The sequence below is a fragment of the Bubalus kerabau genome, chromosome X, assembly GCF_029407905.1.
Source record: "Bubalus kerabau isolate K-KA32 ecotype Philippines breed swamp buffalo chromosome X, PCC_UOA_SB_1v2, whole genome shotgun sequence".
NCBI classification, from domain to species: domain Eukaryota; kingdom Metazoa; phylum Chordata; class Mammalia; order Artiodactyla; family Bovidae; genus Bubalus; species Bubalus kerabau.
The window spans coordinates 46,427,956-46,499,772 of record NC_073647.1 but is presented as its reverse complement, the minus strand read 5'-3'; the positions used below and the strand labels follow the sequence as shown (position 1 = coordinate 46,499,772).

The 71,817-nt window shown below is 47.5% G+C and overlaps 1 protein-coding gene and 4 pseudogenes across 1 annotated transcript; 2 read left to right on the top strand and 3 right to left on the bottom strand.

Annotated features, from left to right (window-relative positions):
- The window catches only part of LOC129639981 (EOLA-like protein), a 1,409-nt pseudogene extending 1,386 nt beyond the window's left edge, over positions 1–23 (top strand).
- A 947-nt stretch (positions 24–970) lies between these two features.
- On the bottom strand, positions 971–2,623 carry LOC129638496 (heat shock transcription factor, X-linked member 3-like; annotated as a pseudogene).
- Positions 2,624–7,119: 4,496 nt separating this feature from the next.
- On the bottom strand, positions 7,120–8,713 carry LOC129639980 (melanoma-associated antigen 9-like; annotated as a pseudogene).
- A 42,924-nt stretch (positions 8,714–51,637) lies between these two features.
- On the top strand, positions 51,638–53,117 carry LOC129638653 (heat shock transcription factor, X-linked member 3-like). The gene is made up of 2 exons (XM_055563220.1): positions 51,638–52,120; positions 52,515–53,117. The coding sequence occupies exons 1-2, from the start codon at positions 51,638–51,640 to the stop codon at positions 53,115–53,117; spliced, it is 1,086 nt and encodes a 361-aa protein (XP_055419195.1).
- A 606-nt stretch (positions 53,118–53,723) lies between these two features.
- LOC129639979 (EOLA-like protein) lies at positions 53,724–55,466 on the bottom strand (annotated as a pseudogene).
- Positions 55,467–71,817: the final 16,351 nt, after the last annotated feature.

Here is a 71,817-nt window from a genome sequence, read left to right as displayed (position 1 = left end):
GGATTCTGAGCTCTACGAATTGATGCTGTTGCCACTCATTTTGGCCCTGCTGAGCCTGGGTGGTTGAGAGAAATGTGTTGTTAGGAAACTGGTTAGTGTTTTTCCCTCTCTGTTCTGGTGCAAATTCCTAATGTTGGAACAGTGTCCAGGGGATGATAGGGGAAGGCGGGGGGCGGGGCTGAGCATAAGCAGGCAGAGAGGCCTGCAGACCCAGAAACAGGCCATGGTTTGTCCTTGCGTGTGACACTTGTCCTACTGTAAAGTGTTCCTTGGCTCTCAAATTATGTGTGTTGGACACAGTGCCTGGCCACCTCACATCAAAAGATAGGCTTTTTTTTTTTTTTAATTTTATTTTATTATTAAAATTTACATAATTGTATAATTTTTGCCAAATATCAAAATGAATCCGCCACAGGTATACATGTGTTCCCCATCCTGAACCCTCCTCCCTCACCATACCATCCCTCTGGGTCGTCCCAGTGCACCAGCCCCAAGCATCCAGTAAAGATAGGCTTCTAAATACAGCCGTGAGGGCAGAGTGACAAGGGCTGGTGTTCACCTTGTGGAAACCTTGTACTTGTCTTTGGCTTTGGGGTAATGTGTTTGCAAGGCACTTAGAGGCTGGGGTGACCCTGCTTTCCAGTGAGCCTCTTGAGGAGGCCCCTGGATAGGGAGCTGAGATGCTCAGCTGCTGATCAGAAACTTGTGGCATCACTGGGGGATCCTTGAGGAGCCTCTTCTGCTGCAGGGTGTATGACTCATGGAAGGTGACACACCCAAGGTCAGGAGCCCAGCTGAGCCATCTGCTGAGCAGCAGGCAAGGCCCAGGGACCAGTCCATCCTGGGTTCGCCTCAGCACTTGGCTCATGGGTCAGACCCTTGGATGAGCCTGTGAAATGCTGCTGTTTCAGATGAAAATGGACCATGGGGACAAGACTGAAGATTGCCTGGGGCATGGGCTTCCAGCCTCTTCGAGCTCACCCTGTTCCATGCGTGAATACAATGGACAGATAGAAAGAACACAAACTCATAGTTCTCGTTTGATTGTTTATTTACTCCAAAGGAGTTTTGCTTGACTTTATTAGAGCCAGAAATCTATTTTTAATTATAAGAGAGTGCTTTTGAGTGTCCCTAGAGATCTGGCAGCTCAGGGATTGGGCTTGTTCTTGAGCTGCTCACAGAGGGCACACTTATAATCTGAGGACTCTCCCTGCTCATCCTCTGCCTCAGGGGCCTCATCTGGTGCCATGACTAAAAGGCCCGCCATCAGGATGGAGTAACAGGTGTTGTACAAAGTCATCACCGATTTGTAATCTGGGTACACCGGGGGGCTCTCGGGCAGTTTCCCTGGGCTGTCCCTTTCAGCAGTAGCCAAGGGCACAGGTATGGCATTGCTGGATGTGCCCTCTACAGCTGCCCTGCTGGGACTGCCCTGCTCAATGGGGAGATGGTTTCCCCCGGCCCACTTGGCTACACTGCCCACAGACCAAAGGTCAGAAAACACAAATGAGCACTGGCTGGGGGTTCTGCGAGCAGTTGGCATCCCCTTCTGGACTTTGTTGCCAGCCTTTTGGGTGAACTCGTGGTGGAATTGAGGAGAGTGTCTGGTTGCCACCACTCGCTTCTTTCTCTTTGGAGTTGTTGTTGTGCCAGTGGCAGGCTGAGAAGTTGTTCTGGGGTTGCCTCTCCTCTGGATGTTCTGCAGAAGCAGAGGCTTGTCTCTCTGAAAATTGGAGTTTCGATAGATCTGAAAGGAAATGAATCACTTTAGGCATGAGAGGGGAGAAGAGCTCTTCCTCACCACCCTCCTCCCCACAACAGTCCGGGCCATGCCTAAGTATGAAGACAAGATCTCTTCATTCCTGGCAGCTTATGAGGCCCTAGCATGTTGCTCCCTAGAGCTCGCCCAGGGCTGTCTTCACTTGAGGTGTTACTGGCCCTCCCTGACATCAAGTGGCCCCTCAGTGTCTGGAGTCACCCCCATGGATCCTGTCTAAGAGGGGTGGTGGAACACAACAGATCCTGCTTTCTCTTCTTTCCTTAACCACCCTCTCATGAGAACAACATTCTCCTGGGAAACGAAACCCGTCCAGCATTCAGCTCATCTAGTCTAGTCTCCACAAAAGGGCTTTCTACGTTACCATGAGCTTCTTCCCTGCAGTGTGACTCGAAGGGCGGACTTTCCTGAACCCGTACTGGTTCAGTTCACGGATGAAGCTCTTGATGCTGTGTGTCTCGAAGACCTGGTCCGTGCCTCTGCGCTGGAGTACCTCCATCTGGAAGAGATCTGCCTCGATGACCACTGTATCTCCCTCATTGTTCAGTGCACAGAGGTGAAGGCTGCATCCTCCACAATCCTCCAGAGCTTCCTGGGGAAGGACAGCCCGAGGATGGCATTGTTCTCTTCCTCTTTGGCCATTTCAGGGTTCAGGGGCTGTGGGTGCAGATTGTCATGGAGGCCTGGATCTGGGCTCTTGGGCTAGTCACACTGCTTCTCCAAAGCCTCCCCTGAATCCAGGGTTGGATCTGGGGAGGAATCACGGGTGTCCCCTGCTGCAGGCTCCCCTTCAGTTGATAGGATCAGCAGGGCTGCCTGTGACTCATGGGAACTCTGACTAGCCATGGAGCCAGTCTAGCTAAGGAGCATTATCTATCCAAGCAGCAAGTGCTCAGGGAAAACGGGCCTCAGACCATGGTCGGGGTGCCCCCTAAATACTCTCTGGAGATTCTAGAATCTGGGTCTTAGGACAGGCAGCCAATTAAGTGGTCAGCTTCCTTAACTGTTTCATGATGTCACAGAGGTTATGTGGAGAGGCAGCCCTAGACCTGTGTCAGGGAGGGGGTCTGGGGATGGAGATGGGATCCCCAGCTTGTCTGTTCTCTGACAGTACAGAAAAAGTATTTTTCAGGTTGCCTACAAGGGCTCCCTTCTGCTGCCAGGCACATTGTTTCAGGGGCCAGGCCCTGGCTGGGTTGACAAATGTGTCCCTAACTTCACTCCCCTCACTAACAACATACAGGCCTGTGGCTGGCTTCTGCTGAAGGACCAGGCCCTAGCGAGTCCTAGGTCTGCTACCACCAAGAGAGATCCCAGGAGTCAGATGGGCCCCTGGTGACTGTCCCTCCCAGAAGATGGGGTCCGTAGCAGGCTGATTTGCCTTACCTGAGTTGGTGGCTCCCCCATCCTTCCCCCTCTTCTAGCTTTGTTGTCTTCTGGCTGTTGCTGCTGGTTGGTTGGTCCCACTCAGTTGGCCCCAAAGTCAGAGTCCTGTTGTCCTGCCCCCACCGCCCCCCAGGTCGAGCTCTCCCCATAGTAGGGCTGTGCTCGAGCACAATGGAGCAACCTCATATTCCACTTGAATGTTCCCAAGCACCTGAGACACAGATTCCCCAGGATGTCTTGTGGGAGGGCAAAGCTAGGTGCTCCGCTGAGCTCACAGCCTCCTGAGCTCTGCCCACCCACAGGTATCATCCCACTGCAAATGATAGACTGTTGTCTTCAGTTTCCATTTTTTCCCATAAACACCACTCTGGTGGCCCTAGAGTATTCTCTTTGGGAACACCTCTATGTGCTTTTCCCATCCCCTTCCCAGAGCCTCAGATTCAGCCTCCCTGCAGGCTGTTTCAAAAGCCCTGTTTCCTTTCCTCAGTGGGGTGGTTGGGCTTCTGCTACCCCTGGTCCTGGCAATCCATGTCCAATTTGGGTCACTTTGGGCACCTTCCCTTTGAAGGACTTGATCGGGGGCTCAAGGTACAGCCAGTTCTGTTGACAACAGCCACTTCACTGGTCCTCTCCAAGGCCAGCTCTTATCTTCCCCACCCCTGCCCCTGTCCCCACCACCACTGTGGACCTGTTCTCTGTTACCCAGATGGCAGGCCCATCGAATGATTTTATGGGTTAGGTGCTTTTCAAGGGCCATCCTTTACACACTCACTCCAAGGAACATGTCTAAGTTGTTGAGCTGGATGTGACCAAAGAAAGCCCCCGTCAACCTGTGTTTGAAAAAGTATGAGAATCCGGGTGTGGGACTGGATGAAACCTGAGTGAGTCACCGGTCTATACCACATGTGGGCAGTAGAGCAGTGGGTTTGGAGATGCGTGTTCTCTGGTATTTGTGGGCCACTGTTCTTGAAAATCACTGTGTAGGAAACAGACTGGTACCTTGGAAAGGCCCGTATTTGAGGACCCTAGGGCATTGTCTCCCAGTTCTGCCAGTAGCAGGGTCATTTTCCCTTTGTGAGGACCGCAGCCTGGTATCTGAAAGGGGAGAGCTAAGAGGGTGTGGAAGAAGCTCTCCCAGAGGCCTTTCTGCCTAATGACTGGCGGCATGGATGAGATTCAGGCTTCGACTTGGGCTTCTTCATGGACTTTCTGCTTAAAAGCAGGTTGACAAAGCTTTGCTTCCAGCCAGTTCATCTGACTGGGACATGACTCTGGAGGCTATAAACGTTGGTGGGGGCCTCTGGTGGCTCCTCTGAAGGCGACAGAAGGTCCTGGTATCTGTGGGCAGCCTGACTAGCTGGTCTTTCTTGCTCCCTCCCACGCTTTGGGCCCCTCCTCACCCCTTGGGTCCTGAGGGAGCTGCCTTTTCTGGTCCACCTCCTCCAGGAAGCACCCAGGCCCTGGCAGTGTGTTTGTGTGTCGCCAAGGGGGTCTTTGTCAGCCGTGGCTCGGGACACTTGTGTTGTGCGCACACAAGCTCTCCTGACGTCCAAGGCCTGCCTTTCTCTGCCTCACTCTCCTGCCCCTGTGCTTAGTGTCCACTCCCTGGTTTCCCCAGCCCTGCTCCCCTCCCTCACTGCAGCTTGGGAGACCTGGAGCCTCAGGGATCCACCTGTGTTCCCTTCCCTCCCATATCGGAGGAGCCTCCTGTAGAGTCTTATCCCAGTGGGAACTGGGACCATACAGTCAGGCTTTCCCTCCCTCCTTCTCAGTGATGAGCTGGTCAGCCTGGCAGGTTCAGTTGGGCAGGAGGCCCCATGGCAGCAGAAGGGACAGGGCGCAACCCTCAGGCTGGAGGCGCTGGGACTGGACAGAGATGCCGGCCCCGAGCAGAGTCAGTTCTCAGCAAGGCACAGAGCAGCCCCACAGGGCTTCTGATTCTCCTTGTCCCCTTCCTTCCACAGGCCTGATTTTTGTCACCTCAGAGGCATCGAGTAGCACTGAGAAGAGGAATGTATGAGAAGTCGCAAGGTCAGGTGGTGGCCTGGGGTGGGCGGGAAAGGTGGGGGCTCCAGAGGAATAGAGAACAGGGCTTTGAGCCCACTGCGGCCCTCACTAGCACGTGATCCTGGGAAGATGGCCAAGCCCCGTGGCCTCAGTTCTTCATGTGGGAGGCGAGCGGGTGTGAGGAGCCCCGTGTATTGGGCTGCAGGATGGACATAAGGGATGAGACAGAGCTCGCAGGGCCTGGCAACAGTTGACCCTGTGATAACAGGGCAGGAATCTTTCACACTGTTGCCCCCAGAAAATCCTCCACTGTCCACTGGATGGGGTTGGCTACTTTGTGGTCCAGGGAAGGTTAGAGAATATGCACCTCAATAGGATGTGGAATTCCTAATTAGCCAAACAGGATGTTTCATAAATAAAACTAAGAAACTTTTCCACTTAGACTGTAGTGGACCATAGTGTTAGTCGCTCAGTCATATCTGATTATACAACTCCATTGACTATAGATTGCCAGGATCCTCTGTCCATGGAATTCTCCAGACAAGAATAGTGGAGTGAGTTGCCATGCCCATCTCCAGGGGGATCTTCCTGACCCAGGGATTGAACCCAGGACTCCCACAATGCAAACAGATTCTTCATTGTATGGGCTATCCAGAAAGGCCCATTTCCAGTTAGAGGACCTGTAAAATTTGGGTGTGGAGGAGTGTTCCAGCAGGACCCAAGCAGCTCCAGGAAACAGAAGCAGGAACCACTCTTTGCATGAGTCCCAGGTGGTTTTGCATCCAAACACTTACCTTCCGTCATTGCACCACCAATAAATGTTGAGTCTTTGATTACAATGCTCAATTAAAATGAAAATAATTGAAAGCTAGTTAACACCTTGAATTCTGGGCCCCCAGGACCAGGAAAGAGAGGGTCAGTCCGTGGATTTCTGGGCATCACTTCAAGGGAGTGAGATGGCAGTTCTTCGGGATTCCTAGCAGATAATGGGTAGAAAACACCTGTGCCATCCTTGTGGTCAGCAGCAAAGTGACAAGAGCTAGGACCCCTTCCATGCTTCCCCAAAAAGAGATCTCTCTGGGCTTTATTCAAGAGCCAAAAGGACACCTTACAGCAATGTCCCATTTCCCCTCCCTCCCATGAGGCACCTCATGTGACTGTGGCTCCTAGACCATCGCTCTAGGTATGGGAGTGTCCTGCTTCTCCCAGTGTCCCCACTGCTAACACAGGGCCTTTCATGGAGCAGAGGCTCCATAAAGGTCTTTTCAATAAATGTGCCAGTGAGGAGGGGGCTGCTTGACACAGATGAATTGCTACTTCTTTTGATAACCCAGGAAAATCCACATAAACTGAGATCCCTTAGCTGTACCAAATGAACACACCCAAGGTATAAGAAAGAATTCACTACTATCACTTTTTATTTTCTAATTTTTCCACCACCTGTATCACTGCTAAATAGATTCATATTTCCAAAATCATTCTAAATCTAATTCCATGTTATCTTGTGCAGGACCACAGAATAAAATGGAAGTGTTCCTACTCTCACAGAACAGGAAAACTCTTCATCTTGAACTGGTTAAGTACAAACACAGTGTGATGATCAACGTCATTGACATTGTTAGATACTGGAATGCATTGTCTTCTATAAAAAAGAATAACATTTGAAAGATTCCTAAAGAAAACAAAGATGAGCCTCCATGTCATTGTAGAGAACAGGAACACAAAGATGCTACACACCGGGTTCCCCCAACGGGCCCGGACCTTCACTGCTGAGAAGGCTGACTGTTTCCTCTTCAATATCAAAGGGAAGAATCAGCCTCCTTTCCTGCCCCCTAGGACAAGCTGTTGGACATGGGCCTGGAAGGAGCCTGGCTGCTGCTCTGGCTCAGAGTCCTCCTTCCTCCTCCCTCGCAGCCTTTGCAGAGGGGTTGGAAAGAGCTGGGACCCCTTCAACCAACTCTGTCCAGATATTCCAGCTCTTTAAACTTGCTGGTCTCCACATAGCCCTTGGGACCCCACAGGAACTCATAGCAAGCAGGGTCTTCATCAGGCACCTGCTGGTACACCAGGTACCCCTCCCGCACCCACACTTGGGTGAGCAGCTCCCTGGGCTCCCCATAGATGAAGTGTTCTTACCGAGACACACCCTCATCCTGCTGAGTGCTCCCCAGATCTCCTCCTCAGGGGCATGGCCATCCTCCACAGCGATCAGGCACAGGATCACCACCAGGAGGCCAGCCTTGGGCAACCTCTGCCCATTGCTCAGCATCTCACTGAGGGTGAGGCCCAGGGAGGGGACCAGGATATCAGAGTGCTCACTGGGGTCCACCTCCTTCACCTCCAAGCCAAAGACCAGCTGCAAATACTCTGAGGCTTGACCGAAGACCACCAGGAAATGGTCCTGGTAATCTTTGAGCACACTGTTCAGCACTTCTGCCTTTGTGATCGGCTCCTTAGCAAGACACCTGCTGAGCAGGAATTGCACCAGCTCATTTTTCTTCACCCGCAGTGCATCTCAGAGCCAGGATCTGGCATCTTCCTGGTCACGTGAGCTGCTTAGCACTTCATCTTGCCTGCTGAGGTCATGCTCTTCATATTGGCTCCCGGAGTAGCAGCCATGGCATTGGGAGAGGGCCAGACACCCAGAGGGCTCTGGGGGAGACTGGGCGTTGCAGCAGCAGCCACTTCCTCCAGGGTACCCCAGACCAGGAGAAGGAGAAGGTAGCTTCATCTCCTTCCTCTACTTGCTCCTCCTCCCTCCACCTGCTGCTGCTGCTGGTCCTCCTCCTCCTTCTCCACATTCTGCTCCTCTTCATCCTCCTCCTCCACCTCCTTCTCCTCACCCCAATGAACTGTGCCTCCATCAGGCCCTCTTCCTTTCTTGGATCCTGAAAGACTCTCTCAGGCTGGCAGAGCCCATGCATCCCTTGCATGATGACCAGGGTTGAGGTGCAGACAGGAGTGAAGCAGGGGGACAGATGGGGATCCTGGGCCTGCGGGAGAGGGTGGTTGTGAGCGTCCTCAGGTGAGAAACCCACCCTGGGCGGTCTGATTCAGGCCACTTACAAGTCTCCCCTTGAGGGGTGTTCTCAGGCCTCATAGAGGAGCTCCTCCTAAGCGGCCTAACCCCTGGCTACCTGAAGTAGGATGTGAGGTGGCTCACCAGTGTGCAGTCAGCACAGCTTGAGGTTGTGGTGCTGACATGATGGGGAGGATTAGGGCCTTTTGGTGTCCCCACTGTTCTGGGATGTGGAGTCCCTGGTGCACACTCAGGGTAGCCAACTCACCTTGACTCTTGGCACTGCCTGGACCTCCTCATCTCTCTGCCCTATGGACTCGGGCTTAAGACATCTGCCTTCGCCTGCTGGCTCCTGGAGCCCCTGTGAGAGAAATGGAGGGACAACTCGGGAGTAGATTGTGGCACAGACTTGGGCTTTCTGTGCTGGTAGGAGGGGTGGACACTGTGAGGCCCCCACATGCCATCACCCACAGGGTGGGTGGTCCTCTTAGGGCTTTCTTGTAGTGCCCCCTTTCCCCTGGCATGGCCTGTACCCTCCCCTATGGGGACTTGCAAGGTAGTGACGCTGTGAGGGAACAAGAGGTCTCAGACCAAAAGGTATGTTTAAGCAGGGCAGGAGACGCTACTGATGGTGATGGCACAGATGGCACGTTGGAGGTGGCCTGGATCTCTGTAAGCAGCCAGCCTAGAGATTTGTTCCTTTTGTTATTTTTCTAACCAGAACATGCTCCTCTTGTCCCTCTGTGGCAAGGGTTGCAGTGCTGGGAGAGGGGAGTGTACATACTTGAGGAGACACAGCCAGATCTGGCCTGACATTCAGGGCTTCTGCTCCAGAAACTTGGAATCCCACCCTGCCTCCAATAGGACAGTGAAAGCCAATGAGGAAAAGGAAGTCTCTGCCTCACATCTGGCTTCAGACCTGGTACCACTGAACTTCCCAGCCATAGGCGCTGGCACACCCTAAGACAAGATGTGACTTGTGGTCCATCAAATCCAGCCCCATCCCCACCCCCACCCCCCTCTGATGATGGTACAGACTTTACAGTGATGCTCCCCCACAAGATCACCCCTTCAAGACCATAATAGATAATTGATGTACTTAAATGCAGATAGGCAGAGAAAAATGGGAAGACAGAAGGACTGGTCTCCACTGAAAAACTGAGAGGAAGTCAGTTCAGTTTGTCAGTCGGGTCTGATTCTTTGCAACACCATGAATCGCAGCACCCCAGGCCTCCTTGTCCATCACCAACTCGAGGAGTCCACCCAAACCCATGTCCACTGAGTTGGTGATGCCATCTATCCATCTCTTCCTCTGTCGTCCCCTTCTCCTCCTCCGTCAATATTTCCCAGCATAAGGGTCTTTACCAATGAGTCAGCTCTTCGCATCAGGTGGCCAAAATATTGGAGTTTCAGTTTCAACATCACTCTTTCCAATGAACACTCAGGACTGGTATCCTTTAGGAAAGATTGGTTGGATCGCCTTGCAATCTAAGGAACTCTCAAAGTCTTCTCCAACACCGCAGTTCAAAAGGATCAATTTTTGGCACTCAGCTTTTTTATACTCCAACTCTCAATCCATACCTGACCACTGGAAATACTATAGCCTTGACTAGACAGACCTTTGTTGCCAAAGTCATGTCTCTGGTATTTTTTTTAATATAAATTTATTTAATTTAATGGGAGGTTAATTACTTTACATATGGTATTAGTTTTGCCATACCTCAACATGAACCTGCCACAGTTATACATGTGTTCCCCATCCTGTACCCACCTCCCACCTCCCTCCCCGTACCATCCCTCTGGGTCATCCCAGTGCACCAGCACCAAGCATCCTGTATCATGCATCAAACCTGGACTGGCGATTTTTTTCATATATGATATTGTACATGTTTCAACGCCATTCTCCCAAATCACCCCACCTTCTCCCACAGAGTCTCTGCTTTTTAATATTCTGTTTGTCTACTCATAACTCTACTTCCACGGACTAAGCTTCCTTTACTTTCATGGCTGCAGTCACCATCTGCAGAGATTTTGAAGCCCAGAAAAATAAACTCAGCCACTGTTCCCCCATCTTCTTCCCATGAAATGATGGGACCAGATGCCATGATCTTCGCTTTTTGAATGTTGAGCTTTAAGCCAACTTTTCCACTCTCTTCTTTCACTTTCATCAAGAGGCTCTTTAGTTCTTTACTTTCTGCCATAACGGTGGTGTCTTCTGCATATCTGAGCTTATTGATACTTCTATCGGCAATGTTGATTCCAGCTTGTGCTTCCTCCAGCCTAGCGTTTCTCATGATGCACTCTGCATATAAATTAAATAAGCAAAGTGACAATACACAGCCTGGATGTACTCTTTTTCCTACTTGGAACCAGTCTGTTGTTCCTTGTCCAGTTCTAGCTGTTGCTTCCTGACACGCATAGAGGTTTCTCAAGAGGCTGGACAGATGGTCTGGTATTCCCATCTCTTTCAGAATTTTCCACCGTTTACTATGATCCACACAGTCAAAGGCTTTGGCATAGTCAATAAAGCACAAATAGATATTTTTTATGGAACTCTCTTGCTTTTTCCATGATCCAGTGGATGTTGGCAATTTGATCTCTGATTCCTCTGCCTTTTCTATAACCAGCTTGAACATCTGGAAGTTCATGATTCACATATTGCTGAAGCCTGCTTTGGATAATTTTAAGAATTACTCTACTGGCATGTGAGTTGCGTGCAATTGTGCGGTAGTTTGAGCATTCTTTGGCGTTGTCTTTCTTAGGAATTGGAGTAAAAATTGACTTTTTCCAGTCCTGTGGCCACTGCTGAGTTTTCCAAAATAGCTGGCATATTGAGTTCAGCACTTTAACTGTATCATCTTTCAGGATTTGAAATAGCTCAACTGGAATTCCATCACCTCCACTAGCTTTATTCCTAGTGATGCTTATAAGGCCCACTTGACTTCACATTCCAGGATGTCTGGCCCGAGGTGTGTGATGACAAAATCATGATTATCTGTGTCATGAAGATTTTTTTGTGTGTGTGTACAGTTCTTCTGGGTACTATTTGCGGCTCTTCTTAATATCTTCTGCTTCTGTTAGGTCCATAGCATTTCTGTCCTTTATCGAGCCCATCTTTGCATGAAATGCTCCCTTGCTATCTCAAATTTTCTTGAAGAGATATCTAGTCTTTTCCATTCCGTTGTTTTCCTCTACTTCTTTGCATTGATCACTGAGGAAGGCTTTCTTATGTTTTCTTGCTATTTTTGGAACTCTGCATTCACATGCTTATATTTTTCTTTGTCTCCTGTGCTTTTCACTTCTTTTCTTTTCACAACTATTTGTAAGGCCTCCCCAGACAGCCCTTTTGCTTTATGGCATTTCTTTTCCATGGGGATTGTCTTGATCCCTGTCTCCTGTACAATGTCATGAACCTCCGTCCATAGTTTATCAGGCACTCTATTTGTACGGTCTAATCCCTTAAATCTATTTCTCACTTCCACTGTATAATCATAAAGGACTGGATTTATGTCATACCTGAATATTCTAGTGGTTTTGCCTACTTTCTTCAATTTACATCTGAATTTGGCAATAAGGAGCTCATGATCTGAACCACAGTCAGCTCCCAGTCTTATTTTGCTGACTTTATAGAGCTTCTCCATCTTTGGCTGCAAACGATATGATCAATATGATTTCAGTGTTGATCATCTGGTGATGTCCATGGGTAGAGTCTTTTCTTCTATTGTTGGAAGAGGGTGTTTGCTATGACCAGGGTGTTATCTTTGCAAAACTCTATTAGCCTTTGCCCTGCTTCATTCCATACTCCAGAGCCAAATTTTCCTGTTACTCTGGGTGTTTCTTGACTTCCTACTTTTGCATTCCAGTCCACTATAATGCAAAGGACATCTTTTTTGGGTGTTAGTTCTAAAAGGTCTTTTCAGTCTTCATAGAACCGTTCAACTTCAGCTTCTTTTTCATTGATTGTTGGGGCATAGACTTGGATTACTGTGATATTGAATGGTTTGCCTTCGAAACAAACAGAGATCATTCTATAGTTTTTGAGATTGCATCCAGCTAATGCATTTTGGACTCTTTTGTTGACCATGATGGATAATCCATTTCTTCTGAGGGATTTCTGTCCGCCATACTAGATATAATGGTCATCTGAGTTAAATTCACCCATTCCATTTCATTTTAGTTCACTGATTCTTAGAATGTTGTCATTCAATCTCGCCATCTCCTGTTTGACCACTTGCAATTAGCCTTGATTCATGGACTTAACATTCCAGGTTCCTATGCTATATTGCTCCTTATAGCATTGGACCTTTCTTCTGTCACCAGTCACATCCACAACTGGGTATTGTTTTGCTTTGGCTCAAACCCTTCATTCTTTCTGGAGTTATTTCTCCATCAATCTCCAGTAGCATATCGGGCACCTACTGACATGGGGAGTTCCTCTTTCAGTATCCTATTGTTTTGTCTTTTCATACTGTTTTTGCGGATCTCAAGGCAAGAATACTGAAGTGGATTGCCCTTCCCTTCTCCAGTGGACCACATTCTTTCAGACCTCTCCACCATTACCCGCCCAACTTGAGAGGCCCCACAGGGCCTGGCTTAGTTTCATTGAGTTAGACAAGGCTGTGGTTCTAATGTGATTAGATTGACTAGATTTCTGTGATTATGGCTTCCGTGTGTCTGCCCTCTGTTGTCGTCTTGCAACACCTACCGTCTTACGTGTGTTTCTCTTACTTGGACGTGGGGTATCTCTTCATGGCTGGTCCATGAAAGCGCAGCCACTGCAACTTACCTTGGACGAGGTATATCTCCTCACTGACACCACTCCTGACCTTGAACGTGGAGTAGCTTCTCTAGTCCCTCCTGAGAACATGCAGCCACCACTCCATGGACGTGTGATATCAGTCCTGATTATTCACTAGAAAGACTGACGCTGAAGCAGCAACTCCACTTCTTTGTCCACCTGATGCAAAGAACTGTCTCATTGGAAAAGATCCTGATGCTAGGAAGGAATGAAGGCCAAGGAGAAGAGGATAAGAGAGGATGAGATGTTTGGATGGCATCGGGGATTCAATGGTCTTGAGTTTCAGCAAGCTCTGGGAGTTGGTGATGGACAAGGAATCCTGGTGTGCTGCAGTCCATGGGGTTGCACACAGTTGGACACAACTGAACAAATGAAATGAACTGAAGGCTATAGGGAGAATGCTTTGAACACAAGTTCTTAACGTGTCTCAAAATGGAACAGCAAAAGATATTTCCTTAACATGATAGATAAGGAGCGTGCACAGCAACGATGTGTGTGTGTGTAAGTGTGTGTGTGTGTGTGTGTGTGTGTGTGAGATGGGGAAAGAGGTGGGGATGAATGAACAGACAGCCTGATGGAGCAGTTTGAAAAGAAGTGTTTCTTTCTGTAGTGAGCTGATTTTTAGAAAAGCTGTTAAAGGAGTCAGAATTGCCTGAATCTTAGAGCTTTCTCAAGCGTGGGGGAAAGCTGAAGTTCAGAGCAGAGAAGCATGGCTATTGTTTAGCCAAGCCTAGTCAGTGGGTATGTTATGGATGACTGTGAGCACTTGGCCAGTCTCTGATGTTGTTTAAAATAGGCCAAGTCAGCCTTTCGACAGTATGGTTGTTATCAAAACTGCAAATTAATGTGCTTGATGCAGAATGAGGCCCATCAGAACTAAATGTTAGAGTTTGGAACAGTGAAAGGTTTATTACAGATTCATACAAATATGTGTGTGGCTCTTTCCCTAAGAACTCAAAGTAAATGAAGTTTTTCAGTTAAGTATATTTAAAAGCACATGTCAGAGAGAGTTGTGGTAAATTGTTGCAGACTTCTTATTGTCACATCCCTTGTGCTCAAAGTTAGGTCATGGTCAGGTAAGAATGTTCCTATGTATCTCTACCAGATGAATGTTATTTTCTGTCATTCTTCCCCTGTCAAGAGAGAGCAAAGTCTCAAGGCACAACTTTCACTTGAAATGACCCATCCTGGATAACCATAAAGAGATCTCATTTGGCAGCTCCTTAGGGGCAAGGTTCCCACATTCTGCCCAGCTCTCATCCTTGATGGAGCCAGGCACCCAACCCAATAGGTCCTGTCTCCTCAGGCTGTCCAAGTGAGGAGACCAGTTCTCAGAGACTGAGGCCCAGGGAGATGGCCACTGCTAGTAGGTTGCAGAGTCAGGGATGGGGGAGAGGTTCACCGCTCCTCAAGGCCTGGGGCAAGGCTACTGGAGGGCAATAGTGAGGGCTCTGGAGCACTACAGGATGTCCTCCCCAGTCAATTCCCTGGGACCTCCAGCTCACCCACTGGCCCAAGGCTGGGTGATCTCCAGGTCCTCCAAAGGAATGCCTGAATTTGCCTCTTCTCTCACTTTCCAGCTGATGACCACCATATCACCCTTCCTTAATCACTCCCCCAGTACTCCATTCTTGACAGTAACTGGGGGGTAGGGCCCACTGTGGTGCTGATCAATAGCTGAGCAGGGCAATGAATGGTCACTCATTGACAGTTGGCTGCTTGTGAATGGGGCCATCTGATGCACCAAGCAAGGCTGAGCTACACCTGTTGCCTAGGAACAGGGTGGTTTGAAATGAAACACATCAATGGCTAACTGCATAGGGCTGTGCTCACTCTGCTCTGTTACATTGTGAATAGAATAAGAATCACTGTAAGGATAAGGTATGTTAAAGAAGTTCTCAAGGTGGTCTGGCTTTGACATTCTTGTTGGCTTTGACATATTAGCTAAAATATATGCGGCACATGCAATCAAGTGGCAGCTGTTGGAGGGGCATATTGATAAGCACTGTTGACTGCCATGTTTACTGGCATTCCCAGTGCATGACTGGGAATACAATGAAAAGAAAGATGTACAAAAGTTAAACAAGCATGTGAAATCAAAATCTGCCGTGGGAAAGAAGTCCGTCAAAAAGATTAAAGCACTCTAGACCCAACGTATCCTTATGGAACAGAGCAGCATGAGCACAGCCATTAGCAGGTAGCCATTGCTTTGCCGTATTACTCCACATCCTGTTACTAAGCATCAGGTATTGCCCAGCAATTGGACAGTGCATCGCTCGACCCTGCCAATAATCAACCAAGTATCAGTGAAATACCTGCTGGTACTTCTCCTGCTCAGCTATTGTTCAGCTCCACATTGGGCCCTACCTGATGATAACTGTCAATGAGGGACCACTGGGGAAGTGATTCAGTCAAGAGACAGTGCTGCATTGGTCATCTGATCCTGACCTTTGGACAAATTACTAGTTTTTGTTTGTTTGTTTTAATCGGGAATGTATTTCTGGTAGATGGGGCAAGTTGAGTTTCCCTACTCAATATGACAGCTCAAGTGTCCCCAACAATATTAGTGGAAGAGACATGTATGACTTTCTTGGCTCTGATGTGTAATTTTATGGAGATGGTGTATAGACCCTGGGGCAACAGACTGAGGATTCACCAAGTCTTGGGGTCTCTACAGTCATTGGAGTAGCAAAAACATCCAAGCTGCTATTAACTACCTTTATCCATGTTAAGTTCTTGGTTTTAAGTTCCTTAAGCCCCTCCAGAACCCCCACTAGGAAGAGAGTGGGCGAAAGAGGAAATGACAAGACAACTCTGGGGAACACATTTGGAATGAAAAGTGTTTGGTAGAGGTTCATACAGGGATGGAGGAGGCAGGAGTGTTGAAGGGGGACATATAAATCAAAAAATAAAGGGCACTGAAGGAAAGTCTGAGGGTCATGAGAAGAAACACCATGCCCCTGAAACACCACTCCCCAGAATCAGACACACAGAGGTGTCGGGGTTTGAAGGTTGTATCATGGCCTCCCTCAGAACCCGCTAACCCATGTTGATGGGCACAGTGGTACATTGTGATGTCTAAGACCCCAAAGCCACCATTGGCTGGGGGAGTGCCCAGCTTACCAATCGGATTGAAGGGTGTGGCTCCTCATTGTCCTGAGAAGGTATATATAGGGAGGTCCGAGGCAAAGATTCTGGGTTAGGCCATTTCATGCTATCATCATAAGGTAACCAGGAAGCCACGGCAGCCAAGAAGAGCTCCAATGCGGTGTGCTTCAAGGGTGAAAGGAAGAAAGAAGACCCTTTGTCCACAGAGATACAGAGGCAATGGGAAGGTAAGATTGTTTCATCTATGCTCCCCACGTTTTCCATTGACTTTGCTGCCTAAGACCTCTACACTGTCCTTGCCTGCCAAAAGCCCTCATCAGCCCACATCCCTTTTCATGAAGTCTCCCTTCCAACTCAGATGTTACACTCTTTCTCAAAATTAATACACTTATCTTGTCTTTCAAGGCACGGAATATGACCTTGAGGGTCAGAAGACCTCTAAAAGGAACCTTGAGAAAGAAAATCCGATCATATGCCACTCTGTCGAAGAAGGTAAAGAAAACAAGAAAACCAAACTGTTTTTTCTGCTGCTGTGCACATAAGAAACTGAATGAAAGCCGAAAAGGGTACCAAAATATGAGGCAGAGTCAAAGAAGGAGGCAGAATCAAAAGAAAAGGTAAGCTCAGCCACCACAGAATGAGAAACCCTGGAGAAGTATAAGCTGGGCAGACAGTAACTGAATAGAAAAGGTCAGACAGTTTACAATTGTGTCTCCAGAGGTCTGCTTTCTTTGAAATGGCCAACCAGGAAAAGACTGACTCTCACACTAACATAGTAAACTGAAGGCTGTGATTAAAATACACATCAAATGGTGAAAAGATATTTGCATGTGTGTGAATTTTCTGATGGGATGGGAGTGAAGGAAGAAAAGAGGTGGACACCTGAATGGGAAGGGATATGGGGTCCCAAGAGCTGCGGGAAAAGACCCTCAGGTCCCAGTTAGCCAGAGAGTAGAGGTCCGACTGGGTCAGGAGTCTGCACTGAAGGTGAACAACCCTGCTTAACCATTGATCTCAGCGGCAAGGAATTTTGGTGCAGTGTTACTGCCATTGTTTGGGGTGTGCAGTGATATCAGGGTCTAGATTGCCACAACCCAGATGAGAAGAGGGCTTCACATGGGGATGGTGAATGTCAGACTTCCCCTAAATTAGGCAGGCAGACATCACCTCCTGGCCATTTACGTCTTAATGGGCTTTGTTGCATCACTCACCTATGCTGTCAGCTAAAGATGCTCAGGAGGCACAAAATGCTGATGCAACTAAAACCCACCGTTAGCACTCCCAAAGATTAAAATAATGTTTGGAGGAATCAGACCAAATATCAATTAGGCCACTGTAATCTTAAGAAATTTGGGAGAGCACTATGATCCCAAGGGCAGGGCAGTGGAGGTGGCCAAATCCCGGTGCAGATGAATAACAGGATCACGACACACAGATAATGTTTTTGGGTATGGGGCACCATGCAGTTTGTGGGATCTTAGTTCCCTGACCAGGGATTGTACAAGTTCTGCTTCTACTGAAAGCATGGAGTCCAAACCACTGGACAGCCAGAGAAGTCAGGACAGAGACTTTTGATAAAATATTAATATAAGACTGTGTAAAAGCTGGTATTTATTTATCACCATGCCCTGGTATTTCTAAATAACTACAGTCATAAAACATTCTTCCCCAATAACCTCTTCTGTTAGTTCAACTTCTGCAAGTTTTCGTGGTTTAAAAAAGAAGAGTTTCGAATATTTAATTTGGTGTTCACTTTAGTTTTGAAGTGTTTGAATAGTTTCAAGGAGTAGTCAATCAAATATGGAGATATATAAAGCCAAGTCTCTACCAGAGGAAGCCCGTGTGTTTTCAGAAAACTTTTTAGAAACAATTAAAACAGAGATTCACCATCAGCATCAAAAGAGCTGAGTTCAGATTTTAAGTAAATGCTACGGTATCTTTTATCTGGGATTCAGCTCCCTAGTTAAATCTTTCTGGCACTTTAACTCCTGAGAGACACAGTTGATGATTGAAAGTCAGTCACTGAATGTGATTTAAAATCATTAAGAGTGAAGGAGACCCTGGGTTTGTTGTCCTTTCAAAGGAAGTAGGAGAACTATCAACTCTGCCTGTGAAGATTAGTCAGGTAAGCAGATATCAGCATGATATGGACAGAGAACCCTGATAGGCGGGTGCTGTGATTCCAGATCTGTATATATTATCACCATTTAACACTATCACACTTTAATGCCCTGTTGTAGGACTGACTGAAATAATTGCTGTTAGGGGAAGGTAACAGATTACTAGGCCTGAAGAGCTGAAACTGAAAGTTACTCAGTCGTGTCTGACGGTTGGTTACCCCATGGACTATATAATCCATAGAATTCTGCAGGCTAAAATACTGGAGTGGGTAGCCTTTCCTTACTCCAGGGGATCTTCCCAAACAAGGGATAAAGCCCAGGCATCCCAAAGTGAAGGAGGATTCTTCACCAGCTGAGCCACAAGGGAAGCCAAAGAATGCAAGCGTGGGTAGCTTATCCCTTCTCCAACAGAGCTTCCCTACCCAGGAATTGAACTGATGTCTACAACTTTGCAGGCAGAATCTTTCCCAACTTAGCTATCAGGAAAATCCTGAGGTGGACCAAAAGTGGAGGTTAGAGGGCCTTGTTTCCCTAAAGTCGCACTGGTATATATTTTAATATCCGTGGATAAACTGCCACCTTGCAGAAAGAATTGAGGATGCATAAAGTTTAAAAAGGATCCAAAGACTCTTAGAGTTAAAAGAGAAAAACATAAACATTAAGTCATGAGTTGAGAAAGGGTATATCCATTTAGATCAACAACAATAAATCAATATCAGAAGTCTGTAGCTGTCCTGGAAAAGGACAGTATATTGTGATTCAAACATGACAAGTCCTATTGCAAACGCTGTGTTGTATGCGGGTTGGGGGTTTGCTCATTAGCACTCACAAAGAGTAGTAGAAACTCTTTATACTTCCACTTATACAGGTTCGCTATGAAGAGATTGCAACTGACCCCTCTATCTGTGGCCATAACAACCTCTATTGATTGATACAATGATTTCCCTAAGACCTTCTAATTTCCTCTATGCCTGTGTCCATCCTATCCTGTGACTCAGAAACTAGCAACCATCTGAGGCTAGCCTAATAGTCACCTCCCAAGCAAATGTTCTTAATCATTCTCTTGTGTATTAATATTTTCACGTTCTCTAATCACTTGTAGTTCATTACATGCAGTTTGTAGGATAGATTTTTGAGTATGTATCTTCTCAGAAATGCATGCTAGAGAGGTAAACGGATTAGAAATCAACAGTGTGGTGATATAAAATATTATCAAAAGTTGGATTTTCTAAGACTGTAAGGGAGAGAATCACTCTCTTCTGCCAAGTATGTCCAAGAATCTGTTTGAAAATATAGTAAAAACCATGAACTAGAGAGGGGATCAGAAGTCAAAGGAACTTAAATGAGAAGCTTATTTTTTCAGTAGTCAAGAGGAACTCTATGTCTTTGTATTAAGACCACCCATTTACATGACACCAAATGCAAAAGCCAAAGCAGTGCCCATGGACTCATGATGAGTGCAGAATCCTGCTGGCCCAGCGGCTTCTCTTGATTGGCAGAGGTCAATATTAAGTCTATTTGCCTAGGGTCAGAATGTATTGCCTAGGGTCAGAACGTATGTGCCCAGGATCACATCCACGGATCAGCGGGAATCAAGTGGGATTCCCCAAACTTTACATGCCCCTGGCCAAGTCCCTTACTCCAGTGCCTTTCCTACAGGCTTGTCACTCATTACTGCCTTGAGATGAACATGATTAAGTTTCCCCTCACCATCTCTTCAATTACCTGCCGTGTGTAACTAGAAATCTGAATGCAAAAGATTGAAAGAGGACCCTTACCTTATACCTAATAATAAACTAAACTCAGAGTTGATTAAAGGTTTAAATGCAAGATCTGAAACTGTAAATAAACTAGAAGAAAACATCCTGGAGAAGTTGTAAACATTGGTTTTAATAGTGATGTTATATATGTGACACCAAAATCATAGGCAACAAAAGCTAAAATAGAAAAGTAGGACGACTTCAAACGATTAAACAGCCTCCCCCAAAGAACATCAAAAACACATCTAAAGAGAAGGTAAGCTGATGCTTACCAAATGGCAAGTTGGGGCGAGGGGAGGAATTGGGAGTTGGGGATTAACATATATATAGACACCACTATATATAAAATAGATAACCAGCAAGGACCTACTACAAAACCACAGGCAACTCTGCTAGAAATTCTGTAACATTAATGGAAAAATAATTTGTAAAGGAATAGATATATGGATGTGTGCCTGTGCAAACTCAGTTGATTTAGATGTTCCCTACTCATTGTGACCCTATGGACTGTAGCCTGCTAGGCTTCTCTGTCCATGAGATCCTCCAGGCAAGAATACTGGAGAGGCTCGTCATGTCCCTCTGAGCATATCTTCCCTACCCAGGCATTCAACCCAAATCTCCTTCATTGCAGGATGATTCTTTAACAACTAAGCCAAATGGGAAGCCCAAATATATGTATATGTAAAGCCGAATCACTTCGCTGGACACCTGAAACACAACATGGTAAAATCCTATACCCTGGAATGAAAAAAAAAAAAAAAAAAAGGATCCATCAAAATGTAGAACAATTAGCTCCAAAAACTGATTGGAAAATGCAGAAAGATTCCAAACTTACTCTCAAAGAAAGATCCACAGGGAATAGGGTATGAAGAGAAAAGGATGATTCAAGTCCTGACGTGTATCCATGGGAGAGGTCTCAGAAAATGAGGGAGATTACACGTTTGGAGATATGTCCTGGGTGTGAGTGTTTCGAGCCATATATTGGACACACAAGTCATGGGGTCTGACACAGGGAAGTGAAACACCCTTAAATGCTTGCAGGGCTATGTGGACTAACAGGAGGTCTGTGGGAAGCCCGGACTCCCCCTCCAGGAGCATGTGCTCAGGGGCTTGCTCCCAAGCCACAATGAAGAGGACAGATTGAGACCGCATTTGTGGCTACCTGTTTTCCCAACAACTGCCCACACTTAAACACTCCCTGCTTACTTGTGTGGTCGATCTGCACTGGAGCAGGGGCTGCCATGGCCAGGCAGACAGCTGGGATGTGGGAAACAGAGGTGCATCTGCCCCAGGGCAGCATGTCAGTGGAAGTTCTTGGGTCATGCTCCTGAAGGTCACTTATATAGGCGGCATATTAGGAGAAGTCCTGATCTCTGATAGAGGCCAAACTGCCACAGCAGATGATTCAGTAGGTTCCAAGAGCCCAAGAGGGCCTCACCTGCCCAATAGCACCCCTCTTCAACAGGGCAGGGAAAGCAGAAGCTGGGGGAAGTGATCAGCTGTGAGGAACCAATAGGTCTCAGACCAGAAGGTATGTTTAAGCAGGGCAGGAAACGCTACTGATGGTTATGGCACAGATGGCATGTTGGAGGTAGCCTGGATCTCTGTAAGCAGCCAGCCTGAAGATTTGCTCCTTTTGTTATTTTTCTAACCAGAACATGCTCCTCTTGTCCCTCTGTGGCAAGGGTTGCAGTGCTGGGAGAGGGGAGTGTACATACTTGAGGAGACACAGCCAGATCTGGCCTGACATTCAGGGCTTCTGCTCCAGAAACATGGAATCCCACCCTGCCTCCAATAGGACAGTGAAAGCCAATGAGGAAAAGGAAGTCTCTGCCTCACATCTGGCTTCAGACGTGGTACCACTGAACTTTCAAGCCATAGGTACTGGCACACCCTAAGAAGAGTTGTGACTTTTAGTCCATCAAATCCAACCCCACCCCCACCTCACCCCAGGGTGACTATGGTACACACTGTACAGTGATGCTCCCCCACAAGATCACCCATTCAAGACCATCATAGATAATTGATGCATTTAATTCAGAAAGACAGAGACAAATGGGAAGACAAAAGTACTGGTCTCCACTGAAAGACTGAGAGGAAGTCAGTTCAGTTTCTCAGTCGTGTCTGATTCTTTGCAACACCATGAACCGCAGCACACCAGGCCTCCCTGTCCATCATCAACTCGTGAAGTTCACCCAAACCCATGTCCATTGAGTTGGTGATGCCATCTAACCATCTCTTCCTCTGTCGTCCCCTTCTCCTCCTGCCATCAATATTTGCCAGCATCAGGGTCTTAACAATGAGTCAGCTCTTTGCATCAGGTGGCCAAATATTGGAGTTTCAGTTTCAACATCAGTCTTTGCAAAGAGCACTCAGGACTGATATCTTTTAGGATGGACTGGTTGGATCTCCTTGCAGTCCTAGGCACTCTCAAGAATCTTCTCCAACACCACAGTTCAAAAGCATCTATTCTTTGGTGCTCAGCTTTTTTATAGTCCAACTCTCAATCCATACCTGACCACTGGAAAAACCATAGCCTTGACTAGACAGACCTTTGATGCCAAAGTAATGTCTCTGCTTTTTATTTTTTATTTTTAATATAAATTTATTTATTTTAATGGGAGGTTAATTACTTTACATATGGTATTGGTTTTGCCATATATCCACATGAACCTGCTTCAGGTGTACATGTGTTCCCCACCCTTTACCCCCCTCCTACCTCCCTCCCCATACCATCTCTCTGGGTCATCCCACTGCACCAGCCCCAAGCATCCTGTATTATGCATCGAACCTGGACTAGCAATTCGTTTAATATATGATATTATTCATGTTTCAATGCCCTTCTCCCTAATCACCGCACCCTCTCCCACAGAGTCATTGTTTTTTATATGCTGTCGAGGATAGTCGTAACTCTACTTCCAAGGAGTAAGCTCCCTTTAATTTCATGGCTGCAGTCACCATTCTGCAGTGATTTTGGAGCCCAGAAAAATAAACTCAGCCACTGTTTCCACTATTTCCCCATATACTTCCCATATAGTGATGGGACCAGATGCCATGATCTTCGCTTTCTGAATGTTGAGCTTTAAGCCCATTTTTTCACTGTCTTCTTTTACTTTCAACAAGAGGCTCTTCAGTTCTTCTTCACTTTCTGCCATAACGGTGGTATCATCTGCATATTTGACCTTAATGATATTTCTCCCAACAATCTTGGTCCCAGCTTGTGCTTCCTCGAGCCCAGCATTTCCATTATGCACTCTGCATATAAATTAAATAAGCAGAGTGACAATATACAGCCTTGATGTACTCTTTTTCCTACTTGGAACCAGCCTGTTGTTCCATGTCCAGTTCTAACTGTTGCTTCCTGACCTGCATAGAGGTTTCTCAAGAGGCAGGTCAGGTGGTCTGGTATTCCCATCTCTTTCAAAATTTTTCAGTTTCTGTGATCTACACAGTCAAAGGCTTTGGCATAGTCAATAAAACAGAAATAGATATTTTTTATGAAAATCTCTTGCTTTTTCCATGATCCAGCGGATGTTGGCAATTTGATTTCTGATTACTCTGCCTTTTCTATAACCCTCTTGAACATCTGGAAGTACATGATTCTCTTATTGCTGAAGCCTTTTTTGGAGATTTATAAGAATTCCTTGACTGGCATGTGAGATGAGTGATATTGTGTGGTAGTTTGAGCATGCTTTGGCGGTGCCTTTCTTGGGGATTGGAGTGAAACCTGACCTTTTCCAGTCTTGTGGCCACTGCTGAGTGGTCCAAGTTAGCTGGCATATTGAGTGCAGCACTTTCACTGCATCATCTTTCAGGATTTGAAATAGCTCAACTGGAACGCCATCACCTCCACTAGCTTTGTTCGTAGTGATGCTTTCTAAGGCCCACTGGACTTCACATTCCTGGATGTCTGGGCATAGGTGCGTGATCACACCATCATGATTATGTGGGTCATGAAGATTATTTTTTTCTATAGTTCTTCTCAGTATTCTTAGCACTTCTTCTTAATATCTTCTGCTTCTGCTAGGTCCATGTCATTTCGGTCCTTTATCGAGCCCATCTTTGCATGAAATGTTCCCTTGGTATCTGCAATTTTCTTGAATAGATATCTAGTCTTTTCCATTCCGTTGTTTTCCTCTACTTTGCATTGATCACTGAGGAAGGCTTTCTTATCTCTTCTTGCTATTCTTTGGAACTCTGCAATCAGATGCTTATATCTTTCCTTTTTTCCTGTGCTTTCTGCTTTTCTTCTTTTCACAACTATTTGTAAGGCCTCCCCAAACAGCCCTTTTGCTTTTTGGCATTTCTTTTCCATGGGGATGGTCTTGATTCCTGTCTCCTGTACAATGTCACGAAGCTCCGTCCATAGTTCATCAGGCACACTGTCAGGTCTAATCCCTTAAATCTATTTCTCACTTCCACTGTATAATCATAAGGAATTGGATTTACGTCATACCTGAATGGTCTAGTGCTTTTCCCTACTTTCTTCAATTTACATCTGAATTTGGTAATAAGGAGCTCATGATCTGTGCCAGAGTCAGCTTCCATTCTTGTTTTGCTGACTGTATAGACCTTCTCCATCTTTGGCTGCAAGTGATATAATCAATCTGATTTCAGTGTTGACCATCTGGTGATGTCCATGTGTAGAGTCTTTTCTTGTGTTGTTGGCAGAGGGTGTTTGCTATGACCAGTGTGTTCTCTTTGCAAAACTCTATTAGCCTTTGCCCTGCTTCCTTTCATACTCCAGAGCCAAATTTTCCTGTTACTCCAGGTGTTTCTTGACTTCCTACTTTTGCATTCTAGTCCACTATAACGTAAAGGACACCTTTTTTGGGTGTTAGTTCTAAAAGGTCTTGTCGGTCTTCATAGAACCATTCAACCTCAGGTTCTTCATCATTACTTGTTGGGGCATAGACTTGGATTACTGTGATATTGAATGGTTTGCCTTGGAAACGAACAGAGATCATTCTATAGTTTTTGAGATTGCATCCAGCTACTACATTGTGGAATCTTTTGTTGACCTGATGGCTAATCCATTTGTTCTGACGGATTTCTGCCCACTGTAGTAGATATAATGGTCATCTGAGTTAAATTCACCCATTGCAGTCCATTTTAGTTCATTGATTCCTAGAATGTTGACGTTTACTCTTGCCATCTCCTGTTTGACCACTTCCAATTTGCCTTGATTCATGGACTTAACTTTCCATATTCTTATGCTGTATTGCTCTTTCTAGCACTGGACCTTTCTTCTGTCACCAGTCAGATCCACAAATGAGTATTGTTTTTGCTTTGGCTCAATCCCTTCATTCTTTCTGGAGTTATTTCTCTACCAATCTCCAGTAGCATATTGGGCACCTACTAACCTGGGGATCTCCTCTTTCAGTATCCTATCATTTTGCCATTTCATACTGCTCATGCGGATCTCAAGGCAAGAATACTGAAGTGGTTTGCCCTTCCCTTCCCAGTGGACCACATACTGTCAGACCTCTTCACCATGACCCAACCAACGTGGGAGTCCCCACAGGGCCGGGCTTAGTCTCATTGAGTTAGATAAGGCTGTGGCTCTAGTGTGATTCAATTGACTAGATTTCTGTGATTCTTGTTTCAGTGTGTCTGCCCTTTGATGCCGTCTTGCAACACCTACCATCTTACATGGGTTTCTCCTTACCTTGGACATGGGGTATCTCGTCAAGGCTGCTCCAGCAAAGCGCAGCCACTGCTCCTTACCTTGGACGAGGTATATCTCCTCACTGCCACCACTCCTGACCTTGAACGTGGAGTAGCTCCTCTAGTCCCTCCTGTGCCCATGCAACCAGCACTCCATGGATGTGTGGTATCAGTCCTGATTATTCACTAGAAGGACTGACAATGAAGCTGCAACTCCAGTACTTTGTCCACCTGATGCAAAGAACTGTCTCATTGGGAAAGATCCTGATGCTAGGAAGAAATGAAGGCCAAGGAGAAGGGGATGAGAGAGGATGAGATGTTTGGATGGCATCGGGGATTCCATGAACTTGAGTTTCAGCAAGCTCTGGGGTTTGGTGATGGACAAGGAATCCTGGTGTGCTGTAGTCCATGGGGTTTCACACAGTCGGACACAACTGAACAATTGAAATGAACTGATTGCAATAGGGAGAATTCTTTGAGCACAAGTTCTTAAAGTGTCTTAAAATGGAACAGAAAAAGATATTTTGTTAACATGGAAGATAAGGAGGGTGCACAGCAACTATGTGTGTGTGTGTAAGTTTGTGTATATGTGCGTGTGTGTGTGTGTGTGTCTGTGTGAGTGAGATGGGAAAGATGTGGGATGGATGAACAGACAGCATGATGGAGCAGTTTGGCAAGAAGTGTTTCTTTCTGTAGTGAGCTGATTCTTAGAAGGAGCTGTTAAAGGAGTCAGAAATGTCTGACTCTTAGTGCTTGCTCTAGCGTGGGGGAAAGCTGAAGTTCAGAGGAGAGAAGCATGGCTAAAATTTAGCCAAGCCTAGTCAGTGGGAATGTTATGGATGGCTGTGAGCACTTGGCCAGTCTCTGCTGTTGTTTAAGAGAGGCCAAGTCAGCCCTTCCACCGTATGGTTGTTATCAAAATTGCAAATCCATGTGCTTGATGCAGAATGAGGCCCATCAAAACGAAATGTTAGAGTTGGAACAGGAAAAGGCTTTTTACAGATCCATACAACTATATGCGTGGCTCTTGCCCTAAGAACTCAAAGTTACTGAAGGTTTTCAGTTAAGTACATTTAAAATAAATTTCAGAGAGAGTTGTGGTAAGTTGTTACAGAATTCTTGCTGTCACATCCTTTGTGCTTAAAGTTAGGTCATGGTCAGGTAATAATGTTCCTATATATCTCTACCAGATGAATGTTGTTTTTTATCATTCTTGCCCTGTCAAGAGAGGGCAAAGTCTCAAGGCAGAACTTTCACCTTGAAATTTCCCATCTTGGATAAGCAGAAACAGATCTCATTTGGCAGATCCTTCAGGGCAAGGTTCCCACATTATGCCCAGCTCTCATCCTTGATGCAGCCAAGCACCCAACCCAACAGGTCCTGACCCCTCATGCTGTCCAAATGAGGAGACCAGTTCTCAGAGACTGAGGCCCAGAAAGATGGCCACTGATAGTAGGTTGCAGAGACAGGGATGGGGGAGAGGTTCACTGCTCCTCAAGGCCTCGGCCAAGGTTACTAGAGGGACTTAGTGAGGGCTCTGGAACACTACAGGATGTCATCCCTTGTCTTTACCCTGGAACCTGCAACTCACCCACTGGCCCAAGGCTGGGTGATCTCCAGGCCCTCCAAAAGAATGCCTGAATCTGCCTCTTCTCTCACTTTCCAGCTGATGACCACCACACCATCCTTACTTAATCACTTCCCCAAGACTACCTTCTTGAGCGTAACTGGGGGCAGAGCCCACTGTGATGCTGATCAATAGCTGAGCAGGACAACGAATGGTCACTCATTGACAGTTGGCTGCTTGTGAATGGGGCCATCTGAGGCACCAAGCAAGGCTGAGCTACACCTGTTGCCTAGGAACAGGGTGGGATGAAATGAGGCACATCAATGGTTAGCTCCATAGGGCTGTGCTCACTCTGCTCTGTTACACTGTGAATAGAATAAGAATCACTGTGAGGTTAAGGTTTGTCAAAGTAGTTCTCAAGGTGGGCTAGCTTTGACATTTTTTATGGCTTTGAAATATTAGCTATAATATGTGCGGCACATGCAACCATGTTGCAGCTGTTGGAGTGGCATATAGATAAGCACTGCTGACTGGCATGCCTGGGAATACAATGAAAAGAATGATGTACAAAAGTTAAACAAGCATGTGAAAGAAAAATCTGAGGTGGGAAAGGAGTCAGTCAAAAATATTAAAGCAGGAGGAGGAGCTAAGATGGAGGAGGAATAGGAAAGAGAGAACAATTTCTCCCCCTCAAATTTATCAAAACAACATTTAAACGACGAGTAAATTCCACAAAACATCTTCTGAATGCTGGCAGAGGATGTCAGGCACCCAGAAAAGCAACCCAAGTCTTCTAAAGGAGGTAGGAAAAAATATAAAAGACAAAGAAAGAGACAAAAGAGGGATGGATGAACTTCCGTCCCGGGAAGGGAGTCTTAAAAAGAGAGAAGTTTCCAAACACCAGGAAACCTTCTCACTGCCGAATCTGTGCCGAGCCTTGAAAGCACAGAGGGCTACATAACAGGGAGGAAAAATAAATAAACAATTAAAACCCGCACATTGCGAGCCCTACGGTTACTGCCCCAGTGAAGAAGCAGCACAGAGGCCTGCATCTGCCATTAGCAAGTGGGGGCTGGGCAGGGAGGCACGGGGCGGACTGCATCACAAGGATCTGGCCTGAATACCCTGAGCGCTATCTGAGCGAAATAATTTGGGCTAGCAAACCAGACTGTGGGATATCTACCACGCGAAAAGCCAGCCCTAACCTAAGACACTGCCAGGCCCATGCATGGAACAAAGGACTGAACAGAGATAGCAGGCGGCAGACCATCCCCCTCCAGTGATAGGCAGCCAGAGCTGGAAGGGGACAATCGCAGCCCCAGAGAGACATTATCTATAAAACCGTAAGCAGGCTTCTTTGCTAACTAAAACTTCTTGGGGTTCTGGACGGTCAACATTGGCCTGAGAAGGTGCGCCGGTGGACACCTAGATAACCGAGCGGCAGGGAGGCGAAAAGTCGCAGCAATCGCACGCGCCAAACACCTCATCACCTGAGCTGCTGGGATTTGGGAAGGGCACAAAACGCAGGCCCTACCAAGAGTCTGCGCCTCTGAGGACTACCCGAGTGCCTGAACCTGAATGGCTTGGACCTGGAAGTGCAGGCAGCCCAGGGCTGGCCACGGATGGCTCCTGGCAGAGCAACCTAGAGCCTGAGCAGAGTGGGCAGGGAGGCTACATGCACTGTGAATGGGGGACACACCCAGTGTGGCTGAGGCACTGCGAGCACACGCCAGTGTTATTTGTTTGCAGCATCCCTCCCTACCTCCCCTCAGCGCGACTGAATAAGTTAGCCTGAAAAAACAGTGTCCTCCACCGTCCCCTTTGTATCAGAGCCGAAACCATACACTGAAGAGATCAGCAAACAGAAGAAGCTATAACAGAGGGAACTGCCTTGGAAGCTACAGGCAATAGATTAAAACCCTGTGGTTAGTACCAACTATATAGGAAGGGGCCTATAGATCTTGAGAAATATAAGTCGGACCAAGGAACTAGCCAAAAATGAACTGAACCCGCAATACTCACAACAAAACCAGAGAAAATCCTAGATATATTTTTACTATTTTTACGATCATTCTTTCTTTCCATTTTTTTATTATTTTTTTTTTAATTTTAAGTCCCCTATTATTCCTTTAATTTTCACTTTGATATCCGATTACTTTGAAAAAAAAAAAAGACACATTTTTTTAAATCACATATCATATATATTTATATATATATATATTACCTTTTTTTTTCCTTCTTTTCTTTAACATTGTATTTTTGAAATTCCAAACTCTACTGTAGATTTTTAATTTTAGCTTTTTGGTATTTGTTATCAATTTTGTACCTATAGTTTTTTTTTTATAACTTCTGTGACCCATTTATTTTCTCTTTTTCTTGTTCTCTGTTTCTTTTTCTTCTTCTTTTAAATATCATTATATATCTGAAATTCCAAACTCTACTCTAGATTTTTAATTTATGCTTTTTGGTATTTGTTATCAATTTTGTACCTGTATTTTCTTAATAATTCATGCAACTTTGTTTGTTCTTGTTTTTTTTTTTTTCTTCATCTCTTTTTTTTTCCTTCTTTTTTTAACATTGTATTTTTGAAATTCCAAACTCTCCTCTAGATTTTTAACTTTTGCTTTTTGATATTAGTTTTCAATTTTGTACCTATATTTCCTTTATAATTTTCACGACTTTGTTTGTTTATGTTTGTTCATTTATTCTCTCTTTCTTTTCCTTCTTCTTTTCTTTAACATCGTATTTTTGAAATTTAAACTCTACTCTAGATTTTTAATTTTTGTTTTTATGTATTTGTTACCAATTTTGTACCTTTAAGAACCCAATCTTCAGTACCCATTTATCACTAGGGAGCGAGATTACTGGCTTAACTGCTCTCTCTCCCTTTGGACTCTCCTTTTTCTCCACCAGGTCCGCTGTGTCTCCTCCCTAACCCCTCGACACTCTACCCAACTCTGTGAATTTCTGTGTGTTCCAGATGGTGGAGAACACTTAAGGAACTGATTACTGGCTGGATCTGTCTCCCTCCTTTTCACTCTCCTTTTTTATCCTCCTGGCCACCTCTGTCAACTTCCTCCTTCTTCTCTTCTCTGTATAATTCCATGAACAACTCTGAGTGGACCAGTTGAGGAGTGCACATAAGGAAGAGATTACTGGATAGCCCACTCTCTCCTCTTTTGATTTCACCTCATCTCATTCGGGTCATCTCTAACTCCCTCCTCCCTCTTCTTTTCTCCATATAATGCTGTGAACCTCTCTGGGTGACCCTCATGGTAGAGAAACTTTTCATCTTTAACGTAGATGTTTATCAATGGTGCTGTATAGAAGGAGAAGCGATGAAACTACTGTAAAAATAAGACTGATAACTGGAAGCAGGAGGCTTAAGTTCAAACCCTGACTCCAGGGAGCTCCTGACTCCAAGGGACATTAATTGACAGGAGCTCATCAAATGCCTCCGTACCTGCACTGAAACCAAGCACCACACAAGGGCCAACAAGTTTCAGGGCAAGACATACCAAGCAAATTCTCCAGCAACAAGGAACACAACCCTGAGCTCCAAGATACAGGCAGCCCAAAGTCACCCCAAATCTATAGACATCCCATAACTCATTACTGGACATTTCATAGCACTACAGAGAGAAGAAATACAGCTCCACCCACCAGAATTCTGACACAAGATTCCCTAACCAGGAAACCTTGACAAGCCACCTGTACAAACCCCAAAAGAGCGAGGAAACACGAAAATAAAGAGAACTCCACAAACTGCCAGAATACAGAAAGGATCCCCCAAACTCAGCAATTTAAACAAAATGAAGAGACAGATGAATACCCAGCAGATAAAGGAACAGGATAAATGAACACCAAACCAAACAAAAGAGGAAGAGATAGGAAATCTACCTGATAAAGAATTCCAAATAATGATAGTGAAATTGATCAAAAATCTTGAAATCAAAATGGAATCACAGATAAATAGCCTGGAGACAAAGATTGAGAAGATGCAAGAAGGGTTTAACAAGGACCTAGAAGAAATAAAAGAGTCAATATATGATGAAAATGCAATAAATGAAATTAAAAACACTCTGGAGGCAACAAATAGTAGAATAAGAGAGGCAGAAGATAGCATTAGCGAATTCGAAGACAGAATGGTAGAAATAAAAGAATCCGAGAGGATAAAAGAAAAACGAATTAAAAGAAATGAAGACAATCTCAGAGACCTCCAGGACAATAGTAAACACTAAAACATTCGAATCATAGGGGTCCCAGAAGAAGAAGACAAAAAGAAAGACCATGAGAAAATACTTGAAGAGATAATAGTTGAAAACTTCCCTAAAATGGGGAAGGAAATAATCACCCATGTCCACGAAAACCAGAGAGTCCTAAACAGGATAAACCCAAGGCGAAACACCCCAAGACACATATTAATCAAATTAACAAAGATCAAACACAAAGAACAAATATGAAAAGCAGCAAGGGAAAACAACAAATAACACACAAGGGAATTCCCATAAGGATAACAGCTGATCTTTCAATAGAAACTCTTCAAGCCAGGAGGGAATGGCAAGACATACTTAAAGTGATGAAAGAAAATAACCTACAGCCCAGATTATTGTACCCAGCAAGGATCTCATTCAAATATGAAGGAGAAATTAAACGCTTTTCAGGCAAGCAAAAGCTGAGGGAATTCAGCACCACCAAACCAGCTCTCCAACAAATACTAAAGGATATTCTCTATACAGGAAACACAAAAACGGTGTATAAAATCCAACCCAAAACAATAAAGTAAATGGCAACAGGATCATACTTATCAGTAATTACCTTAAACGTAAACAGGTTGAATGCCCCTACCAAAAGACAAAGGCTGGCTGAATGGATACAAAAACAAGACCCCTACATATGTTGTCTACAAGAGACCCACCTCAAAACAGGGGACACATACAGACTGAAAGTGAAGGCCTGGAAAAAGATTTTCCATGCAAATAGGGACCAAAAGAAAGCAGGAGTAGCAATACTTATATCAGATAAAATAGACTTTAAAACAAAGGCTGTGAAAAGAGACAAAGATGGTCACTACAAAATGATCAAAGGATCAATCTAAGAAGAAGATATAACAATTATAAATATATATGCACCCAACACGGGAGTGCCGCAATATGTAAGACAAATGCTAACAAGTATGAAAAGAGAAATTAACAATAACACAATAATAATGGGAGACTTTCATACCCCACTCACACCTATGGATAGATCAACTAAACAGAAAATTAACAAGGAAACACAAACTTTAAACGATACAATAGACCAGTTAGACCTAAATGATATCTACAGGACATTTCATTCCAAAACAATGAAATTCAACTTTTTCTCAAGCACACATGGAACCTTCGCCAGGTTAGATCACATCCTGGGCCATAAATCTAGCCTTGGTAAATTCAAAAAAATAGAAATCATTCCAAGCATCTTTTCTGACCACAATGCAGTAAGATTAGATCTCAATTACAGGAGAAAAACTACTAAAAATTCCAACATATGGAGGCTGAACAACACGCTGCTGAATAACCAGCACATCACAGAAGAAATCAAAAAAGAAATCAAAATTTGCATAGAAACTAAGGAAAATGAAAACACAACAACCCTAAACCTATGGGACACTTTAAAAGCAGTCCTAAGGGGAAAGTTCATAGCAATACAGGCATACCTCAAGAAACAAGAAAAAAGTTAAATAAATAACCTAACCCTGCACCTAAAGCAACTAGAAAAGGAAGAACTGAAGAACCCCAGGGTTAGTAGAAGGAAAGAAATCTTAAAAATTAGGGCAGAAATAAATGCAAAAGAAAAAAAAGAGACCATAGCAAAAATCAACAAAGCCTCAAGCTCGTTCTTTGAAAGGATAAATAAAATTGACAAAGCATTAACCAGACTCATCAAGAAACAAAGGGAGAAAAATCAAATCAATAAAATTAGAAAAGAAAATGGAGAGATCACAACAGACAACACAGAAATACAAAGGAACATAAGAGAATACTATCAACAATTATATGCCAATAAAATGGACAACGTGGAAGAAATGGACAAATACTTAGAAAAGTACAACTTTCCAAAACTGGACTAGGAAGAAATAGAAAATCTTAACAGACCCATCACAAGCATGGAAGTTGAAACTGTAATCAAATATCTTCCAGCAAACAAAAGCCCAGGTCCAGACGGCTTCACAGCTGAATTCTACCAAAAATTTAGAGAAGAGCTAACACCTATCCTGCTCAAAGTCTTCCCGAAAATTGCAGAGGAAGGTAAACTTCCAAACTCATTCTATGAGGCCACCATCACCCTAATACCAAAACCTGGCAAAGATCCCACAAAAGAAGAAAACTACAGGCCAATATCACTGATGAACATAGATGCAAAAATCCTTTACAAAATTCTAGCAATCAGAATCCAACAACATATTAAAAAGATCATACACCAGGACCAAGTGGGCTTTATCCCAGGGATGCAAGGATTCTTCAATATCCACAAATCAATCAATGTAATACACCACATTATCAACCTGAATAATAAAAACGATATGATTACCTCAATAGATGCAGAGAAAGCCTTTGACAAAATTCCACATCCATTTAAGATAAAAACTCTCCAGAAAGCAGGAATAGAAGGAACATATCTCAAAATAATAAAAGCTATATATGACAAACCCACAGCAAACATTATCCTCAATGGTGAAAAATTGAAAGCGTTTCCTCTAAAGTCAGGAACAAAACAAGTGTGCCCACTTTCACCATTACTATTCAACACAGTTTTGGAAGTTTTTGCCTCAGCAATCAGAGCAGAAACAGAAATAAAAGGAATCCAAATTGGAAAAGAAGAAGTAAAACTCTCACTATTTGCAGATGACATGATCCTCTACATAGAAAACCCTAAAGACTCCACCAGAAAATTACTAGAACTAATCAATGATTAGAGTAAAGTTGCAGGAGATAAAATCAACACACAGAAATCCCTTGCATTCCAATACACTAATAATGAGAAAACAGAAAGAGAAATTAAGAAAACAATTCCATTCACCATTGCAACGGAAAGAATAAAATACTTAGGACTATATTTATCGAAAGAAACTAAAGACCTATACATAGAAAACTATAAAACACTAGTGAAAGAAATCAAAGAGGACACTAATAGATGGAGAAATATACCATGTTCATGGATTGGAAGAATCAATATAGTGAAAATGAGTATACTACAAAACCAATTTATAGATTCAATGCAATCCCCATCAAGCTACCAACAGTATTCTTCACAGAGCTAGAACAAATAATTTCACAATTTGTACGGAAATACAATAAACCTCGAATATCCAAAGCTATCTTGAGAAAGAAGAAGGGAACTGGAGGAATCAACCTACCTGACTTCAGGCTCTATTACAAAGCCACGGTTACCAAGACAGTATGGTACTGGCACAAAGACAAAAATACTGATCAATGCAACAAAATAGAAAGCCCAGAGATAAATCCACGCACATAGGGACATCTTATCTTTGACAAAGGAGGTAAAAATATACAATGGATTAAAGACAATCTCTTTAACAAGTGGTGCTGGGAAAACTGGTCAACCACTTGTAAAAGAAGAAACTAGAAAACTTTCTATCACCATACACAAAAAGAAACTGAAAATGGATTAAAGATCTGAATGTAAGATCAGAAACTTTAAAACTCCTAGAGGAGAACATAGGCAAAACACTCTCCAACATTCATCACAGCAGGATCCTCTATGACCCACCTCCCAGAAAATTGGAAATAAAAGCAAAAATAAACAAATGGGACCTAATTAAACTTAAAAGCTTCTGCACAACAAAGGAAACTATTAGCAAGGTGAAAAGGCAGCCTTCAGAATGGGAGAATGTAATAGCAAATGAAGCAACTGACAAACAACTAATCTCGAGAATATACAAGCAACTCATACAACTCAATTCCAGAAAAATAAAGGACCCAATCAAAAACTGGGCCAAAGAACTAAATAGACATTTCTCCAAAGAACACATACAGATGGCTAACAAACACATGAAAAGATGCTCAACATCACTCATTATCAGAAAAATGCAAATCAAATCCACTATGAGGTAGCATTTCACGCCAGTCAGAATGGCTGCTATCCAAAAGTCTACAAGCAATAAATGCTGGAGAGGATGTGGAGAAAAGGGAACCCTCTTACACTGTTGGTAGGAATGCAAACTAGTACAGCCACTATGGAGAACAGTATGGAGATTCCTTAAAAAACTGGAAATAGAACTGCCTTATGATCCAGCAATCCCACTGCTGGACATACACACTGAGGAAACCAGAATGGAAAGAGACACATGTACCCCAATATTCATCGCAGCACTGTTTATAAAAGCCAGGACATGGAAGCAACCTAGATGCCCATCAGGAGATGAATGGATAAGAAAGCTGTGTTATATACACAATGGAGTATTACTCAGCCATTAAAAAGAATACATTTGAATCATTTCTAATGAGGTGGATGAAACTGGAGCCTATTATACAGAGTGAAGTAAGCCAGAAAGAAAAACACCAATACAGTATACTAACGCATATATATGGAATTTAGAAATATGGTAACAATAACCGTGCGTAAAAGACAGCAAAAGAGACACTGATGTATAGATCAGTCTTATGGACTCTGTGGGAGAGGGAGAGGGTGGGGCGATTTGGGAGAATGGCATTGAAACATGTTTAATATCATGTATGAAATGAGTCGCCAGTCCAGGTTCGATGCACAATACTGGATGCTAGGGGCTGATGCACTGGGACGACTCAGAGGGAGGGTATGGGGAGGGAGGAGGGAGGAGGGTTCAGGGTGGGGAACACAGGTATACCTGTGGCTCATTCATTTCGATATTTGGCAAAACTAATACAGTATTGTAAAGTTTAAAAATAAAATAAAATTAAAAAAAAATTAACTAGGGAGCAGCAGTCCAGATAAAAGATACCATAGCATTGACTTAAAATCTGAACTCAACTCTTTTGATGCTGATGGTGAAACTCTGTTTTAATTGTTTCTAAAATGCTTTCTGAAAACAAACGGGATTCCTCTGGTAGAGGTTCTGCCTTATATATCTCCATATTTGATTGACTACTCCTTAAAACTATTCAAACACTTCAAAACTAAAGTTAACACCAAATTAAATATCCGATACTCTTCTTGTTAAACCACAAAAACTTGTATAACTTGGACTAACAAAAGAGTTTATTGGGGAAGAATGTTTTATGACTGTAGTCATTTAGAAATACTAGGGGATGGTGATAAATATAAGACCAGCTTTTACACAGTCTTATATTAATATTTTATCAAAAGTCTCTGTCCTGACTTCTCTGGCTGTCCAGTGGTTAGGACTCCATGCTTTCACTAGAAGCGGAACCGGTTCAATCCCTGTTCAGGGAACTGAGATCCCACAATCTGCATGGTGCCCCCCACCCAAAATTGTTATCTGTGTGTCGTGATCCTGTTAGTCATCTGCACCAGGATTGGACCACCTCCACTGCCCTGACCTTGGGAACACACTGCTCCCACAAATTTCTTAAGATAACTGTGGCCAAATTGATCTTTGGTCTGATCCCTCCAAACATTATTTTAATCTTTGGGAGTGCTAATTGTGGGTTTTATATGTATCAGCATTTTATGCCTCCTGAGCAACTTTAGCTGACAGCATAGGTGAGTGATGCAACAAAGCCCATAAAGATGTAAAAGGCCAGGAGGTGATGTCTGCCTGCCTAATTCAGGGCAAGTCTGACATTCACCATCCCCATGTGAATCCCTCTTCTCATCTGGGTTGTGGCAATCTAGACCTTAATGTCACTCCACACCCCAAACAATGGCAGTAACACTGCACCAAAACTCCTTGCCGCTGAGATCAATGGTCAAGCAGGGTTATTCACCTTCAGTGCAGACCCCTGACCCAGTCGGACCTCTACTCTCTGGCTAACTGGGACCTGAGGGTCTGTTTCCGGAGCTCTTGGGACCCCATATCCCTCCCCATTCAGGTGTCCACCTCTTTTCTTCCTTCGCTCCCATCCCATCAGAAAATTCACACACACGGAAATATCATCTTTTCACCATTTGATGTGTATATTAATCACAGCCTTCAGTTTACTATGTTAGTGTGAGAGTCAGTCTTTTCCTGGTTGGCCATTTCGAAGAAAGCAGACCTCTGGAGACACAATTGTAAACTGTCTGACCTTTTCTATTCAGTTACTGGCTTCCCAGCTTGTACTTCTCCAGGGTCTCTCCTTCTGGGGTGGCTGAGCTTACCTTCTCTTTTGATTCTGCCTCCTTCTTTGACTCTGCCTCATATTTTGGTACCCTTTTCGTCTTTGATTCAGTTTCTTACGTGCACAGCAGCAGAAAAAAACAGTTTGGTTTTCTTGTTTTCTTTACCTTCTTCGACAGAGTGGCATATGATCGGATTTTCTTTCTCAAGGTTCCTTTTAGAAGTCTTCAGACCCTCATCATCATATTCCGTGCCTTGAAAGACAAGAGAAGGGTATTAGTTTTGAGGAAAGGGAATAACATCTGAATTGGGAGGGAGACTTCATGAAAAGGAATATGGGCTGATGAGGGCTTCTGGCAGGCAAGGGCAGTGTACAGGTCTTGGGCAGCAAAGTCAGTTGAAAACGTGGGGAGCACAGATGGAATCATCTTATCTTCACATTGCCTCTGTATCTCTGTGGACAAAGGGTCTTCTTTCGTCCTTTCACCCCTAAAGCACACCGCATTGGAACTCTTCTTGGCTGCCGTGGCTTCCCGGTTACCTTATGATGATAGCAGGAAATGGCCTAACCCAGAATCTCTGCCTCTCACCTCCCTATATATACCTTCTCAGGACAATGAGGAGCCACACCCTTCAATCTGATTGGTCAGCTGGAAACTCCCCCAGCCAATGGTGGCTTTGGGGATCTTAGACATCACAATGTACCACTCTGCCCATCAACATGGGTTAGTGGGTGCTGAGGGAGGCCATGATATAACTTTTTCACCCCTGACACCTCTGTGTGTCTGATTCTGGGGAGTGGTGATTCAGGGGCATGGTGTTTCTTCTCATGACCCTCAGACTTTCCTTCAGTGCCCTTTATTCTTTGACTTATATGTTCCCCTTCAACACTCCTGCCTCCTCCATCCTTGTATGAACCTCTACCAAACACTTTTCACTCCAAATCTGTTCCTCAGAGTTGTCTAGTCATTTCATCTTTCACCCACTCTCTACCTAGTGGGGGTTCTTGAGGGGCTTAAGGAACTTAAGAGCAAGCACTTAACATGGAAAAAGGTAATTAAGAACAGCTTGGATGTTTTTCCTACTTCACTGAGCTTTAGAGACCCCAAGACTTGGTGAATCCTCAGTCTGTTGTGCAGAGGTCTATACACCGTCTCCATAAAATTACACATCAGAGCCAAGAAAGTCATAAATGTCTCCTCCACTAATATTGTTGGGGACACTTGAACTCTCATATTGAGTAGGGAAACTCAACTTACACCACCTACCAGAAATTCATTCCCGATTAAAAATAATAATAATAGTAATTTACCCAAAGGTAAGGGTCAGATGAACAATGCACCACTGTCCCTTGAGTAAATCACTTCCACAGTGGTCCCTCATTGACAGTTATCATCAGGTAGGGCCCAATGTGCAGTTTACCAATAGCTGAGCAGGAGAAATACCAGCAGGTATCTCACTGATAGTTGGTTGCTTATTGGCAGGGTCGAGCGATGCACTGTCCAATTGCTGGGAAAGACCTGATTCTTAGTAACAGGATGTGGAGTAATATGTCAAAGTAAAGGCTACCTGCTAATGGCTGTGCTCATGCTGCTCTGTTCCATAAGGATACGTTGGGTCCAGTGGGCTTTAATCTTTTTGACGGACTTCTTTCCCACCACAGATTTTGATTTCACATGCTTGTTTAACATTTGTACATCTTTCTTTTCATTGTTTTCCCAGTCATGCCAGTCAACAGTGCTTATCTATATGCCCCTCCAACAGCTGCCACTTGATTGCATGTGCCGCATATATTTTAGCTAATATGTCAAAGCCAACAAGAAAGTCAAAGCCAGCCCACCTTGAGAACTTCTTTGACAAACCTTATCCTTACAATGATTCTTATTCTATTCACAATGTAACAGAGCAGAGTGAGCACAGCCCTATGCAGTTAGCCATTGATGTGCTTCATTTCTATCCACCCTTTTCATAGGCAACAGGGGTAGCTCAGCCTTGCCTGGTGCCTCAGATGGCCCCATTCACAAGCAGCCTCATGTCAGTGAATGACCATTCGTTGTCCTGCTTAGCTATTGATCAGCAGCACGGTGTGCCCTGCCCCCCAGTTACTGTCAAGAAGGGAGTTTTTGGGAAGTGATTAAATAAGGCTGGTGTGGTGGTCATCAGCTGGAAAGTGATAGAAGACGCAAATTTAGGCATTCTTTTGGGTGACCTGAATATCATCCAGCCTTGGGCCAGTGGGTGAGCTGGAGGTCCCAGGGAATAGACTGGGGACGACATCCTGTAGTGCTCCAGAGCCCTCACTAAGGCCCTCCAGTAGCCTTGGCCCAGGCCTTGAGGAGCGGTGAATCTCTCCCCCATCCCTGTCTCTGCAACCTACTAGCAGTGGCCATCTTCCTGGGCCTCAGTCTCTGAAAACTGGTCTCCTCACTTGGACAGCCTATTGAGACAGGATCTTTTGGGTTGGGTGCCTGGCTCCATCAAGGACGAGAGCTGGGCAGAATGTGGGAACCTTGCCCTGAAGGAGCTGCCAAATGAGATCTGTTTCTGCTTTTTCAGGAAGGGACATTTCAAGGTGAAAGTTGTGCCTTGAGACTTTGGCCTCTCTTGACAGGGCAAGAATGATAGAATATAAGACTCACCTGGTAGAGATAGATAGGAACATTATTACCTGACCATGACCTAACTTTAAGCACAAAGGATGTGCCACCAAGAAGTCTGTAACAACTTACCACAACTCTCTCTAACTTTTGCTTTTAAATGTACTTAACTGAAAACGTTCAGTAACTTTAGGTTCTTAGGGCAAGAGCCACCCACATCGTTGTTTGAATCTGTAATAAAACTGTCCCTGTTCCAAACTCTAACATTTAGTTTTGATGGGCCTCATTCTGCTTCAGGCACATGGATTTGCAATTGTGATAACAACCATACTGTCGAAGGGCTGACTTGGCCTCTCTTAAATAACAGCAGAGACTGGCCATGTGCTCACAGTCATCCAAATATACCCAATAACTAGGCTTGGCTACACTTTAGACATGCTTCTCTTCTCTGAACTTCAGCTTTCCCCCACGCTTGAGCAAGAGCTAAGAGTCAGACATTTCGGACTCCTTTAACAGCTCCTTCTAAGAATCAGCTCACTACAGAAAGAAACGCTTCCTGTCAGACTGCTCCATCATGCTGCCTGTTCATCCATCCCCAACTCTTTCCACATCTCACACACACACACACACCCATACACACACGCAGACTCAAACTTACACACCTACACATAGGTGCTGCGCACCCTCCTTATTTTCCGTGTTAACGAAATGTCCTTTTCTGTTTCATTTTGAGACACGTTAAGAACTTGTGTTCTAAGCATTCTCCCTATTGTAATCAGTTCATTTCATCTGTTCAGTAGTGTCCGACTGTGTGCAACCCCATGGACTGCAGCACACCAGGATTCCTTGTCCATCACCAACTCCCAGAGCTTGCTGAAACTCAAGTCCATCGAATCCCCGATGCCATCCAACCATCTCATCCTCTCTCATCCCCTTCTCCTTGGCCTTCATTCCTTCCTAGCATCAGGATCTTTTCCAATGAGACAGTTCTTTGCATCAGGTGGGCAAAGTACTGGAGTTGCAGCTTCAGCGTCAGTCTTTCTAGTGAATTCAGGATTGATACCACATGTCCATGGAGTGGAGGCTGCAATAGCACAAGTGGGACTAGAGCAGCTACTCCACGATCAAGGTCAGGAGTGCTGGCAGTGAGGAGATATACCTAGTTCAAGGTAAGGAGCAGTGGCTGCGCTTTGCTGGAGCAGCATTGAAGAGATACCCCATGTCAAAAGTAAGAGAAACCCACGTAAGATGGAAGGTGTGGCAAGACGGCATCAGAGGTCAGACACACTAAAACCAGAATCACAAAAATCTAGTCAATCTAAACACACTACCACCACAGCCTTGTCTAACTCAATGAAACTAAGCCAGGGCCTGTGGGGCCTCCCAAGTTGGCCGGGTCATGGTGGAGAGGTCTGACAGAATGTGGTCCACTGGAGAAGGGAAGGGCAATCCACTTCAGTATTCTTGCCTTGAGATCCATCCACATGAATAGTAAGAAAAGGCAAAATGATAGGATACTGAAAGCGGAACTCCCCAGGTCAGTGGGTCCCCATATGCTACTGGAGATAGATGGAGGAATAACTCCAGAAAGAATGAAGGGATTGAGCCAAAGCACCAACAATACCCAGTTGTGGATGTGACTGGTGACAGAAAAAAGGTCCAATGCTATAAAGAGCAATATAGCATAGGAACCTGGAATGTTAATTCCATGAACCACGACAAACTGGAAGTGGTCAAACAGGAGATGGCAAGAGTGAACATCAAAATTCTAGGAAACAGTGAACTAAAATGGACTGGAATGGGTGAATTTAACTCAGATGACTATTATATCTACTACGGCGGGCAGGAATCCCTCAGAGGAAATGGAGTAGCCATCATGGTCAGCAAAAGAGTCCAAAATGCAGCAGCTGGAAGCAATCTCAAAAACTATAGAATGATCTCTGTTTGTTTCCAAGGCAAACCATTCAATATCACAGTAATCCAAGTTTATGTCCCAACAAGGAATGATGAAGAAGCTGAAGTTGAACGGTTCTATGAAGTCCGACAAGACCTTTTAGAACTAACACCCAAAAAAGATGTACTTTACGTTATGGTGGACTGGAACACATAAGTAGGAAGACAATAAACACCTGAAGTAACAGGAAAATTTGGCTCTGGAGTATGAAAGGAAGCAGGGCAAAGGCTAATAGAGTCTTCCAAAGAGAACACACTGGTCATAGCAAACACCCTCTTCCAACAACACAAGAAAAGACTCTACACATGGACATCACCAGTTGGTCAACACTGAAATCAGATTGATTATATCGTTTGCGGCCAAAGATGGAGAAGCTCTATACAGTCAGCAAAACAAGACTGGGAGCTGACTGTGGCTCAGATCATGAGCTGCTATTGCCAAATTCAGATTTAAAATGAAGAAAGTAGGGAAAACCACTAGACCATTCAGGTATGAAGTAAATCCAGTCCCTTATGATTTTGCAGTGGAAGTGGGAAATAGATTTAAGGGACTAGACCTGACAGATATAGTGCTTGATGAACTATGGACGGAGGTTCGTGACATTGTACAGGAGACAGCGATCCAGACCATCCACATCGAAAAGAAATGCCAAAAAGCAAAATGGCTTTCGGGGGGGGGGGGCGGGCGGGGGGTCTTGCAAATAGTTGTGAAAAGAAGAGCAGCATAAAGCACAGGAGAAAAGGAAAGATATAAGCATCTGAATGCAGAGTTCCAAAGAATAGCAAGAAGAGATAAGAAAGCCTTCCTCAGTGATGAATGCAAAGAAATAAAGGAAAACAACGGAATGGGAAAGACTAGACATGTCTTCAAGAAAACTCGAGATACGAAGGGAACATTTCATGCAAAGATAGGCTCGAAAAAGGACAGAAATTGTATGGACCTAACAGAAGCACAAGATATTAAGAAGAGGTGGTAAGAATACCCAGAAGAATTTTACAAAAAAAAATCTTCATGACCAAGATAATCATGATGGTGTGATCACACACCTAGGGCCAGACATCCTGGAATGTGAAGTCAAGTGGGCTTTAGAAAGCATCACTATGAACAAACTAGTGGAGGTGAAGGAATTCCAGTTGAGTATTTCAAATCCTGAAAGATGATGCAGTGAAAGTGCTGCATTCAATATGCCAGCTAATTTGAAAAACTCAGCAGTGGCCACAGGACTGCAAAAGGTCAGTTTTCCCTCCAATCCCCAAGAAAGGCAACACCAAAGAATGCTCAGACTACCACACAATTGCGGTCATCTCAGAGGCCAGTCAAGTAATTCTTAAAAATCTCCAAATCAATTCAGCAATATGTGAATCATGAACTTCCAAATGTTCAAGCTGGTTATAGAAAAGGCAGAGGAATCAGAGATCAAATTGCCAACATCTGCTGGATCATGGAAAAAGCAAGAGATTTTCATAAAAATATCTATTTCTGCTTTATTGACTATGCCAAAGCCTTTGACTGTGTGGATCACAGTACACTGTGGAAAATTCTGAAAGAAATGAGAATACCAGACCACCTGACCTGCCTCTTGAGAAACCTCTATGCAGGTCAGGAAGAGCAGTTAGAACTGGACATGGAACAACAGACTGGTTCCAAGTAGGAAAAAGTGTACATCAAGGCTGTATAATGTCACTCTGCTTATGTAATTTATATGCAGAGTGCATCATGAGAAACGCTAGGCTGTAGAAAGCACAGGCTGGAATCAAGATTGCTTGGAGAAATATCAATAAGCTCAGATATGCAGATGACACCACCATTATGGCAGAAAGTGAAGAAGAACTTAAGAGCCTCTTGATGAAACTGAAAGAAGAGAGTGAAAAATTGGCTTAAAGCTCAACATTCAGAAAGCAAAGATCATGGCATGTTGTCACATCACTTCATGGGAAGTAGATGGGGAAACAGTGGAAACAGTGGCTGAGTTTATTTTTCTGGGCTCCAAAATTACTGCAGATGGTGACTGCAGCCATGAAATTAAAGGAAGCTTACTCCTGTAAGTAGAGTTATGACTACCCTAGACAGCATATTAAAAAGCAGAGACTCTGTGGGAGAGGGTGGGGTGATTTGGGAGAATGACACTGAAACATGTATAATATCATATATGAAACGAATTGCCAGTCCAGGTTCGATGCATGATACAGGATGCTTGGGGCTGCTGCACTGGGATGACCCAGAGGGATGGTACAAGGAGGGAGGTGGGAGGGGGGTACAATATGGGGAACACATGTACACCTGTGGCAGGTTCCTGTGGATGTATGGCAAAACCAATACCCTATGTAAAGTAATTAACTTCTCATTAAAATAAATAAATTTATATTAAAAATAAAAAATAAAACATAGACATTACTTTGGCAACAATGGTCTGTTTAGTCAAAGCTATGGTTTTTCCAGTGGTCAGGTATGGATTGAGAGTTGGACTATAAAAAAGCTGAGCGCCAAAGAATTGATGCTTTTGAACTGTGGTGTTGGAGAAGACTCTTGAGAGTCCCTTGGACTGCAAGAAGATCCAACCAGTCCACCCTAAAGAATATCAGTCCTGAGTGTTCATTGGAAAGACTGATGTTGAAACTGAAACTCCAATATTTTGGCCACCTGATGCGAAGAGCTGACTCATTGGTAAAGACCCTGGGTCTGGGAAATATTGAGGCCAGGAGGAGAAGGGGACAATAGAGGAAGAGATGGTTAGATGGCATCACCAACTCAATGGACATGGGTTTGGGTGGACTCCTCTAGTTGGTGATGGACAGGGAGGCCTGGTGTGCTGCGGTTCATGGTGTTGCAAAGAATCAGACACGACTAAAAACTGAACTGACATCCTTTCAGGCTTTCAGTGGAGACCAGTCCATCTGTCTTCCCATTTGTCTCTGCCTATCAGAATTTAAGTGCATCAATTATCTATTTTTATCTTAAAGGGGTGATCTTGTGGGGGAGCCTCACTGTACAGTCTGTACCATAGTCAGCGGGTTTGGGGTTCCGGATGGGGCTGGATTTGATGGACCACAAGTCACATCTTGCCTTAGGGTGTGCCAGCACCTATGGCTGGGAAGTTCAGTGGTACCTGGTCTGAAGCCAGATGTGAGGCAGAGACTTCCTTTTTCTTAGTGGCTTTCACTGTCCTATTGGGGGCAGGGTAGTATCCCAAGTTTCTGGACCAGAAGCCCTGAATGTCAGACCAGATCTGGCTGTGTTCCCTCAAGTATGTACTCTCCCCTCTCCCAGCACTGCAACCCCTGCCACAGAGGGACAAGAGGAGCATGTTCTGGTTAGAAAAATAACAAAAGGAGCAAATCTCTAGGCTGGCTTCTTAAGAGATCCAGGCTGCCTCCAACGTGCCACCTGTGCCATCACCATCAGTAGTGTGTCCTGCTCTGCTTAAACATACCTTCTGGTCTGAGACCTCTTGGTCCCTCACAGCTGGTCACTACCCTGCAAGTTCCCATAGGGGAGGGTCCAGGCCATGCCAGGGGAAAGGGGGCACTACAAGAAAGCCCCAAGTGGACCACCCACCCTGTGGTTGGTGGCCTGTGGGGGCCTCACAGTGTCCACCCCTCCTACCAGCACAGAAGGCCCAAGTCTGTGCCACAATCTACTCCCGAGTTGTCCCTCCATTTCTCTCACAGGGGCTCCAGGAGCCAGCAGGCGAAGGCAGATGTCTGAGGCCCGAGTCCATAGGGCAGAGAGCTGAGGAGGTCCAGGCAGTGCCAAGAGTCAAGGTGAGTTGGCTACCCTGAGTGTGCACCAGGGACCCCACATCCCAGAACAGTGGGGACCCAAAAGGCCCTAATCCTCCCCACCATGTCAGCCCCACAACCTCAAGCTGTGCTGACTGCACACTGGTGAGCCACCTCACGTCCTCCTTCAGGTAACCAGGGGTTAGGCCGCTTAGGAGGAGCTCCTCTATGAGGCCTGAGAGCACCCCTCAAGGGGAGACTTGTAAGTGGCCTGAATCATACCGCCCAGGGTGGGTTTCTCTCCTGAGGACGCTCACAACCAGCCTCGCACGCAGGCCCAGGATCCCCATCTGTCCCCCTGCCTCACTCCTGTCTGCACCTCAACCCTGGTCATCATGCAAGGGATGCATGAGCTCTGCCAGCCTGAGAGAGTCTTTCAGGATCCAAGAAAGGAAGAAGGCCTGATGGAGGCACAGTTCATTTGGGGTGAGGAGAAGGATGTGGAGGAGGAGGATGAAGAGGAGCAGAAAGTGGGGAAGGAGGAGGAGGACCAGCAGCAGCAGCAGGTGGAGGGAGGAGGAGCAAGTAGAGGAAGGAGATGCAGCTACCTTCTCCTTCTCCTGGTCCGGGGTACCCTGGAGGAAGTGGCTGCTGCTGCAACACCCAGTCTCCCCCAGAGCCCTCTGGGTGTCTGGTCCTCCCCCAATGCCATGGCTGCTAGTCCAGGGATCCAATATGAAGAGCATGGCCTCAGCAGGCAAGATGAAGTGCTAAGCACCTCACGTAACCAGGAAGATTCCAGATCCTGGCTCTGAGATGCCCTGCGGGTGAAGAAGAATGAGCTGGTGCAATTCCTGCTCAGCAGGTGTCTTGCCAAGGAGCTGATCACAAAGGCAGAAGTGCTGAACAGTGTGCTCAAAGATTACCAGGACCATTTCCTGGTGGTCTTTGGTCAAGCCTCAGAGTATTTGCAGCTGGTCTTTGGCTTGGAGGTGAAGGAGGTGGACCCCAGTGAGCACACCAATATCCTGGTCCCCTCCCTGGGCCTCATCCTCAGTGAGATGCTGAGCGATGGGCAGAGGTTGCCCAAGGCTGGCCTCCTGGTGGTGATCCTGTGCCTGATCGCTGTGAAGGACGGCCATGCCCCTGAGAAGGAGATCTGGGGAGCACTCAGCAGGATGAGGGTGTGTCTCGGTAAGAACACTTCATCTATGGGGAGCCCAGGGAGCTGCTCACCCAAGTTTGGGTGCAGGAGGGGTACCTGGTGTACCAGCAGGTGCCTGATGAAGACCCTGTTTGCTACGAGTTCCTGTGGGGTCCCCAGGGCTATGTGGAGACCAGCAAGTTTAAAGACCTGGAATATCTGGACAGAGTTGGTTGAAGGGGTCCCAGTTCCTTCCAACCCCTCTGCAAAGGCTGCGAGGGAGGAGGAAAGAGGACTCTGAGCCAGAGCAGCAGCCAGGCTCCTTCCGGGCCCATGTCCAACAGCTTGTCCTAGGGGGCAGGAAAGGAGGCTGATTCTTCCCTTTGATATTGAAGAGGAAACAGTCAGCCTTTTCAGCAGTGAAGGTCCGGGCCCGTTGGGGGAACCCGGTGTGTGGCATCTTTGTGTTCCTGTTCTCTACAATCACATGGAGGCTCATCTCTGTTTTCTTTAGGAATTTTTCAAATGTTATTCCATTTTATAGAAGACAATGCATTCCAGTATCTAACAATGTCAATGACGTTGATCATCACACTGTGCTTGTACTTAACCAGTTCAAGATGAAGAGTTTTCCTGTTCTGTAAGAGAGAGTAGGAACACTTCCATTCTATTCTGTGGTCCTGCACAAGATAACATGGAATTAGAATTAGAATGATTTTGGAAATATGAATTTATTTAGCAGTGATATAGTTGGTGGAAAAATTAGAAAATAAAAAGTGATAGTAGTGAATTCTTTCTTCTTATACCTTGTGTGTGTTCATTTGGTACAGCTAAGGGATCTCAGTTTATGTGGATTTTCCTGGGTTATCAAAAGAAGCAGCAATTCATCTGAGTCAAGCAGCCCCCTCCTCACTGGCACATTTATTGAAAAGACCTTTATGGAGCCTCTGCTGCATGAAAGGCCCTGTGTTAGCAGTGGGGACACTGGGAGAAGCAGGACACTCCCATACCTAGAGCGATGGTCTAGGAGCCACAGTCACATGAGGTGCCTCATGGGAGGGAGGGGAAATGGGACATTGCTGTAAGGTGTCCTTTTGGCTCTTGAATAAAGCCCAGAGAGATCTCTTTTTGGGGAAGCATGGAAGGGGTCCTAGCTCTTGTCACTTTGCTGCTGACCACAAGGATGGCACAGGTGTTTTCTACCCATTATCTGCTAGGAATCCTGAAGAACGCCCATCTCACTCCCTTGAAGTGATGCCCAGAAATCCACGGACTGACCCTCTCTTCCCTGGTCCTGGGGGCCCAGAACTCAAGGTGTTAACTAGCTTTCAATTATCTTCATTGTAATTGGGCATTTTAATCAAAGACTCAACATTTATTGGTGCTGCAATGACGGAAGGTAAGTGTTTGGATGCAAGACCACCTGGGACACATGCAAAGAGTGGTTCCTGCTTCTGTTTCCTGGAGCTGCTTGGGTCCTGCTGGAACACTCCTCCACACCCAAATTTTACAGGTCCTCTAACTGGAAATGGGCCTTTCTGGGTAGCCCATACAATGAAGAATCTGTTTGCATTGTGGGAGTCCTGGGTTCAATCCCTGGGTCAGGAAGATCCCCCTGGAGAAGGGCATGGCAACTCACTCCACTATTCTTGTCTGGAGAATTCCATGGACAGAGGATCCTGGCAATCTGTAGTTAATGGAGTTGTATAATCAGATATGACTGAGCGACTAACACTATGGTCCACTACAGTCTAAGTAGAAAATTTTCTTAGTTTTATTTATGAAACTTCCTGTTTGGCTAATTAGGAATTCCACATCCTATTGAGGTGCATATTCTCTAACCTTCCCTGGATCACAAAGTAGCCAACCCCATCCAGTGGACAGTGGAGGATTTTCTGGGGGCAACAGGGTGAAAGATTCCTGCCCTGTTATCACAGGGTCAACTGTTGCCAGGCCCTGTGAGCTCTGTCTCATCCCTTATGTCCATCCTGCAGCCCAATACACGGGGCTCCTCACACCCGCTCGCCTCCCACATGAAGAACTGAGGCCATGGGGCTTGGCCATCTTCCCAGGATCACGTGCTAGTGAGGGCCGCGGTGGGCTCAAAGCCCTGTTCTCTATTCCTCTGGAGCCCCCACCTTTCCCGCCCACCCCAGGCCACCAACTGACCTTGAGACTTCTCATACCTTCCTCTTCTCAGTGCTACACGATGCCTCTGAGGTGACAAAAATCAGGCCTGTGGAAGGAAGGGGACAAGGAAAATCAGAAGAACTGTGGGGCTGCTCTGTGGTTTGCTGAGAACTGACTCTGCTCGGGGCCGGCATCTCTGTCCAGTCCCAGCGCCTCCAGCCTGAGGGTGGCGCCCTGTCCCAGCTGCTGCCATGGGGCCTCCTGCCCAACTGAACCTGCCAGGCTGACCAGCTCATCACTGAGCAGGAGTGAGGGAAAGCCTGACTGTATGGTCCCAGTTCCCACTGGGATAAGACCCTACAGGAGGCTCCTCCGATATGGGAGGGAAGGGAACACAGGTGGATCCCTGAGGCTCCAGGTCTCCCAAGCTGCAGTGAGGGAGGGGAGCAGTTGGAGGGCCTTTGGGCTGGGGAAACCAGGGGATGGACACTAAGCACAGGGGCAGGAGAGTGAGGCAGAGAAAGGCAGGCCTTGGACGTCAGGAGAGCTTGTGTGTGCACAACACAAGTGTCCCGAGCCACGGCTGACAAAGACCCCCTTGGAGACACACAAACACACTGCCAGGGCCTGGGTGCTTCCTGGCGGAGGGGGACCAGAAAAGGCAGCTCCCTCAGGACCCAGGGGGTGAGGAGGGGAACAAAGCGTGGGAGGGAGCAAGAAAGACCAGCTAGTCAGGCTGCCCACAGATACCAGGACCTTCTGTCGCCTTCAGAGGAGCCACCAGAGGCCCCCACCAACGTTTATAGCCTCCAGAGTCATGTCCCAGTCAGATGAACTGGCTGGAAGCAAAGCTTTGTCAACCAGCTTTTAAGCAGAAAGTCCATGAAGAAGCCCAAGTCGAACCCTGAATCTCATCCATGCCGCCAGTCATTAGGCAGAAAGGCCTCTGGGAGAGCTTCTTCCACACCCTCTTAGCTCACCCCTTTCAGATACCAGGCTGTGGTCCTCACACAGGGAAAATGACCCTGCTACTGGCAGAACTGGGAGACAATGCCCTAGGGTCCTCAAATACGGGCCTTTCCAAGGTACCAGTCTGTTTCCTACACAGTGATTTTCAAGAACAGTGGCCCACAAATACCAGAGAACACGCATCTCCAAACCCACTGCTCTACTGCCCACATGTGGTATAGACCGGTGACTCACTCAGGTTTCATCCAGTCCCACACCCGGATTCTCATACTTTTTCAAATACAGGTTGACGAGGGCTTCCTTTGGTCACATCTAGCTCAACAACTTAGACATGTTCCTTGGAGTGAGTGTGTAAAGGAGGGCCCTTGAAAAACACCTAACCCATAAAATCATTCGATGGGCCTGCCATCTGGGTACCAGAGAACAGGTCCACAGTGGTGGTGGGGACAGGGGCAGGGGTGGGGAAGATCAGAGCTGGCCTTGGAGAGGACCAGTGAAGTGGCTGTTTTCAACAGAACTGGCTGTACCTTGAGCCCCCAATCAAGTCCTTCAAAGGGAAGGTACCCAAAGTGACCCAAATTGGACATGGATTGCCAGGACCAGGGGTAGCAGAAGCCCAACCACCCCACTGAGGAAAGGAAACAGGGCTTTTGAAACAGCCTGCAGGGAGGCTGAATCTGAGGCTCTGGGAAGGGGATGGGAAAAGCACATGCAGGTGTTCCCAAAGTGAATACTCTAGGGCCACCAGAGTGGTGTTTATGGGAAAAATTGGAAACTGAAGACAATAGTCTATCATCTGCAGTGGGATGATACCTGTGTGTGGGCAGAGCTCGGGAGGCTGTGAGCTCAGCGGAGCACCTAGCTTTGCCCTCCCACACGACATTCTGGGGAATCTGTGTCTCAGGTGCTTGGGAACAGTCAAGTAAAATATGAGGTTGCTCCACTGTGCTCGAGCACAGCCCTACAATGGGGAGAGCTCGACCTGGGGGGCGGTGGGGGCAAGACAACAGGACTCTGACTTTGGGGCCAACTGAGCGGGACCAACCAACCAGCAGCAACAGCCAGAAGACAACAAAGCTAGAAGAGGGTGAAGGATGGGGGAGCCACCAACTCAGGTAAGGGAAATCAGCCTGCTACAGACCCCATCTTCTGGGAGGGACAGTCACCAGGGGCCCATATGACTCCTGGGATCTCTCTTGGTGGTAGCAGACCTAGGACTCGCTAGGGCCTGGCCCTTCAGCAGAAGCCAGCCACAGGCCTGTATGTTGTTAGTGAGGGGAGTGAAGTTAGGCACACATTTGTCAACCCAGCCAGGGACTGGCCCATGAAACAATGTGCCTGGCAGCAGAAGGGAGCCCTTGTAGGCAACCTGAAAAATACTTTTCTGTACTGTCAGACAACAGCCAAGCTGGGGATCCCATCTCCATACCCGGACACCCTCCCCCACACAGGTCCAGGGCTGCCTCTCCACATAACCTCTGTGACATCATGAAACAGTTAAGGAAGCTGACCACTTAATTGGCTGCCTGTCCCATGACCCAGATTCTAGAATCTCCAGAGAGTATTTATGGGGCACCCCGACCATGGTCTGAGGCCCGTTTTCCCTGAGCACTCGCTGCTTGGATAGATAATGCTCCTTAGCTAGACTGGCTCCATGGCTAGTCAGAGTTCCCATGAGTCACAGGCAGCCCTGCTGATCCTATCAACTGACGGGGAGCCTGCAGCAGGGGACACCCGTGATTCCTCCCCAGATCCAACCCTGGATTCAGGGGAGGCTTTGGAGAAGAAGGGTGACCAGCCCAAGAGCCCAGATCCAGGCCTCCATGACAATCCGCGCCTACAGGGCCCGAACCCAGAAATGGCCAAAGAGGAAGAGAACAACGCCATCCTTGGGCTGTCCTTCCCCAGGAAGCTCTGGAGGATTGTGGAGGATGCAGCCTTCACCTCTGTGCACTGGAACGATGAGGGAGATACAGTGGTCATCGAGGCAGATCTCTTCCAGATAGAGGTACTCCAGCGCAGAGGCATGGACCAGATCTTTGAGACAGACAGCATCAAGAGCTTCATCCGTGAACTGAACCAGTACGGGTTCAGGAAAGTCCACCCTTCGAGTCACACTGCAGGGAAGAAGCTCCTGGTAACGTAGAAAGCCCTTTTGGGGAGACTAGACTAGATGAGCTGAGTGCTGGACGGGTTTCATTTCCTAGGAGAATGTTGTTCTCATGAGAGGGTGGTTAAGGAAAGAAGAGAAAGCAGGATCTGTTGTGTTCCACCACCCCTCTTAGACAGGATCCATGGGGGTGACTCCAGACACTGAGTGGCCACTTGATGTCAGGGAGGGCCAGTAACACCTCAAGTGAAGATGGCCCTGGGCGAGCCCTAGGAAGTGACATGCTAGGACCTCATAAGCTGCCAGGAATGAAGAGATCTTGTCTTCATACTTAGGCATGGCCCGGACTGTTGTGGGGAGGAGGGTGGTGAGGAAGGGCTCTTCTCCCCTCTCATGCCTAAAGTGATTCATTTCCTTTCAGATCTATCGAAACTCCAATTTTCAGAGAGACAAGCCTCTGTTTCTGCAGAACATCCAGAGGACAGGCAACCCCAGAACAACTTCTCAGCCTGCCACTGGCACAACAACAACTCCAAAGAGAAAGAAGCGAGTGGTGGCAACCAGACACTCTCCTCAATTCCACCACAACGAGTTCACCCAAAAGGCTGGCAACAAAGTCCAGAAGGGGATGCCAACTGCTCGCAGAACCCCCAGCCAGTGCTCATTTGTGTTTTCTGACCTTTGGTCTGTGGGCAGTGTAGCCAAGTGGGCTGGAGGAAGCCATCTCCCCAATGAGCAGGGTGGCCCCAGCAGAGCGGCTGGAGAGGGCACATCCAGCAATGCCATATCTGTGCCCTTGGCTACTGCTGAAAGGGACAGCCCAGGGAAACTGCCCGAGAGCCCCCCAGTGTACCCAGATTACGAATCAGTGATGACTTTGTACAACACCTGTTACTCCATCCTGATGGCGGGCCTTTTAGTCATGGAACCAGATGAGGCTCCTGAAGTGGAGGATGAGCAGGGAGAATCCTCAGATTATAAGTGTGCCCTCTGTGAGCAGCTCAAGAACAAGCCCAATCCCTGAGCTGCCAGATCTCTAGGGACACTCAAAAGCACTCTCTTATAATTAAAAATAGATTTCTGGCTCTAATAAAGTCAAGCAAAACTCCTTTGGAGCAAATAAACAATCAAACGAGAACTACGAGTCTGTGTTCTTTCTATCTGTCCATTGTATTCACACATGGAACAGGGTGAGCTCGAAGAGGCTGGAAGCCCATGCCCCAGGCAATCTTCAGTCTTGTCCCCATGGTCCATTTTCATCTGAAACAGCAGCATTTCACAGGCTCATCCAAGGGTCTGACCCATGAGCCGAGTGCTGAGGCGAACCCAGGATGGACTGGTCCCTGGGCCTTGCCTGCTGCTCAGCAGATGGCTCAGCTGGGCTCCTGACCTTGGGTGTGTCACCTTCCATGAGTCATACACCCTGCAGCAGAAGAGGCTCCTCAAGGATCCCCCAGTGATGCCACAAGTTTCTGATCAGCAGCTGAGCATCCCAGCTCCCTATCCAGGGGCCTCCTCAAGAGGGCTCACTGGAAAGCAGGGTCAGCCCAGCCACTAAGTGCCTTGCAAACACATTACCCCAAAGCCAAAGACAAGTACAAGGTTTCCACAAGGTGAACACCAGCCCTTGTCACTCTTCCCTCACGGCTGTATTTAGAAGCCTATCTTTGGATGTGAGGCGGCCAGGCACTGCGTCCAACACACATAATTTGAGAGCCAAGGAACACTTTACAGTAGGACAAGTGTCACACCCAAGGACAAACCACGGCCTGTTTCTGGGCCTGCAGGCCTCTCTGCCTGCTTATGCTCAGCCCCACCCCCGGCCTTCCCCCATCACCCCCTGGACACTGTTCCAACATTAAGAATTTGGACCAGAACAGAGAGGGAAAAACACTAACCAGTTTCCTAACAACACATTTCTCTCAACCACCCAGACTCAGCAGGGCCAAAATGAATGGAAACACCACCAATTCGTAGAGCTGAGAGCCCTGGAGTTTCTCGCTGAGTCCAGAGCAGCATCAGGCAAGGGGAGTCCCTGCCCCCAGCCCCGCACCAACTGGGCACTGCAGTGCAGGGCCAATTCAGACACAACCAGATGGGCAAGTCCAGAGCGTGGTGCTGACTGCATGGTATTACCATGTGCTGGTCTCTTGGTCACTTTCCTCTCGAAAGCCCAGTCTGGACAGGACTCCTGCCCAAAGGGGATCAGGTGCTGGGGGATGTCCACCTGGAAGATGTCCTTCCTGCCTCTCCCAGGGATGGGCTGCAGCAGCCAGCGGGGGTTGGCCAGCGCAGTCATGTACTTCTGTCGCAGGTTGGGTAGCAGGGCTTGATTCTCCAGCTCCTGCACCTGGTTGGGACCTAGGTTTTCTAGGCACAGCAAAGTGCCCCAATGACCACAAGACCTGCGTGCAAAGACAGGACACAGAATGAGAATCAGGTCATTCAAAGTAGCACCTTCTTGAGACTAAGACTGTATCATGGAGGGAACCTGAGGTGAACTGGGTCCTCTGGCTGGGGGCTCATCGCGGCAAAGGGTACTCGGGGCGAGGCCAAGCGAGGGAGGAAGTGAAATGAAAGGGAGAGGCCTGGTGCTCCAGGAACCCACCAGGACATGGGCAGTTTTCAGTCTTCCCACTGCAGGCCGCAGTGACAGAGCATGAGGGCCCCAGAGGGGAACAGCAGACATCAGGTCCCCAAGGGATTTACCAGCAGACAGGTGTTGCAGTGGGGTCTCACCCCTGGAGAGTCAGGGGACTTGCTCAGGCCCAGCTTCAGGCAATGTGGGGATGGAACCCAGGCTGTGTGCTTTACTGCTTCTCATGGTCTCTGCCAGGCACACAGACACACATGTGGGGACACACACATACACACAGACAAGTGCCATGTGCAGTCCTGGATGCACCTCTGCCTCAAGCACAAACGGGGACTGAGGCCCAGAGTGGTGATCAGGCACCTTGTGCCACCAGTTCCCAGCCCATGGACCCTTGCTGTCCCTCTGAAGAAACCTCAGACCCCATGCCCAACCCCACCAACTAGTTCAAATAAAACAAACAAGTACAACCCAGCTGAGATCCAGGGCAGTGCCAGGGCCCATGTGGGCAGCATGGGGCAGGGTGTCACTTACCCACGATCACTCCATGGCCGAACGTTTTCCCAGCAAGGCCTGGATCTGGGTGGGGCTCATTCTTAGCCTCTGATACAGCAGCTCCCACTAGGCCGAGTCTTTCCAGTCCTGGTACACCATGTGGATGGCCAGGGTACAGTGCCGGTGACCATGTAGCACGGGCCACCATGGCATCTCCAGGTTCTTGACACTGTTTAAAACGAAACCTGAATAAGGCTGTCGGAAGAACAGATGGCCGAACTTCATCTCCCAGGGCTCCTAGGGCTGCCAGGGCCTCATGTGGCTGCGGAAACACAAAACCACAAAAGTCAGGAGTGTGATTCAGAGGCCTGCAAGCTCAGAGCCCTGGGCTGGACCTCAGCCCCACGAGCCCGAGCATCCTCCAAATCTGCTGACACAGAACGCAGGGGTCAGAGAGAGCTGGCTCATTCCATTCGTCTCCACACAGTCCACTGATAGGGGGGTGGTGACCCAGAGGACCCATCCATTACATGCAGTCTGTGGGGAGGTCAGCAAGGAGGGTGGGACAGTGGGAGAGAGGCACAAGGTGAGTTCCAAGACAGAGAGCCCTGACACCCTGCGAGCACTGAAGAGGGAGGGCCAGCCCCCTGGTTTCACAGCCCAGAGGGCTCTGGTCCTCTCCCGGCACAGACAGGCATTGTCCTGGGCTTGGCTTCCCCCACTCCCTGCCACCACCCCACCCTTCAGCTCCATAACCCCGTCACTGCCCATGCTCTGAAGATCCCCCATCTTAGCCCAGGGATGCTAAGGGCATATCCATGCTAACCAATCTGGACTCGGCCCTGGGGCACCCTGGACCTCAGATGGCCCTGCCAGGTGTCTTCCCCATGCCTTTGGGAGCCACCTTCCTCCTAGCCCTTCCCATACCACTGCCTCCACTGTCAGCAGATGCCCCGGCCCCTGCCCAGAGCCTCGAGAAAGAACCAAGGAGAACAGGAACTAATGGGATGGGTGCACTCCATGTCATTACCAGGGCCTGGGACGGCACCATTCAGGTATCACAGAATTCAGACCTCAAATATTACACTAGGTTACCATCACCTCATTCAATGGCTGAGGTGGCACTGAGACATAGACTGCAGGGGACCTGAACACACACATCTCCATTCGCACTTCTTTCCCTGTACCTGGAGGGGGGGTCCACGTTCACTGGAGGGAGCTGGAGGCAGAGGAGCAGAGCCATGAGCCTGAACCTCAGCAGGGTCTCAGCACCTCGCAAGGGGCCCCCATTTCCACATGGCTATGAGGACAGAAACAAGGTCCCAGGGGCACCCAACCCAGGGCCTTTTGGGCCTTTCCTTCATTTGGCACAGCAGAGCCTCAGTTCTCACAGGCCCACAAGGTCCCACATGATCTGGCTCCTACCCTACTGGCCTGCTCTCCTCGCCCCTGGATTCACCTCCGGTACCCATGAAGGCCATCCTTCCATCCTTGGAACATTCCAGTGTGTTCCTACCTCAGACCCTTTGCAGGGTGTGAAGACTCACATCGCACCTCAGTGTGACCTTACAGACAAAGGAAAGGTCTTCACAGAGCTGATGGGGGTCAAGTGAGCTCATTAGGATGGACCCTCCTCTAACAGGATGGCTGTCCCCATACAAAGGACATACTTAGAGACAGACACGGACACGGACAAACTGGGGTGAAGAGGAAGACGGAGCTCTCCAAGCCCAGACACACCCACCAAGGCCAGCAATGCCCTGGAAGTGAGGGGGGAGACATAGGACAGACTCCACAGCCCTCATGAGAGCCAACATCAGCTGACATATCAACCTCGGCTGCCGAGGCTCCTGAACCAACACGGTTCCTAGTATGAGCCACCCGGTGCAATCCTGATGTGACTGCTGGCAAATGAAGCCAGAGGGTCAGCTCTGTCGGGACATCTCTCCACAGGGGTAAGGGGGGAGTGGGGGATGGCTTCTCCACTCCCAGCACCTAGAGCACACTCCTCCATGTCTGCAAAATTCATGTGTCTGTTTACACCTCCCCTTGTCGGGGGTCCCACAATTTACTGATGCTTCCCTCCTGATGGAAGGGAAGGGAAAACTCATTCTGCCAATAGAGCCACTCCATGTGACCACACACTCACTGAAGAACCATGCAGGAGGCGGCCCAGTGCACATGACACACACCCGAGGTGCTGACACATGCCAGCAAATGGCCTTCCACAAAGGCTTCCCCTGTTTCCACTCCACCAACCACAGGCAAGGGTGTCATGTCCTCATGCACTGCCTGGTCCCGAGCATCATCATTCGGTTGAACATTTGCCCATGTGCTGGGTGACAAAGGGTTACACTGTTCATTGGGTCTGGCTTGGTTACAAGGCTGGCCCTTGGGACTTTGCCATTGCTATGTCTTCTACTAGGGTATGTGACTGGATTCCATGCTTGCCCAGTTTGTGCCATTCAGTATCTCAGCCAACCCAACCCCTTCCTCCTGAGAGCCTCTGAATCTCACCTGTGTGGGTGGAATCCCTGAGCAAGAAGTGGCTGCAAGCATTCCTATGGCCTGAAGCAGAAGGTGCCTGCTTGGTGGCCAGAGGAGAAAACATTCTTCTGCTTGCTTGACTGGGCATCTTCCCCTGCACAAGGACCAGAGGAACAGGGAGAAAGTCACCAGTGACAATACAGCAATCTTGGACAACAAGCCACCACCGTCTTCTCCTCACCGGGGGCCTCAGGCAACGGGGTCCCAGGAGGGCCCAATTCATGAGAAACACACGTGCAGGTTCCCTCAGGGTGGGTTCTGCTCATCACAGCAGCTGGCCTGTCCTCACCGGGCTGGGACAGGGACTCCATGATGTCTCAGTCTGCAGCACATAAACCCATACCCCAGGAGTGATTGTGATTTACAGCCCAGAAGACCCCGCAAAGAACAAGAGAAAATGACTCCTCCCCTCACACTGCCACTCTGGAATGATCCGGGAGCCGCAACAGTCAGTGGGCCGCCCTCCATGGACTCCTGGTTGGGCCCCACCAGGAGGGGAACTGTGGACAAGCAGCTGAGCCCTGCAGGGTCAGAGAGGGGAGGGGGGCGACTTCCAGCGGGAGGGTGGGGCTAGCGTTAGGTCATAGTCCAGGGGCGGGGTAAGAGGTTGGATGGCAGGTCTGGGGCATCTTCCCATGTGTCCTGGGGCATTGCTGGGATGCACACGTGGAAAGAAAGCAGTGGTGGGGGGGGGTACTGTGACTGTGGAGGGGGTCAGAAGGTCCAGCTTGGCCTCCTGGCATGCACTCCTGGTCCCAGAACCTGGAAGCCCATGCCTGGAGGTACCATCTAGGCACGAGGCAGGTCCCGCCTTCCTGCAGGCAGAGCGAGTCGTGGGCACTTTGGGATGGTTGGGCTGCGGCCACCAGGCAGGACAGTGGTCCGCCACTAGGACCGAGACAGCTGACAGCACTGGCTGGCTTCAGTCGCATGTGCCCACAAACAGGGACACCTGTCATTTCCGGTGTGTATGGCTGCCCTTTCTCACGTAGGCACGCAGTTACATAGACACACATGTACGAACAAAGGTGCATTCCTTCACCGGCCCTGTCCGCTAGGAGACAAACTAAGATCCGTCACGCTCTGAGGCACCTGGAAGGTCAGGCCGGGAGGAGCCTCGAGACCAGCAGCCTGAAGCAGGACCCAGAGGAGGACCAGGAAGTGAGCGGCCTGGTGGAAGAGAGGGGGAGGAGGTGGGAGGAGCAGTGTGGGAGGAAGAGTGTGGGAAAGACGGAGCTGAGGTGGAGATTCTGGAGAAGGACTCAACTCAGGGCTGGGGCAGGGCGGGACTGGGACACAAAGGGGCTTGGCTGGGGCTGGGGTGGGGTTTGGGCATGGCTCTGGGTGGGGTGGAGCCACCAGAGGCAGGGCGTGGCTGACAAGGATGGAGCTGTGGGCCCAGGAAACCCACGGAGAGTGGGCCTGTCCAGCTTCATGGCAGAGGCCAGACTGTGCCCTTTTGAGTCCTTGCCATAGGCGTCCAGTCCGTGAGAATCGGCGAGAGTCAAAGTGACCGTGACCCAGTGTCCTCAGTGACTGCATCTGAGCTTCAGAGTGGACCCCAGGGGCCAGGGAGGCAGACAGAGGCACGACCTCTGGGTAGAGTCCCCCATCTCTGGGCTGAAAACCCGGGCTGTCTCCCCTCCAAGCCACCCTGGGACTGTTGGCCCAGTGCTGAGCAACAGTCTATCTGTTTTTTTGCAGATGCTGAAGAAAATCCTCCCTGTGTTACCTGCTGCCCCTGGGACTTGAGATGTCTCAGAGAAAGGCAGCTTTGCCTTCAAAACTGTTTCCTGAACTCTTCCTCTTGTCTGGGGGCTCAGCCCACCCAGGGCAACCACCTGACTCTGCTCCTGACCGCCACCCTGGCTGCTGTGTCCCTGCCTCCCATGTGCCTGATCACAGTAAATGCTCCTCTTCCTGTCCCCACTGCTACTTGTTGAGCTCAGGCCTCATGGCCTGGGGCCAGTGCTGTCAGCCTAGGCTCCCCCCACCAGCTTGGACCCCTCTTGTCTCTCCTCTTCCACCAAGTGTTGCACACACTATCGATTCTGTCGATGTGTGTCACACCGCACACACATCTGTCCTCAACCCTGGATGGGAAGTACAGCTGAGCCCAAGCCCCAACCCATCCATGGTGCCCTGGGGGGCTTCCTGTGGTCCCAGGTCTCCTTCCTCGTTTCCCAGCACTCTGGATGGCTGTGCTGGCCCTGGGCTCTGTGCAGAGTACATCTGGGACCCCACACTTCAGATCGTGCAGTTCCTGCCCCTGGACCGCTGGCTCCTCTTGTCCTGACAACCTAGTGTCCTCCTTCCAAGCACAGCTGTAACATCCCTTTTCTGTCTGCCCGAGTGTCATGTGCTTTCATCTGGTAGTTCTGGGGCACCGTGCATCTTCCTTTTGAAGCCTTTGCCCTGTTCTTCCATCCAGACTGTGTCTGCTGTGCACAAGTCTGGACTGCCAAGGGTTACCGAGTCCCAGGAAGGCAGGGTCGATGTCTCACTGGTTCCCGTTAGCCAGGTACCCATGCAACTGCTGACGTGGGAATGTTATTCCAAGCAGTACTTTCCCTTCTAGCATGCTCTCTCCTTGCAGAACTCTCCCGGCTATGAATTGAGGGGCAGAGGCTGCCTCCTGGATTTGAGGCCTCAGTGCTGCAGGGATCCGAGCTAATACCACACCCAACTCCCTCATGCTGGTGCCCTGATCCTTGCCTCAAGAGTGGTTATCAGCTACCTCCATACACCCCAGAACCTCCTGGTAGTGGTCTCAGATCATGAGGGAGCATCCTGTGAATGGTAGGTAGGCTGCTGCTGTTCTTTCTGCATCTTGGTTATGAACTAGACCTTGCCCAGTGAACTGGACACCTATGATGTGTGGCTGCTGATGGGGGCAGCTGTGAGGCCCTGCTCCATGGCATTTCTCCACACCAGTCCCATCCCTTCTGCTGGCACCAGTTCTCCTCACGTGCCCAGATGTGTAGACCAATCCACAGGGAGTGCTGCCTCCCACCCCGCCTGGGTCTCTGAGGCTTGGTGAGGGTTCTACTTTGCTCCTGTTGTGCATTTGCAGACAGCGCTGACCTGGAAGGGCTTGACACAGATTCTTGGTTTCCCTCATGTCCTCCTTGGCCAATGTGGTTTCCTCTCTGAAATGCCTGTTGCCCATATCTCCACTGAGCTGTGTGTCCTTTCTGTGCTGAGTTGTGGGCACTTCTTTTGGGGTCTGGGCACTCATCCCGCCCTGGTGTTTATATTGCAGATTCGTTCTCTTCTGTTTTCAGGCTAGCAATGGACTCAGTATTCGCCTGGTGTCTGGGAGCTGTAAGTGCCCCACAGGTCAGCATGTGTCTGTCAGGTCCTTCCACTGGGGGTTGCCATCCACCCCCAGGCTTGGCACCTGGGGCAAGCAGTCCTCAAGGAGATGCTGCCCTGGTGTCCAGCACTCTGCCCATGAGAGAGGCCTCCTTCACCTCCATGTCAGTTCCTCGGTCCCTACCCAACTTTGGTTCTGGGCCTTGGACTCCCACACGCGGGACAAACCCAGGGGCAGCTGTGTAGCTCCAGGAGGTCAACCAGACCTACTTCCCCTCTGTCCCCAGGGCAGTTCCCATTGACCACACCTCTTTGCATACTGCCCAGATGGAGGGGCCAGCCTGAGAACCGGACGAGTTTCTGATTTCATCTCACTTCTGCTGCAGTTCTTTGAGAGGACATGGCACACATATGACCTGTGGACACGGATGGCCACTCTGCTGCTGCTGCTCAGGGTACTGATTGCCTAGGGGATGGGGCACCACCCAGGGGGACCTGGGAAGCTTCTGTGAGCCTCTGTTGCTGCCCTGCTCTCATTCGCATCACAGGCCTTTACATCATGTTTGACACGGAAGTGGGAGATGCTGGTTTGCATGTGTTCATCACTCCCAAGCTCTGGGGTGTATGTGCTCTTCACTGTCCTCCATCTGGGCACGATGGCCACGACCCAGGTGCCACACCCACCAGCACTGGAGGGGACTCCAGACACCAGGCTGCGGCTCAAAGAATGGATCCAGCTGTTTAGTTTGCAAGGACAAGGAACAGGGAGGGCGGACTGGAGTGTGCATTGTTATCCCATACCCATGGTGAGAGGACTTCAGTGAGGGAATACTCACGCTCTGAGTGGGAGACTGTCCAGCTATCCTTTGAGTACTAGTGTGCCCACCATGGTGACTTGGCCAAGCACAGAGTGGGTGTGAGGGGTCAGGAGCAGAGGATGCCCATGAGTTGCCCCCAGAGGTGAGCAGGTTCTTCAGTTCATGAGCGGGGTGTGTATCCCCTTTTTCTGTGCATTACTCTTTTACACACTGGAGTTCATGCAGGGTTTCCGTTCAGCCTTACCCTCTTTTCCTTACATCACACGTTCCCCCAGGTTCTGAAGGAGTCCTCAACAGACGTCTCACTAAGCCCTGGGCCTGGCTTTGGGGGATATTGCATTCCAGGCCTCCAGGCCCTGGCAGCTCAAGACAGACTGATGAATCCTGGGGACTGGCCCTGTGTCCCTTGACCACTGAGCCCCTGTGCCCAGAAATCCCAGCCCAGGGGGTCGTCCCAAAGGGGCCACAGAGTAAGAGTTAACTGTGTCTCTCAAGTTCGTGTCAAGTTGACCCTGTGTCTGGCAACCTACTCTCCTCTGGTGGTCCCACCTCCCTGTGTGGGTTCACCATCTCAGTGCCCGAGGTCCCTTTGGGAGGGGCTGGGGTTGTTCCCATGTCTGTTTGCTGTGGTGCTGCAGTGTCCTTCTCCCAGGGACCTTCCCCATCCCTGTTCCTCAGTTGCAGACCTGAGAACTGGCTCAGGGGCCAACCTGGGCGAGGGATGTTGACCTGTTTACTCGGGTGGCTGCCTTTGGCCTCAGTGTCATTTTGGACTGTACCTTGGTTGGTTGCCCACCTATCAAAGCTCTGGGAGGCTGCGTTGTATGGACCACCTTCCCTCCTCTGTGGCTCCCGCCTCCTGGGAGGTGGTAGCCCTCATCATGGTCCCTGGCTCCTGGCAGCTCAGTGCAACCCCACGACCTCTGCTGCAGTCCCTGGGCAGCAAGGATGAATGGAGGGGTGTGTCGTCCATCTCCTCCATCACCAGGCCTGGTAAGCCTGACCTGTGTTGTACAGTGACTTCACTCTGCTTGGCGGCTGGGCAGTAGGTGACCAGCTCTTCCCATGCTTCCTTGGTTCTCATCATGGTAGTGCCTTGTGTCCTGCCACAGATCAGGGCAGCCAGCTCCCCTGCTTCCTGGGATGGAGGGCACCTGTGAGGGAGGCCTCTGGTCCGGTTTGCTCCCTTGAGGGTGGGGGCACCAGCTCTTTATGGGGTGGGAGAGGTGGGCTGCTGTTGCAGGCTCAGAAGTTCAGAGACGTCTTGGATGTCCCAGTCTTCTGGGGCCTGCCTCCCAGTCTCTCTGGCCTTCATGTCAGTGATGCATGTTTTCCCGAGAGGACATCCAATGCCAGTGGGTCAATCCTGCCTTGGTGGAACGTTCAGTGTCTTTGAGGTTCAGCCACAGCTGTTGAATCCTGGGCTGATGTTTGTCCACTGCCTAAAGCCTTGTCAGCTACTGGGAAGACTGCCCGCCCCAACATTGGTCCTCACTGTTCTTCATCCTAGGTTGGTCATCACCCTAGAGACAGCAAAGCAAAGAAGTCACTCCCCTCTATTCCACCCCCACCACATTCCACACACCTGGATCTTCTCAGTTGCCAGGGATTTCCTCTCCCCCTGCCAGCCCAGCACATGTTCTAGCATCTGGGCTGTGGCCTTGAGCCCAGGGCTGAGTGCACACAGGCTACTCCCAGGATGGGTCCTTATAACACGTGGGACAGGGGATATCAACCCTGTACCAAGGCCCCATCTTGCCACCTCTCCTCAGACCACCCCAGGGCCAGCTTTCTCAGGATGGGTCCTTTGTGAGGCTGTTCCCAGGGGGTGGGGAGGGTAGGGAGTTGGTGCTGGAGGCTGGCTGGGGACTTACCACCAAGGGGACAGGGAGAAGACATGGTTGGGCAGGGCATCCCATCACCTGCGATGTTGACCTGACAGTTCCTGCCAGCCCATCGGGAGGTGCAGAGCACAGACAGGCACTGGAGGTGTCCACAGTGGGACTTGGTGGTCGGGCCCTCACAGTGCCTGAGACCTCATGATTGCTATTGATGAAGCAGGAAAACTGAAATCAGGAATTTTTGCCCAAGCAGTGGCTGTGTATACACATAGGACACCAACTGCCCTTGCCCATGTGGTGCCATGCTCTGCACTGCACACAGCCCAGTGGGAGGAGGTCTTGGCATCTTTTGCATCAGACAACTGCTGGGTTGGGCAGAACTGCTTCCAGTGCACTGGCCACCCGGCCACCTGCTAGCCCTCATGTAAGCACAGCCTGATGGGAGAGGGCAGGTCTGGGTGCCAGACCTCACAAGACAAAGCGCATTCAAGTCCAAGGACACCCATCCTGCAAGAGGCTCCTCCACCGTGCAAGGCGTCACGTGTCCACTCACACCTGCATCACTCAGGGTGGAGGACTGGAAAGGCTGGAGCACATCTTCCAGACAGACCTGTAAAGCACAGAGCCTGAAACGAGGCAGAGTTTGGGAAACATGTAGCATGGGGAACCAACACCTGACTCACATCGAGGGACCATGGAGGGCTTTTCAGACGGGAGGGCCGTCTGCCCTGGGGCTTATAGTGAAGAGGGTCTCCTTGGCTGGGAAATGGGGGAGGGGCCCCCAGAAGTGTAAGACCCATGGAGGGAACTGAGCCCAGGTGTGTAGCTGGAGCAGGTGAGCTTGTAGAGGGCCCCCAGCCTGACACTATATGTATAGGTTCCCTGAGGGATTTTTGGCAAAGGATTTCTAGGGATTTTGATGTGCTGTGAAGTTTCATCCATTGCCTGCAGAGGCAATTCTGCGTGCCTGATAGGCTGGGCAGGCTCTGGTCCTCCACAGAGGCAGTGTAGGAGGAAGCAGACATTCTGCCCTGCCATCTCAAACCTGGATTGGTCCCTAGCACCACCATTGCTGGAGTGTGAGTCTCAGCAAATCACTCCCTCTCTGAGTCTCCATTTGTTTTTCTGAAGGATGAGCACGGTGTGAAATGTCCCCATTAGGAGTAATCCTATTTGTTGGTGTATCTGATGGGAGTGAGGCAATCACGGGTTGATTCACACAAAAGCAATCTGTAAACCAGAAAGCACCTACTCTGAGTAGTGGTTGAAGAGGCATCTCTTGCAAAGAGAGCTTTCCCCAGAATGAGTGGGAATGCAGGTGTGTACCTTGAAGTCTGCAGCTGGGAGACAGGGAGACAGTGAAGAGCCTCCAATTCGGAAAGGAGGATAACATGGACACCATTGGCCCCTAGTGCCAAAGGTTCTATAGGATGTGGCCTGGGTTGGGACTTGAGGGCCATCGGTGGATTTTGAGCAAAGATGTATATAGTGGCCCCTGAGTCAGAAGGCACTGTGAGCTGAGTCAAACTGCCAGGCTTTGTGAACTGGGGGCTGTAGCAGGACTAGGAATCCATGAAGCTGGGAGCCTCTTCCCTGAACTGTGCAGGAGACAACATCTGCCTGCTACCTCAGGTCCATGACCTGCTTTCCACCATTCCATCACCCAGAACACTTCAGCACCCAAGTATTTTCACCATCTTCACCTAAACACTTTTGGTAGTAAAACCAAAAATGGATGATACCAAGAAGCTATTTATAGTATCCCTAATTTTCCCTATGTAGCCCACTTGGTTCTTCTGTGTATTCTTTCCACCTCTTCTTAATACCTTCTGCTTCTCTTAGGTCCATACCATGTATATCCTTTATTGGGCCCATATTTTCATGAAATGTTCCCTTTGTATCTCTAATTTTCTTTAAGAGATCTCTAGTCTTTCCCATTCTGTTGTTTTCCTCTATTTCTTTGCATTGATCACCGAGGAAGGTTTTCTTATCTCTCCTTGCTATTCTTTGGAACTCTGCATTCAGATGCTTATTATCTTTCCTTTTCTCCTTTGCTTTTCACTTCTCTTCTTTTCACGGCTATTTGTAAGGCCTCCTCAGACAGCCATTGTGCTTTCTTGCACATCTTTTTCTTGGGGATGGTCTTGATCCCTGTCTCCTGTACATTGTCACGAGCCTCTGCCCATAGTTCATCAGGCACACTGTCTATCAGATCTAGTCCCTTAAATCTATTTCTCACTTCCACTGTATAATCATAAGGGATTTGATTTAGGTCATAACTGAATGGTCTAGTGGTTTTCCCTACTTTCTTCAATTTAAGTCTGGACTTGGCAATAAGGAGTTCATGATCTGAGCCACAGTCAGCTCCCAGTCTTGTTTTTGCTGACTGTATAGAGCTTCTCTGCTGGGAGCTAGCATGAGGAACTCCGCCTATGGTAAAGGTCATGAGGAATGAGGCTCGACATATGCAAAGGTGGGATCGAGCCTCAGGAGTCCCCCTGGAAATTCTCGAGCATCTACCCCCAAATCTAGAGTTTGCCTACTTTACTGCCTTGTGCTCTCACCTACACCTCTGACTTTACTGGAGGCTGTCCCCCACCACCTCTTTCAGAGAAGGAGTTAACATAAGAGCTCCAGTTAATAATAATTCCTGGGCGTGATAGGAGTGTTTCAACCTACAAACTCCTCTGAAGGTTCTCTAGCCTGCCTGACAGGCTTGTCCGGCCACATGTGATTGTTCACAGCCTCTCAACCTTGAGAGGCACGAGATGCTTTAAACCTTCTAAAAACAGGTTCTTCAGAGAAGTTAGAAAACTATTAGTATAGTATAGTGGGCTGATTAGAAATTGTATCGGTGAAGGGTTTTTCATTTGTTGAGCCAATGTTTGCTGCTAAGTCTCCACATCCCCTGCCCTTATACACATTAATGAATATATAGAAGAAATAAGTATTAACCTTTGATATTAATCACGTTAGACTTTGGCTAAGCAAATTCTTTCCTTAATTAAAACCCACTACACCCTCACCCTATAGGAATGTAACTTTATCTGGTACCTTCGGAAGGTGGCATCTGTTTTAAGAATAATCACCCCTGGAGAAATAAGTGTTCTGGTTGACTGACTGCTGTCACAAGGAGAGGGTCATAAATTGTCAGCAGGCCCCCTGGCCAGAAGATGATGCAATACCCCTAAGACCTCTGTATACATCTGTTGAAGCACCTGACTTTAATAAAACTCAGGACTGCTGACCCTGGGTGACTTTTGTATAACATCTCAGTGTATAAAAACAGACCCTGGAAAAATAAAAAAATGGGATCAGTTCCTCGAAAGACTGGTCTCCCCATGTCATTCTTTCTCTCACCTTCTGGCTGAATCCCCATCTGGAACGTGGAGGCTCGTCAAGCCTACTAATTATGCCTGGGCTTGTAAGATCTGACTGGGGAGGCCTTAGTGTCTCCTCTCCTTCAGGAGAATGGGAGGACGCCTGAGGCCTATGTAGGTGACATACATTCCTTATTTTGGAATTTTATTAGCTTTCTACATAAGCCAAGTTATTCAGCCTCTTTTCTCCACTGAATTTTCCTACTGAGCTATCCTTATTCTATTACTATTTATACCTCTAATTAATATTTAATTAAAGCTACTGTATCCAGTTCGCCGAAGCCGTCTCCCCTTCGAATTTCCGTGGATCCACCGGGACTGGACCCCGGCACTTTTCCATCTTTGGCTGCAAAGAATATAATCAATCTGATTTCAGTGTTGACCATCTGGTGATGTTCATGTGTAGAGTCTTCTCTTGTCTTGTTGGAAGAGGGTGTTTGCTATGACCAGTGAGTTCTCTTGGCAAAACTTTATTAGCCTTTGCCCTGCTTCATTCTGTATTCCATGGCCAAATTTATTGACTATGCCAAAGCCTTTGACTGTGTAGATCACAATAAATTGTGGAAAATTCTGAAATAGATGGGCATACCAGAACACCTGACCTGCCTCTTGAGAAATCTGTATGCAGGTCAAGGAGCAACAGTTAGAACTGGACATGGAACAACAGACTGGTTCCAAATAGGAAAAGGAGTGAGTACATCAAGGCTGTATATTGTCACCCTGCTTATTTAACCTATATGCAGAATATATTATGAGAAACGCTGGGCTGGAAAAAGCACAAGCTGGAATCAAGAGTGCCGGGAGAAATATCAATAACCTCAGATATGCAGATGACACCACTCTGATGGCAGAAAGTGAAGAGGAACTAAAAAGCTTCTTAATGAAAGTGAAAGAGGAGAGTGAAAAAGTTGGCTTAAAGCTCAACATTGAGAAAACTAAGATCATGGCATCTGGTCTCATCACTTCATGGGAAATAGATGGGGAAACAGTGGAAACAGTGTCAGAATTTATTTTGGGGGGCTCCAAAATCACTGCAGATGGTGATTGCAGCCATAAAATTAAAAGACACTTACTCCTTGGAAGGAAATTTATGGCCAACCTAGATAGCATATTAAAAAGCAGAGACATTACTTTGCCCACAAAGGTCCGTCTAGTCAAGGCAATGGTTTTTCCAGTGGTCATGTATGGATGTGAGAGGTGGACGGTGAAGAAAGCTGATCACCGAAGAATTGATGCTTTTTTTTTTAATTATAAATTTATTTATTTTAATTGGAGACTAATTACTTTGCAGTATTGTATTGGTTTTGCCATACATCAACATGAATCCACCACAGGTATACACGTGTTTTGAACTGTGGTGTTGGAGAAGACTCTTAAGAGTCCCTTGGACTTCAAGGAGATCCAACCAGTCCATCCTAAAGGAGATCAGTCCTGGGTGTTCACTGGAAGGATTGATGCTGAAACTGAAACTCCAATACTTTGGCCACCTCATGTGAAATGTTAACTCATTGGAAAAGACCCTGATGCTGGGAGGGATTGGGGGAAGGAGGAGAAGGGGACAACAGAGGATGAGATGGTTGGATGGCATCACTGACTCGATGGACATGAGTTTGGGTAAACTCCGGGAGTTGATAATGGACAGGGAGGCCTGGTGTCCTGTGATTCATGGGGTCGCAAAGAGTTGGACACGACTGAGTGACTGAACTGAACTGAGCCCACTTGGTATTAACAGTCACATGGTTCACTGCAGCCATGTCAGTGTTTGCCAGCCCCTGCCGGGGTGTTGATGATCTTTGTGTCCCTGTCAATGATTTCTTTCTTTTTTTTTTTTTTTTTTTTTTGCTTATCTGATAATGTGTTTTTTTTTTTTTAATTTTATTTTATTTTTAAACCTGAAACACTGTATTAGTTTTGCCAAACATCAAAACGAATCCGCCACAGGTATACATGTGCTCCTCTGTCAATGATTTCTAAATCTGTAAATTCTCGTGGCCCCCAAGGCTTTTGGACAAAGCATTAGGAACAAGTGATCCTAGTCCCTTAAGAGCGAACACTTTCAGAGGATGGCCAGAGGCCCAGGGGTAGAGGATGTGTTACCTTCCTCCAGCCTTCAGCCTAGAGTGATGCCCTTCCTGGGACAGGCAGGACCGAGGGCCAGCCCCAGGTCAACCTGGATAACTACACACCCCACCGTCTGCCAAACAGCCTCAGGATGTGGTGTCTTTTGGTACAAACCATGGTCTTCTGTGGTGGAAATGGGTGGAACCTAGAGCTGAAAAGAAGAAGGACCCTTGGCAAGCACGTGTATTCACTAGTTTGTAATTCTGGAAACCTGTCCACCATCTTGTTTCAGGACATCTGGAGCCCTGTGCAGTCTCCCAGTACAGCCCCAGAAAACCTTGTTCAACCCACATAATTCTGGAATGTTAACGTGATTCAGGAGTCTCTGGTTTTGAGATACAGGCAATGACACCAGAGGCTCAGCAGCATTAGGCTCACATGGTTGACTTGCTTTTATAGCACACTTCTCAGGGACCAATAGGAAATGCAGGTAGAGGAGATGAGCAGAAAGGGCTTTGTGCTGCTGCTGGTGCTTCTTGCCCTGCTGGGCAGCCTCCTCTGTCTCTGAGAAACCTGTGCATTAACTTTGGACAGGATGGAAAGCTGCCTTTAGGAAGTGGCAGTGGGGGCTCACTTGCTCCATGCTTGGTAGCTCATCAGTTTCTTAGGATTAACCTGGACCCTAAATTACAAAGGCCAGGTTTTCCCTGAGCAAAATTGTGGTTTCCGGTCAAGCTCTTGCTTGCCCACCCCAGCCGGCTTCTGTGTCCCAGTGACCCTTGAGGTACCCCAGTTATCCATGAGGGTATATGGCCATCAGCGTCACAGTGCAGGTCTGAGCAGTCCAGATAAGTGTCCTTGCCTGAGTTTGTCTTTAGCATTGTGGCATCGTGACTCAGAAGCCAGGGTTTTAGATCTTGAGCCAGCGATGACTCTTTTCATCAGGCTGACCCTTTTCAGCCTCAGGTTTCACATCTGTATGTTGAGTGTAGTAACAGTGCACAGTCACTAGGCAAGCAGGGAGGGTTCCGTGAGTTGAAAGGCTGGGATAAACTTGGTGCACAACGATGTTATGGAGAAGGCGACCAGGAAAATTATGCTGGGGTCTGTCATCTGCTTTTGGGACCTACCCTTGGCTGACAAGGGCAGAAGAAAGTGCTTCATTGTCACCAGCCTGCTATCATGTCCCTCTGGGGTTCTGGGGACTGTTTTTTAGCAGTTTGCTATTGGAATAGCAACATTGCTGGGAGAAATATCAATTACCTCAGATAGGCAGATAACACAAACCTTATGACAGAAAACAAAGAGGAGCTGAGGAGCATCTTGGTGAAAGTAAAAGAGGAGGGTAAAAAAGCTGGCTAAAAACTCCACATTCAAAAAAATAAGATCATGGCATCTGGGCCCATCATTTCATGGCAAATAGATGGGGAAACAATGGAACCAGTGAGAGATTTTATTTTCTTGGACTCCAAAAATCACTTCAGATGGTGACTGCAGCCATGAAATTAAAAGACACTTGCTCCTCAGAAGAAAAGCTATGACCAATCTAAACCACATAGTAAAAAGCAGAGACATTTTTTGCTGACATAGGTCTGTCTAGTCAAACTTATGATTTTGCCAGTAGTCATGTATGGATGTAAGAATTGGATCATAAAGAAGGCTGAAGGCTGAAGAACTGATACTTTTGAGCTGTGGTGTTGGAGAAGACTCTTCAAAGTCCCTTAGACTGCAAGGAGATCCAACCAATCAATCCTAAAGGAAATCAGTCCTAAATTCATTGTAAGGACAAATGTTGAAGCTGAAACTCCTGTACTTTGGCACCTGATACAAAGAACTGACTCTTTGGGAAAAAAAAAAAAAAAAAAAGCAAAAACAAAAACAAAACCCTGATGATAGGAAACACTGAAGGCAGGAGAAGGGGGTGACAGAGGATGAGATGCTTGGATGGCATCACTGACTCGATGGACATGAGTTTGACCAAGCCCTGGGAGTAGGTGATGGACAGGGAAGCCTAGTGTTCTGCAGTCTATGGGGTCACAAAGAGTTGGACAGGACTGAGCAATTTAACTCAACTGATGGGTCCAGATGCTATGCTAAGCAAATTACACATACTGAGTTGTTGCTATATATTTGAGTATACTAGTACACCCACTTAACAAATGAGGAAGCTAAGGTAACAGGTAGGAAAATCGTAGTGACAAGATTTATGCACAGAACCTGTTGACCTTTTTAGTCCTCTGACTGAGCATGAGACTCAGCCAAGTGACAGTGTCCCTGCTGCTCCAGGTCCCTGGCAGGCAACTTGAAGTGAGGTCAGCGGGTGCAAACCACAGGGAGTGAGGGGGCTAGAACACATGGAGAGGGCATGATCTAGCCCAGGAGGAGCTGGCACTCACAATAGGAGGGTGTGCAGCCCAGGCGCCAGGCCTTTTAATTTGTCCAGAATGGCCAAAAAAGCTGAAGTTCAGAAGAGATCTCCTGGTTTTTGAATGTTAGCTCTTTATTTTATAAAGGCACTCTCTATGCCAACCGACTACCTTTGCCACTCACTCAGAGCCTACAGGTGGCCCTCTCCTTTCTCCACAGCACTGGCTCCACACAGTGTGCCCCTTGCCAGGAGTTTGCTCTCAGACGCTGATCTTCTGTCTGCCAGTGCTCCCGCCTGGGCTCAATG

Bases quoted from the DNA above. Each gene is read 5' to 3' on its own strand.
- LOC129638653 (XM_055563220.1), top strand. From the start codon at position 51,638: ATGGCTAGTCAGAGTTCCCATGAGTCACAGGCAGCCCTGCTGATCCTA. The intron at 52,121-52,514 runs GTAACGTAGAAA...ATTTCCTTTCAG, and splicing joins CTGCAGGGAAGAAGCTCCTG to ATCTATCGAAACTCCAATTT.